At 41.4% G+C, this 70,481-nt stretch overlaps 7 protein-coding genes and 1 non-coding gene across 8 annotated transcripts; 2 read left to right on the top strand and 6 right to left on the bottom strand.

Annotated features, from left to right (window-relative positions):
• Positions 1-6,581: 6,581 nt before the first annotated feature.
• ypel5 (yippee-like 5) lies at positions 6,582-10,204 on the top strand. Its single transcript, XM_030771720.1, has 3 exons — positions 6,582-6,752; positions 8,308-8,468; positions 9,252-10,204. Exons 2-3 carry the CDS (start codon positions 8,328-8,330, stop codon positions 9,474-9,476), a joined length of 366 nt encoding a protein of 121 aa, XP_030627580.1. The 5' UTR covers positions 6,582-6,752; positions 8,308-8,327; the 3' UTR covers positions 9,477-10,204.
• A 5,986-nt stretch (positions 10,205-16,190) lies between these two features.
• Positions 16,191-16,262, top strand: trnae-uuc (transfer RNA glutamic acid (anticodon UUC)). Its single transcript has one exon. It is a non-coding gene; the product is annotated as a tRNA-Glu (tRNA).
• A 6,389-nt stretch (positions 16,263-22,651) lies between these two features.
• On the bottom strand, positions 22,652-31,272 carry LOC115810770 (AN1-type zinc finger protein 3-like). The gene is made up of 7 exons (XM_030772774.1): positions 30,982-31,272; positions 30,498-30,868; positions 27,638-27,678; positions 25,278-25,472; positions 24,303-24,368; positions 23,969-24,124; positions 22,652-22,862 (listed from the first exon to the last, which is right to left on the bottom strand). The coding sequence occupies exons 2-7, from the start codon at positions 30,566-30,568 to the stop codon at positions 22,708-22,710; spliced, it is 684 nt and encodes a 227-aa protein (XP_030628634.1). The 5' UTR covers positions 30,569-30,868; positions 30,982-31,272; the 3' UTR covers positions 22,652-22,707.
• A 2,292-nt stretch (positions 31,273-33,564) lies between these two features.
• On the bottom strand, positions 33,565-39,107 carry btbd9 (BTB (POZ) domain containing 9). The gene is made up of 11 exons (XM_030771425.1): positions 38,934-39,107; positions 38,359-38,572; positions 37,725-38,088; positions 37,281-37,548; positions 36,632-36,851; positions 36,082-36,201; positions 35,801-35,910; positions 34,790-34,979; positions 34,333-34,440; positions 34,128-34,206; positions 33,565-33,881 (listed from the first exon to the last, which is right to left on the bottom strand). Exons 2-11 carry the CDS (start codon positions 38,541-38,543, stop codon positions 33,699-33,701), a joined length of 1,827 nt encoding a protein of 608 aa, XP_030627285.1. The 5' UTR covers positions 38,544-38,572; positions 38,934-39,107; the 3' UTR covers positions 33,565-33,698.
• A 978-nt stretch (positions 39,108-40,085) lies between these two features.
• LOC115809229 (lactoylglutathione lyase-like) lies at positions 40,086-42,160 on the bottom strand. The gene is made up of 6 exons (XM_030770805.1): positions 42,092-42,160; positions 41,723-41,805; positions 41,406-41,546; positions 40,796-40,863; positions 40,545-40,634; positions 40,086-40,177 (listed from the first exon to the last, which is right to left on the bottom strand). The coding sequence occupies exons 1-6, from the start codon at positions 42,158-42,160 to the stop codon at positions 40,086-40,088; spliced, it is 543 nt and encodes a 180-aa protein (XP_030626665.1).
• A 1,688-nt stretch (positions 42,161-43,848) lies between these two features.
• On the bottom strand, positions 43,849-49,310 carry pcare2 (photoreceptor cilium actin regulator 2). The gene is made up of 3 exons (XM_030770804.1): positions 48,314-49,310; positions 46,435-48,064; positions 43,849-43,987 (listed from the first exon to the last, which is right to left on the bottom strand). Exons 1-3 carry the CDS (start codon positions 49,308-49,310, stop codon positions 43,849-43,851), a joined length of 2,766 nt encoding a protein of 921 aa, XP_030626664.1.
• Positions 49,311-52,211: 2,901 nt separating this feature from the next.
• LOC115809227 (G-protein coupled receptor family C group 6 member A-like) lies at positions 52,212-57,466 on the bottom strand. Its single transcript, XM_030770803.1, has 7 exons — positions 57,264-57,466; positions 56,809-57,100; positions 55,594-56,400; positions 55,071-55,286; positions 53,649-53,766; positions 52,598-53,565; positions 52,212-52,328 (listed from the first exon to the last, which is right to left on the bottom strand). The coding sequence occupies exons 1-7, from the start codon at positions 57,464-57,466 to the stop codon at positions 52,212-52,214; spliced, it is 2,721 nt and encodes a 906-aa protein (XP_030626663.1).
• A 2,239-nt stretch (positions 57,467-59,705) lies between these two features.
• olfcb1 (olfactory receptor C family, b1) lies at positions 59,706-66,981 on the bottom strand. Its single transcript, XM_030770802.1, has 7 exons — positions 66,776-66,981; positions 66,317-66,608; positions 65,145-65,948; positions 64,743-64,958; positions 63,576-63,693; positions 62,482-63,491; positions 59,706-59,762 (listed from the first exon to the last, which is right to left on the bottom strand). The coding sequence occupies exons 1-7, from the start codon at positions 66,979-66,981 to the stop codon at positions 59,706-59,708; spliced, it is 2,703 nt and encodes a 900-aa protein (XP_030626662.1).
• Between the last annotated feature and the right edge of the window lie 3,500 nt (positions 66,982-70,481).

Below are 70,481 nucleotides of genomic sequence, written 5' to 3'. Positions count from 1 at the left end.
ACTTCTTTTATGAACAACAATGATATTTTTGAATTTCAATCCAGCTTCCATGCACACCATAGCACCAAAACTGCTCTCATCAAAGTGACAAACGACCTTTTACTTTCAGCTGATGCTGGTGATTTTAATTCTTCTTTGAGCTCTGCATTTGACACTGTGGATCACTCTATCCTATTGGATCGCCTTGAAAAGCGGGTTAAGATCAGGGACACTGCTCTAGACTTTAAAATCATATTTATCAAAGAGAGCTTTCTCAGTAGTCATGGGAAATGCCTCCTCTTCTGTGGCCCATCTGTTCTGTGGTGTTCCCCAAGGCTCCATTCTCGGCCCCTTGTTGTTTTATGTATATACACTGCCACTGGGACCTAATATGCATAAACACAAAATCCAGGATCATTGTTATGATACCAGTGAAGAGGGCAATCTTCATCATCTTTCATCTTGTCTGGCAGAAATAAAGTGCTGGCTGTCCCAAAACTTTTTCCAGATCAACAAAAACAAATAAGAAATAATTATCTTTGGTCCACAAAAAAACATGCCCATTATTTACAAACTTCTTGGATCCCTGTCTGCAAACACCAAACCTGCTGCCAGAAACCTGGGCGTAATATTTGACAGTGACCTTCATTTGAAAAACAGATTACTTAGGTTGTGCAATCATGTTTTTATCAATTACATAACATCTCAAAAATCAAGTCTTTTCTCCCTCGGCTTTATCTCAAGAAGGTCATCCATGCTTTTATTTCATCTAGGTTAGACTACTGCAATTCTTTGTACTCAGGGTTAAGCCCAAAAACTATCTCACACCTTCAGTTTGTGCAAGATGTAGCTTCTAGACTTTTAACAAATGCTAGAAAACAAGATCACATCAGCCCTGTTTTAGCCTCTCCTCACTGGTTACCAGTAAGTTTTAGAATTAATTTTAAGATTTTACTGTTCACTTTTGAAGCACTTCATGGTTTAGCTCCCAGCGACATTGCTGAATTGCTGCTCCCCTACAAGTCCAGTGAGCAGCCTCAGATCCTCGGGCAGTTTTCCGCTGGCTGTTCCTATTTGTCCTATTGCTCTTTGTATTGCTCTTCCGTTTTATTTTTGTTATTGTAATGGCCTGAGTCTCGCCTCAGTCTTGAAATGTTATAATCCTTGTTAAAGCTCTTTGTAACTTTGTTTTGAAAAGGGCCGTATAAATAAAGTTCATTATTATTATTATTATTATTATTATTATTATTATTATTATTATTATTATAAAAGATGTGAATTTGGCACTTGTTAGTGGAAGATGGTCATTACATGACAGGGACTGGAGTGTATATAAGTTATAGTAATTACTGATTACTGATTCAAATTATTCTAGCTCATTTTATCTGAACTGTGGTGTAGGCAAATGACACAAGAGGATAATGTCTGGAACCATGACTGTGGTGAACTTGTTAAACAAATTGTCTTGTATTGGGTTAAATAAAGTCTGCATGAAAAACATAACAGAAAGATTGTATAACTTGAGTCATTTTGGTTATGAATTTAGGTGTTTTCACTGTTTTTCTGGTTTCTGTCCATCTTCTTTATGTCACTAATGTTCAAATCCACAACAGCTGTAAGGCTTTGCTTTCGACTGCTCTCTGTTTCCTCGGTTTAGAAAACATTAGGAGATTCTGTTGCCATAGAGACAGTGTCAGAGTCCTTGACCCTTTGTCTTCCCTGATCAAGGATATCACATCTGTATTAGTTCTGACTTGATCAATAGGAGCATGCTACCAAGAAAGGCCCTGCTCATGGTCATGAGTAAATCTATTACAGAGATGTATTTAATCCATTGATCTAACGGCAACATAACAATCTGCTCTTTAACAACAGTCTACTATATGACCCAGATAAGGAGGGTAGTGCAGAGTCATTCAAGATTATTCATGTCTTTAGTTACTTGTGTTATGGTGATCGCCATCATAAACCTGCAGTTGTGCAACACACATGATAATGTAAAGTGATAAATTTCAAACTGAAGCTGTGCACTGTAAATTGAATTCTATCTTTGTCTGAAGGGTGCAGAGGGACTAGTTTGCCGTGTTAAACCATAAATTCCATTGTTTTCATTTGCTAGTGTTATAACAACAGGTATCCGCGTGCGCGCGTGTGTGTGTGTGTGTGTGTGAGAGAGAGAGAGATTTATTTTTTATTTTTTTATGGGTTATTTTTGGTATTTTTATTGTATAATTATAAATAATGTAACAGACAAATTTCAGGGACCATCCAAGCTCTCAACAAATAGATCAATAAATACATACTCACATAAACAATTAATTAATTCTTAATTAGCTTTTCTTTGCAAAGTTCTTGACAACTGTTTTTCAAATGGTCACAACAGATACACATTTTATTTTAATGATTTCAAATGATTAGCCAGACAGAACACGTGTCCTCTGTGAAGGCACGTGTCTTCATCGAAATCAAATCAGCACAGATTATATTTGTGATATGCGATCTTTAGGCTTGTTGTCTGTATGTTATGGAAGCTATTTTGACAGACATGTACATGGTGACCCAACCACACAAACCCTCTAAAGGAAAACACATTTGCCTCTCATATTCAAAACCGTAGTTGTAGACAAACTGGCATCTCATATTCAAAAGTAAAACACAAAAGAGGTATGCAATATGAAATATTACACAGTAGCATTTGCACTTGTCCTCTCTTTGTCAGGACTTTGACCTGTCGGTGTAGCATCGCTGCAGAGTACTGGGATAGAAAGGAAGGGGGAAGCTATAAGAGCCACTGCTGATGTCGTTCTCAACATCTGGTGTGACCACAGTGTGAGTGAGACCTCATGCATCAAATAAAACCCAAAAGAGGCCAAACAACATGCTTCTGCTCTTTAAAGACAATAGAAGTATATGCTTTTCACAAATGTCATGAGAATTCAAGAAAGCTTTTTTTTTGTCACTGAACTATATGTTACGGGGCTTCAAAATTTTGTGATGCTTTGTGGTCCTCGCTATTTCAAACCGGTGCCAATTTGTCCATTGCTGACTTCACTGTCCAAGAAGCTGATATGAAAATTGGGTAACACTTTATCTTACAGTCCACTAATTACTGATATTAACTAGGAAATCAAATGGCAATAAAATACAGTTATTAGGATAGGAATAATTTCCTGGTAAGTACATAGAAACCTACTAGGAAACTAGATGGCTGCAACCCTAACCCTAACCCTAACCATCTAGTTTCCTAGTAAGGTTTCCATGTACTTTCTATATAATAACGTAGCACTTACGATACATTTCTTATGGATACTTTCCAAATAACTATAAATTGTTGCCATCTAGTTTCCTAGTAGGTTTCTATGCAGGCTGCTCGCCAGGGAATTATTTAGTACTTCTTATCCAGTTTTTTGCCCTTTCCTAATAACTGTATTTTATTACCATCTCATTTCCTAGTTGATACCTGGTAATTAGCAGACTGTAAAATAAGGTGAAAATGGTCTGACCTTAAGTCATTTCTTTACAAATGAATTAACAGTGCGCAGTTGTGAACAGTTCCTTTATAGTAGAGTGACCAGATTCCTCAGTGTGAAAAACAGGACAGCCTTCACCCCACCATTGACACCCCCCTCCCCCTCCCCACCCATTTGGAAGAGCATAGTCCTCTAACACAAATTCAGTTAGCTTAACCTTTATACCGTCTTGTGGATTAAAATAATGCACAAGTACAAGGAACAATTTTATGTCCTTATGATGGGATACATCTATAGTCAATGTGAAAAAATTAACACTTTTCCAAATCACACTGAAGTTCTTCTTCTGATAAAGGAGCAAACACATTGCATATATTGGCCTCAGATTTGGTGCAGGCAGAAGACAATTTCGGATTATGCATTTTTTTTTTATCAATTTCACCATGAAGTCAGCCAGTCGAAAGCTATGCTCATCCACAACAGAATGGTACACAAAAAGTCCTTCATTTGAGTGCACCTAATCATCTTCAGGACTTTGCTTGCACTTGGTGTGCCACACTCACTTTTTGCATCATCCAGATGCTTTCTTGCATGCACATGCTGTGTGAGCTGTGTAGTAGCATGTGGCAAACATGTCTCAGCTCATAGTCACTTATGTCAATAGAGTCAGACCTTGCTGACCAGCTAGAATTTGATGATCCAGTGGATGATTTTGTGAGGAGGAAGGCAAGAAAGACACCAATATAGGAAAGTGCAGGGGAGGGAGGCTCCAAAAGACATGTGCCCTGGGGCAATGAGCCAGCCCTGGGACGATGAGCCAGCCCTGTTAACTGGCATCTTTGATTTAAATTTGGTGAGCCTGGAAATACGGGACAAAACATGATTTTATTAGAATAAGTGAGGACAACAAAAAAAGTGTTGAAAGACGGGACTGTCACGGGAAAAACTCGACGCCTGTTCACCCTACTGTATCGTGAAAATATCAAGTATCAAGCGCCCCATGGCGATATGTCCCCACTATCAGTTCCTGTAGATAAGACAGTGACACATTGGGAGGAATGACCGTTAGCTAATAGCAGAGGTGACTGGACTTATCAAGAGATCACTTTAAGTGCACGCAAGGCAATAAACGCGCACATGAATGCCCACATACAAATAATCTAGAGTTATCTGTGGATCATTATTAAACCTCCTGATCCTGAGGTTTCTGCATTGTGGGGTTCCTCCTTGCCACTATGTTGTGCTAATGCAGAACATGATCATAAGTGCCTGTTAGGGCCAGTGAGGCCTAGTTTGAGCTGAGGACCCAAAAGCAGACTCAGTGGACAAAAAGTGGATGATTTAGTGGATGTTTAATGAAGTTATCAGTCCAAAAACAAAAGACAAAATAATAGCAAAGGTACAGGTAGGGCTCAGACAAAAACAGTCGTGAAAACATGCAGCGAGTTTGTGGCACGGAGAGGCAGAGAAAACATGCGAAGGTAAACAGGGACTAGACAGAACTCACAAGGCAAAAACAGGCCTGGGTTGGTAACAAGAAGGCAAAAGATCCAGGCAGAAGTTCCAAAACACTCGGCAAAAAGTCACAAATCCAAAACCCGGCATAGGTCAAAGAGCAAAAATACAAGGGCAACACATCCAGGCAGAAGTTTCAAAACACTAAACAAAAAGTCACAAAACCAAAAAAGAGGCTTAGGTCAAAGAGCAAAAATACAAACAAGGCAGGAACAGGCAGGGAGCAGGGTTAGGATAAACCATGTACCAGAGCAGAGACAAAATAAAAATTATGAAAATTACTATAACAATTAAGATAATACAAATATATATAATTACTTTAGCAGCCATTTGCAGTTCCTATATTATGAAGTGAGCTTACAGCTTAGCATGACACACTCTGGTCCTCTCTTTCCCCCTCTAGTGGTTAGTTTTAGTTAGTTCAAGTCTGCAATAGAGGGAAGCTAGTAGCCAATGACATTTTATTCAGTAGGTTGCAAAATGTGCTGTAGTTTGATGACACACATCTGAACCACACCATTAGAGATGGTGTTATCAAAGATTGCATGACAGCTGAGGAAAAGGGAACTGGACATGTATTCGTTCAACTGTTTTATATGGGTGAGAAAGTCATAGATCCACTGAAAGCTCAGTTTGTTTGGTAGTAGATCAGACATGTTGCGGAGGCAGTGAATGGGGTGTGTGTGTGTGTGTGTGTGTGTGTGCATGTGTTGTGGGGGGTGCAGGAAGTATAATGGATGTTTTAGAGCAGACAGCAATGGCGCACAGGTCTGGTGATGGAAAAGCGGGTAGGGGTTGGGGTCACGTCCAGCAGTCTGGGGCAGAATCCAAAATATTCTACATCAACACAGTATCAATCACATCTATTACAAAAAGAGCATAAGAGTTGTGTGATCTCAATCAGAGGGAAACATTACATAATAAAAGTCATACGGTCAGCTCATCCCGAAGGCCAGAACATTTGAGTAAACCTGTGGTGCTACAGGCCCCCAGTATCACTTTTGTGCAGATTATCTCAAGTACATAATCACCAGCAGTCAGATACTGCCAGCAAATGCATTCCCACAAGGGAACAGTTTCTAGAACATACCATCAACTGCTGTCCGGATTTTGTTAACTCTGTTGTACATGGCATGTTTAAAAGTATTCACTCAGAAAAGAAAGTAAATTACAAAGTAAAAGGCTAGGTGTTCAGACTTTTATTTTACTTCCCTAGCACACGATTCCCATCATCTGAACTGTGGGACATTCTAATCTGAAGATTTCAGGACTGTTAGAAATTACTGAAAAAAAAACTTGATAAGGCTGGACTAACCATGTCAAAGGCATTTTAATTTTTCTTTCATTATTTCCTTGCTGAAAATGGGTATAGCACACAAGGTGCATGTACTACCTTTTCTTTGCATGTAGATGTAACTGATGTTACGGTTTACTAATAACACGATCTCTCTAAGTGGTTTTCCAAAAGGCAACTCGAGGAAAACTAAATACAAAACATTCTGAAACTTCTATTGCAAGCAGTTGCATGATGTGAGCGTTTCCTATATACGCATGCGCAAGGGCTCAGACACCGGATGTTGACATGGGCTGCGGAACAGCTGAGTGGGGGACAAACAAAGCACCAAGACAACACTGACAGGAGTCGCCAAACAACGATCTGAAAACCAGGCAAAATATAAGCGTATATACAAAAAGGTGTCACATACGAATTGATTAGACAAAGAGCTTGTAGATACCAAGTGAAAATTGGCTATTAAACGGTCGGATACAGCTGACAGCAATAAAAAGGTGAGACGTGTTACGTACATTAGCAAGCTAACCCAGCTGTGTATGTTACCATGTTAGCTTTTGTTGTATTTTGACCAAATATTTGATCAAAATGATGTTCTCGGTCACATATATTCACACTGTTGACGGGCGATTTGAAATGTGCTTTAGGGGTATGTTCTTTGTTTGAGCTCCGTGTATTGAGAAGATTTCTGTATTGTTCCTACTAAACGTTTTCTGCCTGTATTAGGTAACCAGGTTAGATATACTTATCAACGTTTCTGGTTTTTAATCACTCAGTTGCCCATATGCTAACTAGCCATCGATCGATGTGTTTGACAAGCGGGAGTTTGATGGTCGAAATGGAAATAGGCTTGCGCGTGCGTAATATAGTATAAGTAAACATTGGTAACTTTTCTGAAATGCAACAAGTTGTTTAAAAGCTATTCACGGTTTTTGAACTGTGACCTTCATCAGCGAGCGAGACAGCAAGTTATTAAAATTATTATTAACACTACCACTAGGGCTAGTATGAGTAATAGCGGTAATATTTGCGAATTTCTAGTAAAACCAGTCAACAAAGGCCCACAACGACAGGGCCAATCACATAATTTCAGAAGACAAACACTGAAGGTGCCGTCAGTAGCTGAGTCAGAGGTTTGTTCATGTGTGCGAGGTCCGCTTCAATAAGCTGTGCTCGCCCGCACTGATTACAACGAGGCGTTTTGTTGAGGTGTTTCATTCTTGCTCTTAGTCATAGCTAAGTGGTTAGGACTGCTGAGGACTAAGCATTAAAGACTCCTCCCCTCCCCCCTCTCTGTTCAGTTCCGCAGCTTCAGTGCAGCAGCTGAATCTTACGTCCTTGTTTTATATTGTCCAGAAGGGCTGGCGCAGCATCGTAGCTCAGACACCTCCCCGTCCCCTCCCATTTCTCTCCAAGCGTTGCTATGTAGAAACTTCAAGGACGGCAACTAAACGGAGCAGTTACATTTCGACAGAATTCGTCGCTTTGATTGTATAGGATACAGTGTTAAACATATTTCATTAGGTAGAGATACTGGATTGAATAAATTCCAATCAGCATGTATGATTTGTGTGGTTGTGGCATTCTGTTGCTTTAAAAAAAAAATTAAAAATTATATTTAGGCCACGTTTTCCTCTTAGCTGCCTCTTTTTTTTTCTTGTTAGGTGTTAAAATTGCTTTAGCTGGCACTGATTTTGTCACTGCGTAGGGCCAGGGGAAGCTCCTTATGTAGGACAGATAGTGTAAGAGAGCAGGTCTGAATGCAACAGCGAATCCAGTTGTATGAAACAGTTGTTATGGTACAGTAATGATGTAATGATGACTATGAAGAATGCATTTAGTGAAGACTTGTTCTATATCTAATACATTACATGAATCTTTGGGAGGAAAAAAATTGTTCAAGGGTGTAGTCATTTTTACGTCCTTCACTATCCATCCGTGTTATGTCCAAACCATAAACACAGTAGTATCTGTGTAGTTTCTGTGGATATTGAAGTCTGTGTAGTTTCTGTGAATACGGAAGGGGCTTGTTTTTGTGTGTGTGTCCTTTAGGATAGCATAGAGCAAACACAATGGGGAGGATCTTCCTGGATCACATCGGCGGCACTCGTCTCTTCTCGTGCGCCAACTGCGACACCATTCTGACCAACCGCTCCGAGCTGATCTCCACACGCTTCACGGGGGCCACGGGACGCGCCTTCCTCTTCAACAAGGTGAGTGTTCTCACCTGCGGGGGGGCCTGGTCACACGGCTTCATCAAGGTTTCTAAAGTTCTGCTTTCAAACTGTATGCCTTGATCCGTTAGGACAGTCTGCTACCGCTTGCCTTCAGCCTGGTAGTCTTGAGTTTCCATGCAGCTTGTTATATAAGAAGCAATGGATTCCATATATCAGCAGCAGTGAGAAACATTGTGAGGAAAAGTACCATACAGAAATCCAAGAGAAGCCCCTGTATTGTTGCTGTTTTACAACAGAGGAGTGATGGAATCACTGTGCTGTGTTTTTTGTCCATTTAAGGGTCTAAAAGTAAGTACTCAAAAAACTGACTACACTGTACAGTGCCAGGCTTAGCATGCTTCAGCAAGCATCACATGCAAAGCACCATTTGCAAATTTGATTTCACTGTCTCCTTGTTTTTCTGTGAACCCCTTTCTTACTGTCAGTATTCCCAGTGTTTGAATCACTGGGTAACACCTTAACTAACTCTTTTTATGCATCACTGGCTAAAGCCCCTTACAGTTTTGTAATAGCTGGTGAAGTGCGGTTGTTCGTATAAAGACACATGGAAGGAAAAAATTTGAGGTTGTACAAAGAAAGACAACAGCAGTGTTTCTACTACTGAGGCCTCAAATCGAAACATAAAAAGTAATCTTCCCAGATTTTTCTTATTCTGTCAGTAGACAGACTGTTTGACTGCAGTGGGATGAAGCTGTAACGATACACGCCCCCCCCCCCCCCCCCCCCCCCCATCCTGAAATCTTTTTGTCACGCCCCCAGGTGGTGAATTTACAGTACAGCGAGGTACAAGACAGAGTGATGCTGACAGGGAGACACATGGTCCGAGATGTCAGCTGCAAGAACTGCAACAGCAAGCTGGGCTGGATCTACGAATTCGCCACTGAGGACAGCCAGCGCTACAAGGAAGGCCGCGTCATCCTGGAGAGGGCGCTGGTGAGGGAGAGCGAAGGTTTCGAAGAGCACGTGCCGTCAGACAACTCCTGAGTCTCCTCGCTCGCGTCTCTCGAGCCTCTCTCTCTCACGGTCACCTCGCTTGTCTTTGTGTCCCAACACAACGTCGTTACTATCTGCAAAACTGATCTGTGTAAAGCTCTCCGTCAGCAGGGCGAGCACTGCTTAAAGACTTCTGACCAAAACAACCAGCGCCCCCCCCCCCCCCCCCCGCCCCCCTCTGTGTCTCTCAACATAAATCCTCGCCCGCTATTGGATGTGGCATTCTTCAAACAGTCTATGTCTATGCTCAAAAGATAGATCATAAGCTAGCCCCCTAAACACATACATAGATACCAGTTATATCTAGATCTGTATGAGTTGGCTTCTGGGGGTGGGGTGGGGATTGGGGGATGGCACAATGCTCGTTCAGTGGAAAAGCAACTGCAACACCCTGATTGGTTAGCCAGTCACTCAGTGCATCTGACTGTGATGTTTTCTCTTTATCTGCCCTTTAGAACATGGGACTGAAAAATGAAAGGAGGATATACGAAAATCAAAGAAATCCTCCCAAAGCTTCATTGGCCTTGATAACTTTACTTGCTCCATTGGCCTTGATAACTTTACTTGCTTCATTGTGTAGTTGGTGGATATTACAATGATACATTTTTTTTTTGCTCATTCATTAAAGGAGTTGTTAGGGGAGAAAAAAAATAAACAGACATTTTAATTAGCGTTAGTATAGCACCAGATATTCTTTTAAGTTTTGTCAATGAATAAGTTTTTTTTTTCCTCTATTCATCAGGCTTTTTCCCTTGTATTGATTTATCAATAAAGTGAATGGTCTTGCTGAAGGAGGTTTTTTTTTTGTTATTTTGTTCGTTTGAAACACTCACACATCAACACAAGTGAAAGTCAACTAAACATGTGTTGGTGATGAGATAAACACAAACACACAATGCAGACAGGAACATTCCTGTGACATCAGGGTAAATCAGTGCATCTCTGATAAGGCTCCGGGCTGCCACATCCTCTCTTTATAACCAATAGTATATTAAGAGGAAATGTGGGAAGAGCAAAGATGTATGGACGTCTATGAACGTAAGTCATTCGATTATTTCTGCTCTATGCTTTGGTATTAACATGTACGTAGTTAGCTTTTCTCTTTGTTTGTTTTTTAATTGTACACATAATTCAAACAAACAAACTGACTGCCATGGCATGTACCCGAGAAAGTCAGTGTCACAACTCATAGACAGTCAAACTCAAGCCTCTTGCAAGGACTACAAACTTCAGACAGCACTTCAGAAATCCACAGACACATATAGTGGATCAACACATCTTTTCAGGTGAGTGGATCTGTGAACAGAAACAGAGAAGGCCCCCTGCTTTGTGCACAAACACTCTGTCCTTTTGTCTCTAACAAATAACAAGTGGCTTTCTAAGTTCTGCTCACTGTTCCAATAAAAGTTCAGACTTTTACCCACATTTAGGGGTCATAAAGCTTATTCATGTATGCTCTGTAGAGAACTTGCTGCATATCCAAAACATGATCATTCAAATTCATAAGAAATCAAGCAGAGTCTGAATAATAAAAAGTTTAAAATTTTTTATGAGTGGACTTTGGAATCATACAGAAGAATGAAGAGACTTTACAATCCAAATATAAGAAGACACGTGCCATCAGACAAGACAGTAAAGGGACAAAAAAAAAGCCAAAACATGTTGGTAGAGAGTTCAGTGGCTTTACAGCTACCCAGGAATCCTTCTCTCCAAAGGTGCTGTTTCGTTTTCACACTCAGGCTATTATTTAGGATACAGGACAAATCGTCGCATCTGTGGTGAGAAATCATTTCAGACACCAGAAATCAGCTCCTCCTTCTGAATTTTTTTGAAAACTGCAAGAGCAGGGGCTAGGACTTGATCAACCAATGTCTTACAGAACTGCACGGTATCAGGTAAGGTGTTATCATTATGGATCAACAGTTCATTACCATTTGGACAGAGAACAATGGTCTTCTGAATGTTGCATACACCCATCTGGTATTGCACCAAGGCTTTGGTTCTCGCATTTAGGTCATTCTTTGGTGTAAGCATCTTGTCATTTAGGACAAGAATCATTTGTTTGTCATTTTGGCCAACCTGGAACACATAACAGTCCTCAGCCGTAAGCCAAGGGTATTGTTCATGTTCAGACCTGTTAAAAATGAAGATGCATTTTAATATTTCTTCTGAGGTCTTCCCCTGTTTGGTGCCTTCACGTGTTGCCCAGTCACGAATAAGTTTTCTCTTTTGCTTGCATTCTTCTTGCAGTTTCCTACCCTGAACTGATCTCTTCCTTCCGCTGACTGCCTTTTCTGAAACATGCTTTGGATCACGTGATGTGGTAGTTGGCAAAGGAAAGATGGACATTGGCTCATTGATATGGGGTAGTGTCATCTGCTCCTGAAGCTCTGATGGTCCACCTGGATGGAGAGCTCCACTTAGTTCACCAGCAGGTGGCACTGGCACATCATCTGGGCCTGAGCTTGGTAAAACCTCCATTAAGGGTGTATCTTGTTCTCTTTGCTCTTCTGCAAGTGCAGAGCTGTCTGAACCGCTACAGCTGGCCACTGTGGCTGACCCACTAAAGGATCCATACCCACTGGCACTGGAAACAGAGTTATCGTGAGAACTGCATTCAGAGTCCTGGACAGATTGTGGACAGTCTTTCTCAGTCACAGAATCGCAGTTTGTCTTAGCCTGTGGATGTGCTCCATCTAGTTTAGGAGCATGCACATTTTCAGCCAGAGGAGAGCTTGTCCTTGGAGCATCAACGGTTTGCTTAGGTGGTAACCCTGACATATTGATCAGTTGGTCCTGTCTGCTAAATAGAGGATGTGTTGTGTCCTGCTTCTTCACTGGTTCATCTGTGTCCTCAGACTTAATCAAGGCACTGGGTCCCTGTATGGAGTTAAAGGGCACTGTCATCAGCTTCTGAGGCTCTGATGGTCCACCTGGATGGAGAGTTCCACTTAGTTCACCAGCAGGTGGCACTGGCATATCATCTGGCCGTGAGCTTGGTAAAACCTCCATTACGGGTGTATCTTGGTCTCTTTGCTCTTCTGCAAGTGCAGAGATGTCTGCACCGCTACGACTGGCCACTGTGGCTGACCCACTGGGGGATCCATACCCACTGGTACTGGAAACAGAGTCATTGTGAGAACTGCATTCAGAGTTCTGGACAGATTGTGGGCAGCCTTTCTCAGTCTTAATATCACAGTTAGGCATAGACTGTGTTTCATCTACTTTAGTTGTTTGTCCTCTTTCTGCCAAAGGAGAGCTGTTTGTTTTCGGGACATCGACAGTTTGCTCTCCTAATGCATCCATCAGTTCGTCCTGTCTGCTGATCGGAGGATATAATGAGTCCTGGTTCTTCACTGGTTTGTCTGTGTCCTCAGCCTGATTCACAGCCCTTTGTTTGTCAGTGGAGTTACAGAGGTCTGTCATCTGCTCCTGAAGCTCTGATGGTCCACTCGGATGGAGAATTTCACGTGGTTCACCAGCAGGTGGCATTAGTACATCATTTCCTAACAGTTCAAGAGAGGCTGAGGACTGTGAAGAACGCCCGGAAAACTTTAGCCTGTTTTCTCCCATCTGTTGATGAGGGGTTGTAGAATTATCATGGCAAGCGCTGACATATCCACTGCTATTTATATCAGAGTCTTCATTAGGTCTCAAATTGGACTCTCGCTGCGGTGAATCTGGTCTGTTCTCTCTGTACTGTCTCGTAGGCAGAGGAGTACTGCTCGCTTTGGGGCTGTCCTCAAAAACGTGCGTCTCTTCTCCCGACTCATGGTCTTTTGGAGCACCGCGGAGATTCTCAAAAAACGTTTTAATGGCTATTCTGGGAAATATCTTCATGGTCCCAGTTTTGAGAAATGATGCGAGATCTCGGTTTGCTCTGAGCTGATGTACGTCGTCAAAGTTCAAACACAAGTTTCTCTTCGGCTTTTTACTCTTCAAATCATTTTCCAATTTTTCCATCTCATCGGGCCGAAGTTTCCGCTTTAGGTTTTCGATTAATTTCTTGCTGTTTTCAGACTGTGAAACATACTGCTCCAGTTTTGGCCAACTTAGATTTGTTGCTATGTGAAATAAGAATAAAAATTAGGTTTTGTTAAATATGAAATCAAACAAATACCATTCAAGGATCTGCTCGATTTGATAAAATCTGTAATTTACATTAAAAATTGAAAAACAACAAGAAACGAACAACTATTTGGTACAAATTAATTAACATGGTTATCCCCGTCAGCTCTTTGTTCCAAAACGACAGCTGTCCAAACGGCTTACTTAAACTGAGTACTTTTCAGTATGACTAAGGACTACTGGCAGTGACAAATTACACATGGTTTACACAGTTAATTATTTTTGGCTTTGGACCAAAAGAGTCTGATCCTCAGTCCTTAGCTTCAGCTGACTGGAGCACAGGGGTGATTAAATGCACTCATCATTTAAAAGCAAAAGCAAAAAAAAAAAAATCTAATTAAGGATGAAAGACCAACGGTACTTTGTATTCTTGAGCTGTTGATGTAAAACAACACAATACCTACATAGCAACACAGAGAGGAGGAGAGCAGGTGACTTACCTGGGAATGTAAAATAACTGTCTGATGACATGTCCTCTGGTGTTCCGCTTGTTTTTCGCCGCTTTGCTAAATATGACAAGAGAGACGGAGCGAGAGAGAGACCATCTGGTGAATTCAGTGACACTCACAAATCATTTTTAGGCACAAAATCACAAATCATGCACATGTCACAGTTGTTAGGCCCACCCTCTGCTGGTGCTGTCTGAGGAGCAATGGTCAGTTCATTCAGTCAGCATTTTTTCATAAACTCCCATGGTGATTAAGAACCAACAGTGCGCTGAAGGTATCATCCATAATTTCCTTCCAGCTGAAGTTTTTACACTTCATCAATCAATAATGTAAAGTTACATATGTCAGTACGTTTAACTGAAATATGCATTGTCATTACATATACTATTACACGGTTACTTATAAGTAGCTGTCTACCTTCCAGGCGGCCTCTTTATCTGGTATCACAGTAGTGAAGATACGCTTTGATCTGGTTTTACTTCTGGCAGTCAGTTCACTGGTTTGTGACATAGAAACTATACAATGGTTCAGCAATGATCGATCGACTATTGAAATAAAGCAGCGGTCAGCTGACTTACTAGGCAACGAAAAAACACCATCCATTTGGTCTTCTTGTATTGTGTCTGTTATTTGCTCCTTTTCTAAGAATTTGGAGGTGGAGGGGCAAGAGACGCACATGCACACACACACACGCACACGCACACGCACACGCACACGCACACAAACACATGCATACACACATACATACCATTATTTGTAATGAAGAGAGAGAAATGCAATTCAGCTAATCACATAGTAAAAATACACATGGTACAAACAAAACTTCAAAGGAAATCTGTCTGCCAGAGTGTCAAATTTCATAGTTAAACTACTCATAAAAGATAAAAGGAAACAAGCAATTGAAATATGTCCCCCTACTAAGCCAAAAAACACAGTATACATATATTGCGTGTATTAGAACAGTCTGTTTATATACAACGTTCTGATACTACAATGCAATACACCGAACATTCTATATCATTCCTTTGCAATTACACCTATGTTAACAAGAACAACAAAAAAAACTTACCTGACATACCAGGTCTTTGATCAAAACTCAGATTTCGAAGTTCTGTGTGTGGATGAAAGTGGGGCAGAATCCATTAGACCATATTTACTGGTGTCTCTCATAGAACATGTGACAAAATATGAATTTGAGTTAAAACGAGCAGGGGAAAAATCCTACTGGTTTGACAAACCCAAACATGGAAGAGTTTAGTTTCAAGACCGTCGACAAACTAAAGGTATATCAGTGTGCATTAGTATAAAAGGAAATACTACAATGCAAAAGTGCTGCATTACCTTTCTTCAACTTCTCAACGAGAGAGTTCTGATTGATGCCCTTGAGGACATTCATCATGACCTCCCCGCTATCACTCTCTGTGTAGTTCTCTACAATCCGATCCACAACGTCCAGTCGGGTGGCACGCTCCAGTTTACACTGGGATATGGGAGACTTCTCTTTAAAGTCAAGTTGTCGCAGCTCCCACTTAAACTGTTCAAAATCTTCATCCTTCAGTTCTTCAAGTATGTTCAGCAGAATCCTACCAGTAGTCTTCATCTTGTATCAGATATGAACTTTAGAGCATGGAGAGACAGGAGTCATTAGCTGTAAACAGTGTTACAAACCTAAAATCAATATGAGCAACATAACAACAGACTATTTTTAACAGGATTGTATTTTGAAATCAAATCCCACTTCTGACATGTCAATTTTGGGCAGCCTGTGGCCTAGAGGTTAGAGAATCAAGCTTCTGACTGAAGGGTCACCAGCTGGATTTCCAGGACTGGCAGGAAGCATTCACAGCTGAGATACCCTTTAGCAAGGTTTACTGGGTGTTCACTACTGGTGTGTAAGGATGGGTTAAATGCAGAGGATAAATTCACTCCTCACTCTTCACAGTGTGCATGCATGATCACAGGATTCTATTCTATTCAGTATTTGTAGTACAGTTGCATTTGGTATAGTGAAAACCCAATGCTGAGTTCCAATATATTATAGCAGGAGGAGTACACATATTCAGAGTAAGACTTCATAAGTGTTTGTTATTGCACTTAGGATTTCAAAAGTTCATTTCCTTTCATTGGGTCCCATATGGTCTAGCGGTTAGGATTCCTGGTTTTCACCCAGGCGGCCCGGGTTCGACTCCCGGTATGGGAAGAAGCTTTTTTTGTTCTGTAAATAACATGTCATTGTCTGCATATGCCTACATACCTGTAGAACTAAAGAGACACCATCAGCCGGAACCAAAACTTGTGTGTGTTAACATACTTGGCCAATAAATCTGATTCTGATTTTAATGTAGCAATAAGACCTGGAGTGGATGAAGGGGTGTCTCCATAGTTTCTTAAAAGGTCAGTCATACCAAGAGGAATGGCTTCAGTTATGGTTTGAAATTCCTGCTGTGTAACAGGGTCGTTATTCTTGGTTATAGAGTCTCCATAGCTGTGTAATTCACCAATATCATTAATACGTTGCGTCCATGCGCTCTGACTGATCTGGAGAAATCCGAGGCAGCTCCTTTGGAGGGTTAAATGAGTTGAATGGAAGGTTGATGTCCCTTTGGCGCCACCTGCTGTTTTCGGTGCTCAGACCATTTGTGAGAAAATCGGGCATTTGCATTCGCAAACTAGTACAAGCATTTGCATCTGCAGCTCCGCGCAAGCGGAACAACAGTGCCGAAAGTCATGTGATCCACAAATGCCGCGTGTTGCTGTGTACTTGTGGAGAAAATTGTGTTGCATTTGTAAAACCGATGACACAGACATACAAAAATGTTGCTTATTATTTGCATTCTTTCTTAACATGTGTGGAACCTGCCCTGCATTTGTTCTTATGTAGCATTTAAATTCGCAAAACACATGGTAATTTTTTGATAACCGTATTTTGTATTTGCAAAGCACGGTGTGTATAAATGCGAATCGTGGATTTAATCTGTCACAATCTGTTTGTTTGAAAATCTCGGGGCATTTGCAAATCACATTCTGTTTGGAACATTTTGGCAGCTTCCTAACACGCTGCGGACTACTGCTTACTTGAAATGAAAGTGTTGCTCTTAGGAGTCTGGTACAGTGTGCACTTTCTAGACACACTGCAAATAAAGGCCCCACACCTCGGGTTGCTACCCGTCCCTTATAATACAGGATCGTCCTGTATTGGAAAATAAAATGCTGCGTCCCGTATTGAATCAATAAAGGACGCGATTTGTCCCGTATTTTCGGACACGTAGTTTCATATATACACTAGGTCTTCAAAGTGCTGAGAATAACATAACACCGAGTAAAATCAAACAAATTATATAAGCGGAGCGGGGAAGTTTAATTTCAGTGGTGAGCCACAAACAGACAAGCTCTGCGTGCTGTATTGGATTACACGTCAGCGTCATCGTCTCCATTAGGTGTAACTGAGTGGTTGCCTTGTAGCTTACAATTAAAAATAGCACCCACAGTCGCTGTATTTTTCTTTTCTTTATTATTTCAACGATGTCGCAAGTCTCCCGGTGAAACGTAAGAGGCTGTCGAGATATTGGGCTTAGTGATCAGTGGGGCAGCCCTTTCCCTAGCGACGAATACAGGGCAAACTGTGGCCTACAGTTTGCCATCGAGCTTTTTGGGTCGCCCATGGAGGGATGTCTGGCCTCAAACAGCACGCTGAAGGTGCTACCCATGTCCGAGCAGAGCAGACTACACAGAGTGGAATCACTCGATTCCTTATATCTCCGACTTCCGTGGCGGACGTGGTGTATTGTCTACTTAATTGTATACTGCCAACTGTAGCCTATATTATAGCCTATGTTAGACTATATTATACAGTAACCAAATAGCTAGGCAATAATAAGTGCAAATATCATCCTGATATTCCATCCATTCTCTTTTGGGCTGAAGGTTAAGATAGTTATTTATCTTATAATTCATAAATATGAAGCATTATGTAAATATGACAATGTACAATTTAAAACATCTAAATAAATAACCCTATCAGCCTATCCTGTATATGCCATAAACATGATACACTTCTAAAAATTGGGGTTTTTTTCTAACTTAGGAAAAAAAGGATCACGGTATCCTTTTGTACTTAACAGTCTATACACATTTTCGATCAAATTAAAGACGCCTCCTCTACAGGTAACAGCTGCAGACTTGACACATGTATATCACACTGTAACACTGTTAAGCAAAACCTGGGCTAGCGCTTGCGGGGGGAGGGTCCCTTATTTCTCCACATAAAAGGTGGCAACCCTACCCGCACCATCATCTGCACTTTACCACAGTGTCATCTCTGAACTAAAGGTGTGTATTTGTGACCCACGGGTACATGATTAACAACCCCATGCACGAAAGGTGCATTCTAAGCACCCGACAATTCAATAGTATACGACGCAAAAGCCCTGCCGATGCAATACGATAGGGCACGATCCGATTCAATATAGTGCAAACAGCTCAATTTTTGTTCTCCCATTCATCTGACACTGCAAGAAAAAATCTAGTAGGCCTAAATCAAGACAACCCAGTTACAGGACAGAGATTTTAAAAAAAGTTGTGTACAGCCACTTAACTAGCCCCTACCCAACTGGCAGTAACGTTTGTGATTCAGGGGGAAACCGTATTAGTTAAAACCAGTCACTAACCTCATATAGCTCTTCGCGCTGCGAATGACGTGGAAGTATGCCCTTCTATATGTGTGAGTGCTTTGGACTGCACGAAATGGGACTGGTGATTTCCTTTTATCTCGCTCGGCGAGCCCAAAGTGTATCCTCAGCAGCTCAAGTGTGATAGAACTTGTTCGAAGAATGAGCAAAAATAACGGAAATGAAATGACTCAATTCTACGAAAACCGTCCGTCAAAAGGGGGAAATGGAGGTGAGCTGTACAAGTTCGCGGTAAATCATTTAAGCACTTCCCTTGTTCTCGCGCGAATTGAAGAGCTTAAAAGATTCTTAAAGAGACCACAACAATGTCCGGCATCTCGTGTGTACTTCAGTGCGTTTCCATACACAGCTACAACTATACTGTATTCAGACAGTTACTCGAACTACTGAACCCGTACTTTATCTGATATTTGAAAAATAGTTAAAAGAACAGATACAGTTCCACAAGTGCATGACAAGATGTACAGACAATATGGAAAACACAGGAGGTGATCATTCTAAAGGGTAAGCATGGTGATATGTCACACCATATGACACGAGGGTTAAGTCTACATATTTCACGTACATTAAATAACCACTAATAAAAATGAAAAGGGGCACAACATGACAGAATTGCACATTATTTACATCAGTAATTTCACCCAGTACACACTTTCCAGATCAGATCAGAGCAGTGCACACTGGGAATGAAACATGAAGAGATGAGAACACCAGAGAGAAGTAGCGCCGGTGGCTACTGCTGCATAACCCTCCTGAACGGTTTCCTGAACGACGTAGCGGAATGGCCAGAGGACCAGCAGCAGGTGGTGGTTCCAGTTGCACTTCTGTTTGGAGGTGGGGATGGCAAACTCAGACACGAGCACCCTTTTGCATTGTTATTAGTGTTTAGTTTACTGTAGTTTGTAGATTTACCTCTTGCTTGTATGATGTGAAATATGTGCTCCACCATCATTATGCTTACCCATTAGAATGATTAAATCATGTGTTTCCTCCATGTTGTTTGTATGTTCTTTTAAGGAACTGCAATGTTACCAGTTCAGAACAGGTCGAGTGGAGTAAATGATGCACAGCCTGGTTCTCTGCCACTACACACCCAAAGTTACAACGTCACACACATCAGATGGAAGATATTTTGATGATATTCAAACTCTGCCTCCTAGGGGTGGACAGATTCACTCCCTTTTTTTTTTCCAATGTCACGTGTATAAACTGAGTAAAATACGAACGTATCTTAAAGCATTACAAAGGCTACGCTGACCACACATAATTGGCTGTAACACTTTCTGGATTCATTTACAGTAAACTCAACAACACTAAAATCTGCTCCCAAGTTTTTCTCAATGACTTACTGTACTGTGCTCTACAATATTAATCCACTGACTGATAAATGGCCTACCTAATGTTTGCGTGTGGCACAGACATACAAAACCTTTGACCTCGACTCTGAGGAACAACAGCAGCCTGCTTTATGGTGACGGTGGGGGAGGGGGTAATTAACTCAAGAAAACGATTTTCTGTTACTTTTACATTGTAGTCGACTTCAATTCAAACCTATTAGCCCTTTTACGAGTGGCCCGTCAGTCAGTCAATCGCATGTGTTTCACAGCTAATGAGACAAAACTGTCGGGACAAAACTGCGACAACTTGCAAAGCATTATTTATCAGACAACCTAGTCTTTGAAGAGATGATTACTATATAACCTTTTGGCTATCACATTTGTTTGGTTAAAGTGTGTTACATTAATTTGTTACCTTTAGTGTGTACAAACACCAATATCCAGCATTTGAAAATTTCATGGTGTTGGAGGAACTTAAGCTATAATGCACCAACAACAGAAAAAAGAGGACACCACCATTTTACAATCTCTGACCTGAATTTACAAACACCATAAAAACAGGCACCGGAAGACTATGGAATATTAAGTCTTTAGTACTGGTAATCTTTAGTACTGATTTTTGTCTTCTAGAACAATCTCTGGCATAGCCTGTTCACATACCTGTGTAGACAGATGTAAAAAAATCAGCAGTTGTCCAGCGGCAGGATTTTGGAAGTCAGAGCTTTGAAAGCTGAAGATGTAAAGTACTAAAGACAGGTAAGCAACATATTATAAGATTCATGGGTCTTAGCGTCCAAATATTTGCGTTTCAGAATGCCCTGGAAGAGAGCTCATATAATGAGGCACAGGAACACGGATATTACACAGGACTGTGAGGACGTCTAGGCTGATATGAGTTACCCTGTTTGTCCACATCTTCTACATATCAACAAAGATAAAACAACCAATAGCAGCAAGTCATTCAAACACTTTATATGCTTTTTATTGGTCATGAGGGGGAAAAAAAAACAACAAAAAAAAAACAGACCAAGAATCATCTTATCCAGTTTATTCTTCCTCAGGAACAAGAAAACAACATAAGGATAAAATCAAAGGGAGAAAAAAAAAATCATTTTTTTTAAAGCGTTAAACTAAATACAAAGCTTAATGCTGATATGAGTAAATCAAATATAGGTTAAATAAAGTTTCTTTAAGATACAGGCTGATATTTTTCTTCCATTTATCATTATAACAACTCAGAAAACAGCTCTTAAAACAGAAGCACTCCCAACTTCAGTATCATCCTTCCCAGTTCACCCGTTCATTTATCCATCCATCTATCATCATCATCATCATCATCATCATCATCCATCTGTCACCTATCATCATCATCATCATCATCATCCATCTGTCACCTATCATCATCATCATCATCATCATCCATCTATCACCTATCATCATCATCATCCATCTGTCACCTATCATCATCTGTATCTCTCACTCTCATATCACACAGGGTAGGCATGAAGCAAGAGGGAGAGTATGTAGAGAGAGGAAGGGGGTTTAAGAGTGGACACTGAAGTGGAAACAAACTAAAGGGTAAGGGAAAGTGAATTAAAGGATGGGTGACAAGCTAACTTTCACAGAAGCAGCAGTCGACACAGGAGGTTGCGTTTAGCTTAAGTCAATCTGACGAGACTTTGTCCGAGTTCTGCTGAAGAGGGAGGGGGGTTCCCCAGTCTTTTCGGGATTAGAGGTGTGACTGGCATTTTACAGGTTCTCGTGACCGTGATACCCACACGAGTAGTGGTTTGGATTCCACCGAGTACCAACTTAGAGTTTTGGATGGTTGCAAAATGTGGTCAAACTATAGTTCAACCAGTCGACAAACACCTTCAACAAACACACACACACATGCACACGCACGCATACACACACACACACACACACACGCACGCGCGCACACACACACAATGCTACACTTGAGCCATAGCACTGCACTGTTGAGAAAAACAATGAAGACGCTGAGGTGAGGGATGGGAGTTCTTCCAAATATGGCCTCCCGCATTTGAGAGGCGGAGTTTCTTACTACCCCGCCCTGTCAGAGACCAGAGACCCAGTACAGAGAAGGTTTGATACAAATATACAAGCAGTTTTTTTTTTGTGTTTGCTTGGAGGTAACAAACTGTGAGAACAGAGGCCTGGGCCCAAAGCTAAAGGCTGAAGGTGAACTAATAGGTTCTTTCATACAAGCCCCTTCCAGTAGACTGATAGGGTCAGATTACGGGCACTGAGGAGTTTGACGTCAGGTCCTGCCGCTTGGGACCATGCACCCAAAGCCCCCGATCAGAACTGTGGCGGATGACTCAGACTCAAGACTCAAACGGAAAGAGCAGATCACACTCCTGGTCTGGAACAGTGGAGGAAGCACAGAAGATAACAGCCCCACCATGTTTTTTTTTTGTTTGTTTTTTGTTTTTTTTGCCAGTCCTACCCTTTGTTCCTTTCCTCCATCATCTAGCCCCCATCCCCACCCCCACGCGACGCAACATGACCCGACCCGACCCGACCCAGCCCAGCCCAGCCCAGCCCCTCCCCTCTTTAAGCGCCTTGTTGTGGTAGCTGATTGGTTGGTATAGTCTCAGGAGCACTCCTCTCCAATTCGCTGGCACGAGCGGCCCACTTTTCGGTCAAGCTTCACCATTTTCAGCACGGCCTCCTCGCGCCCACGTCCCAGGTGATCGAACAGGCAATCGTGTTGCTCAGGCAGACGATGAAGCATGCAGAAGACGTACCCTAAAACACAGAGGATTTGGGCAGAGGTTAAATCCCCCGTCACAGGAGACCTGGACCATTACCAGATACATTCTGGTTCAGATAAATACATAAAATCTGGTATTGTTGGAGGCTACACCCTTTCACGCTTGCACCCCATTCCTGGAAAATTGCTGGGATAAGCGTGTTCACACGGCCAATCCCAGAAAATCCCAGAAATGCAGGATGTGAGGTCTGATTTACACAGCGAAGGACATTTGGTCTGAGCAAAACGGTGGGTGAGCAGATTCCATCAAGTGTCGATTTGCTGGCAACATCATTAATTTGTTAATTTAGTTTTGTAAACAGTAATGTAAACTGATTTCACATACAACACCGGGTTCGCTAGCTTTTGTTTAGCTGATTTAAATCTCCTGCCTCAACTGGCTGCGAGCGGCACAAACACGTCATCAAAGACCTCATCCTCTTATTTGTCAATATTTCAACCGTGTTCACACTTCTATCTGGAGTCTATCTGGAATTTTTCCAGAAAAGTCACTAGGTCTTGTTCCGGAAAACTGAAGAATCAATTTTTCCAGAATCTGGTCTTTGGCTTGCATTCATACATGACCCCATTCCAAAAAACTGCCCGAACATTTACAGATAAAGCTGCATTTGTGAAAGGAGTTCAAGATAGAAAAGACAAACACACAAGGTGGAGGAGAAAAGAAACTATAGCCCCCCCTTAAGTACCAGTGATGTCTAATGCTAACCAACCTTTAGAGCAACAAGAGATCAAAACCTCTACTGGTTTTTAACAGTCACGATTAAATGACACAAAGTCAACATTTTTCAAGGAAGAACAGAAAATATACTCACAGTTATTCTGTCTCTTTTGGGGATATACTCTCTCAATAATAATAATAATAACAATAATAATAATAATAATATTTGTTGTGCACTGTTAACATTTTAGAATGTAAGCTACTGTTTGCTCAAGTACAAGGTATGATAATGGTTGCTCAGCTTTTGGAACAGAAGTCAGACTGGACTATTTTACATGACGTGTGAGAATCAGCTCTGTCAAATGAGAGCTTGCAGGTGAGATGGCTCCTCTAAGACTGAAACCTGTTTTGTGAAGTACTGACCACAGCGACAGGAGCCAAGTTCTTGCTGCACCAGCTCCAGTTTGGACTGGCAGCGATGGCAACGGCGACGGTTCTTTTGTTTGGGCCCGGGCGACGCCTCCAACCCTGACGGCCCCTCATCTTGCCTTGGCCGTTTCCCCGGCGATGCCTCATCCTCTGAAGCAGGGAATGAAAGGGCACAGTGACGTATTAATATTCATGAACGGGCGGGGGGACAAACACACTCACCAATTTCAATCTTTCTCTCTCACACACACACACGTACACACACACACACACACACACACACACACACACACAGACAGACAGACACTCAGAGATGAACCAGCTGTACCAGAGTTGCAGGATCGTTTTGTGGGTGTGCTGGGAGGACCTAGGGTTTTGTCTGTACATGACTGTCCTGTAGGGAAAAAACAAAACCAAAAAAAACACAACACCACTCTTTTAGAATCAAAAATTCCCTTTCAGGAAAAAAAAAAAACACAACAACCAGTCAAGTAGCTGTTACATTTATGGCATCTGTAATTAAAGATAACAAACGAAATCTATTATGTCACATATCACAGTCTTTGACTGTCCTTAGCCAACAGTAAGCACCCTTACCATAAATGTCATATACAGGAGGATATGTTTTGCATATATTTTATGCGCACACAAGGGGCACAAATGCATATAGAGATTTCAGAAAAGTTTGAAGAGATGGTAACCTGAGACTGCTGCTACTTGAATGATTTTTTTATGTGGAGCAAAGATCAACATAACTAGCCTGGCCTATCAAAGCCAGGAAAGCTGATATTTAGCACCACTTTAAGACTTAATGCACTTGTGCACTGACTGATAAAGCTAATATACTATGCTAAATTTCCATTTCCAGGTATCTTATTTGGGAAACACTTTTATCCAAAGTGACTTATAAAATGAATACACACAACCCATGCATAGCTTATTGTACATATATCTAACCTAAGGTCACCGTACAATGTTAACACACTTGCTTAGTTCCACATTTTACAGCGTCCAGATCCATCCCCGCGTGTAAGTTCAGAAACAGAAACGGCTGGACACACTCTGAGGGGTGAAAGCTTTGAATCATGCAGCTGACTGCTGTCAGTTGAGTTTAACTGGCTATCGCTCTCCTGTTTGGACAGATGGGCTCAGAGATGATTAGCCAGAGGAGTACGGACTGAGAAATAAGAATTCCCAAGTTATCTAGGTAACTTCAGTCTGTTCCACAGGACTTTTCTTTAGCTGTTCACCCACTTTGAGACAGTATTGACTTTTGGTTCAAATGTTCTGGGGGTTCTCTTACCCTCCTGTGTGTTTGGATGTGCTGGGCTGACATCTTCAGCTGACGGCTGCTCAGGGCAGGTGGGAGGAGACAGTAGGGGCTGACTTGTGGTACCTCCACTGTTAGTTTCGTTATTGTAGACAGCTGACTGGCTGCTTCCAGGGCTTTGACTGGACTTTGAAGAACATTCCACATCCGGCTGTTTCTTTTGAATGTCTGGAAAAGGAGAATGTAAAGGAACTGTAAAAGATACAGGACCAAAGAGTGAGACACATACACACACACACACGTGTGCGCTTGCTCCTGACTCCGGTAAACAGATCTGTGGCACTAAAACAGCGACTAAGCCCATCAAACAAACTGACAAAAGCTTTCTCTACACTCACACCACACCAGGCCTCAACACGCACACACAGGCACACAAACACACACAACTCCCTGTCTCACTCACACACACACAAACAAACACAATTCCCTGTCTCATTCACACACACACACACCTCCCTGTCTCATTCACACACACACACACACACAAACACAATTCCCTGTCTCATTCACACACACACACACACACAAACACAATTCCCTGTCTCATTCACACACACACACACACACACACACACACACACACACACACACACACACCTCCCTGTCTCATTCACACACACACAAACACAACTCCCTGTCTCATTCACACACACACACAAACACAACTCCCTGTCTCATTCACACATGTACAAACACAACTCCCTGTCTCATTCACACACACACACACACAAACACAACTCCCTGTCTCATTCACACACACACACAAACACAATTCCCTGTCTCATTCACACACACACACAAACACAATTCCCTGTCTCATTCACACACACACACACACAATTCCCTGTCTCATTCACACACACACAAACACAATTCCCTGTCTCATTCACACACACACACACACACACACACACACACACACACACACACACACACACACAACTCCCTGTCTCATTCACACACACACAAACACAACTCCCTGTCTCATTCACACACACACACAAACACAACTCCCTGTCTCATTCACACACGTACAAACACAACTCCCTGTCTCATTCACACACACACACACCTCCCTGTCTCATTCACACACACACACAAACACAATTCCCTGTCTCATTCACACACACACACACACACACACACACACAAACACAACTCCCTGTCTCATTCACACACGCACAAACACAACTCCCTGTCTCATTCACACACACACACACATACACACACACACACACACACAACTCCCTGTCTCACTCACACACACACAAACACAACTCCCTGTTTCATTCACACACGCACAAACACAACTCCCTGTCTCATTCACACACACACAAACACAACTCCCTGTCTCATTCACACACACACACAAACACAACTCCCTGTCTCATTCACACACACACACAAACACAACTCCCTGTCTCATTCACACACACACACAAACACAATTCCCTGTCTCATTCACACACACACAAACACAACTCCCTGTCTCATTCACACACACACAAACACAACTCGCTCTCTCATTCACACACGCACAAACACAACTCCCTCTCTCATTCACACACACACACACACACAAATGAACAGAGTTTGCCTTTCACACCTGAGCCACTCTATCTCAGTCCCTTTCTGCACTCTGACCTAAAAACTGATCTCTAGCCTGTTCTAGTGGGCCACTGCAACAAGCATGAAGTATGTCTTGCTGCAAGGTTGTTCTAACGTTTTCTCAGCTCAGGTAAGCTAAGGAAACTGGTGTGGAAGGTCACTGTGTCCTCACTGGTTGTTTGGAACGTGACCCACCACCTGAGCTTGGCAGGGACGTTTTAGACGGGGGAGGTGATGTAACTTTCACTTTCTGACTTGATATTTTACCGTAAAATGTGCCAGACACTGAGCTGGGATTCTCACAGTCTACCAGCGTCCACGGATACCCTTCGGATGAAGCCAATTAAACTCCAGACCAGAGTCTCCATTTCAGGGTGTCTGACTGCTGCTGCCATAGCCCAGGCTAGCACTGCAAGCGTGATGAATATTTATATTTTTAAATCCTTTTAAATTATATCCTTAAAGCATAAAAAGTGCCATCCATCCATTCTCCATAAAGGGCACAGCCTAATGTTTCACCAAAACAAAATAGCTCTTTCCCTCTTCAGTGTACATACAAGAGCCAGGCCGTTTTGTATGACAGCAAGCCTGTGCCTGCATCACATGACTGAGAACTGAGATGGTTTGGAACTCTTCTACCCCATTCAGATATCATAACGCACACACACCATCCCTTTCTGGCTGACTGACAGGAACAAGAAATGTAGAAACAGCAGGGCACTTACCAGCAAAACATTTGGAGCAGAGGTTCATGGTTTTGCTGGACCTGGGAGAAAGAAAATGCAGATAAAACATTTAGCGCAGCAGCAACAACTGGTGACCGACATTGTAAACTGAAAAGCAGTCCGCAGGGTCCACTGTGAAATCCATCATCATCGTCTTTGCACTTTGTGTAATCAGGCCTCGTGTTTTGCAAAAGAATTTGTAAGTAGGTATGAGACTGATCTATTTCGTCTCCTCTTGGGAAAAGTTCATTCTGCCCTATTTACGGTACACGCAGATATCTAGAACCTCGAGAGCTAGAACATGAAGTTTCCATAGAAACATATGGTGAATGATAGCGAGAGCATGTGTATGTTTTGGGTGGGGGGGTGGCAGGGCGGGGGGGGGGAGTAAGACAAACAAAGATAGTAAAGCAGTGTGTGCTGGTGATAGTTGTTGGGGGGTGGGGGGGGGCTGTAAATAGCAAAAGAAGGCCCAAGCATGAAGTTGCAGTTGCAGTTGCTGTCCAAGTATAACAGTGAGGAACGGCTAACAGGCACTCTCCTGACTTTGCTTTAGATCTTATCAGCGACTGACACGGTAAACACTGGAATCTCAGCTCACGTGCAGAGTTCTCACGAGAATTACATCCGGCGTCAGCGAACAGAGCTGTAAATAGTCCCGCCGCCACGGTAGGCGGTGGAGCCGCAAGTGCTTCCCATGTGAACGGGAAGGTACATCAGGAGGAAGTGGATCAGTCACGTTCCCTTCTTAGACACACAGGCTGTGGCTACCACCATTTTCAAATCTACAAGTGCCATGGGTGCAAGTGATGGAGGCAAAAGCAGCTCTCTGTTAAATCACAGAGCAGAGCCAAACAGTCTCTCTGCTGTGTCCTGCTCTTGATTACACTGTCAGACTGATAAATGTTAAATCAATCTATCACACAGCGCAGCCACGGTGTCATGCAGTGGACTGAATCCCATTGGCTGGGATATATCATTCCCACGTGAAACTAAGTAAAAAACACTGAAGGCTTAATCAAACACAGGTGGAATGTGGAAGGGGGGGGAGTCACAGCAAAGGAAAATGAGCACATTCATTTAAACGCAATCAAAGTATACACTCTGGACAAAAATTAGCACAGCAATAGATAGCCTAATGACTAACTAATGTCTCAAACACTCCCACAAAAAAAAAAAAAATAAATAAAATGCCAGACACCTACACAACAGACAAATTCTCAGGCCTACCTCAACGAACATTTCCAGATGTTGAGTTATTGTCACTACGGGCCTCTCTGCACTGCTCATTTCAGCTAGAACCAATTGGACGAAACAGGTAGACCTACATTCTGTTTTTTTCTTTTTCACCGCCCCCCCCCCCCCCTTTTGAAAGCATTTGTGTCCACAGGGCATTGAGTTTATTGTGCCAACAGAAGAGAGCACAACTAGCCCATGTTCTGAGGGGCTCGAGAGGGGCCCACACACTTTATCACCCACATAATGCCCCGGGCCATAGGGCATCCCAAAAAAAAAAAACCACTCTACCTTTCACTGACAAGCTGCTACACAAAAATGAGTGTTGTGTATTAGCCCCAGTGAAGCTAGCGCTATTTTGACCACTGTTTGACCAGCTGGTGTGAAGTGGCAGCAATATGGAAACAAGTCTACGGGGCAGAGTTATGGAAATATTTACAGATATGAATTTCTCAGTCAATACTGCGTTATCAAAACAAACCCGTCCACTCCAGCTGAGTTAAATGCTTGCTGCCCCTTGCTAAACTGCAGGAATACAAACGTCAAACTAATCTGGCTAGGTCAACCATTTTAAAGGTCACGTAGCTTCCTCTCTAATGAACGAAGACAGAGTATTTGAGCGTCAGTTTAACTGACACAGTAAGGGAAAACGGACAAAGCAGGATGTTGATGCTCTAGCGGGGCTTTGGTTTCAAACAGTCGTTCCTTTAAAGAGAGTCACAATGGAATGCCTTGAAGGCTTCCAGAAGGAAAACCAACATGTCAGTCCCAGATGACTGAAACCAGGTGCTGTCCTCTGCAACCATAAACTAGCTGTTACTCCTGCCACCTGAGGAGGAGGAGGATATGACACTGACAGCAGTTAGGTCTGACTCGTTTACTCTTCTTCTCCCTTCTTTGCAACTGAGGTATCACAATCATCACATGTAAGTACGCCAAAGTGACCCTGGAAGTATGCTGTCTCTCCGTGTTAAAAAGAGAGCCAGAGTGGAAAAGGAAATGAAAAATCACCGAGTGGAGAGAATGTAATGATTCCACGAGTCTTCCCAGATTCTTACATCACAGCTTTAGCCAAGAAAAGCACATTTTTAATCTAACCATTTCATATACTAGGCGGCACCCTGACAAATAGATTCTGACAAATCTATTGTCCACAAAATACACCCAAATCGGGAGTGTAAAACATTTCTACCTAAGAAAAACATCGAACTACACCAGTACGTCTGACAAAATATGAAACTAGTGTTTTAACAAATAGTTGTGTTGCGATATCTTCGTGGTTTGAAAACATAAAGCGATATTTGAGTTGTACGAGAAACACAATGCATATTCTTGACAGGTTGACATATTAATCTATTATTAATCTTTCAAACATATAAATTCGCATACGATGGACGGCAAACAGCTAGACAATAGACTACTGTTAAGAAAGTCAAATACGATCGCCCCTGGGAAAAGTCCATTTAACCAGCAACTTGAAATGTTTTCGATCAGTTCACAAGACACCCCAACCCCCATCTGGCCTACACGAGATAACAATGGGCTTCACTTCGATTTTGATAAATATAATTTTGATTATTAGCCATAGGTCGAGTGTATATCGAAATATATAGATGCATCTTACCCCCAAAATCCACAGGGACACCGAGGTGGTAAACTGGGTGGTTTGCTGCGTTCACTGCCGGTATCCCCCATGACTCGAATATATTGATAGTATTCCTACGCAAGGCCGCGGATGGGACGGGGGCCTGTTCTCTATTGGTAGTTTCCCAACAAATAATGGTCAGAAAAATCTCTCCTCCACCCAGTCTTCATTCAAATCTTCATCAGAACTTGATGACTTTGACAACAGGAGCGGCCATTAGTGGGTGGCTAACTAGAATAGACTAGTTTTAGGGTGATGATATGTAGTCTGTACGGAAATCAAAGCAATCAGCTGCTGGACTGTGACTCCTGTGATCAGAAGGAGAGGGGCGTCGGACTGCTTGAAAAAACCTACAAAGAGGGCGAAAAGCTTTCATTAGTAAATGAAAAATCACACACAGAGAAGTCGTTCATAATGTTACGTCAATTGGTAAAACAGTATTTAAAACTGCTCCGATACTCACAACCTATTTGGCGAATTGCGTGTTGAGCCCCTCCATTTACATGGAACCATCCAAATCACTTCGCCTGTGGGGGACAAGCTTTACAAAGTAAGCAGGTCAGGAAACTACGCCTGCGTGTCCTTTCATACTGGCTCTAATTCCGCCAGTCGATACACCGATGTTCTGCGCCGGTCAGAGAATCGGACTGCGTTTTTGTAATTACCTTATTTCCCTTTCGTATCCCAGTGCTCGAGACCCCGGCGAAATGGCTTCAAATAGATTCGAAATAATAGCCTTTCGGTTAAACGCAGCAACCCCCTCCAAAATATACAGTAAACCTAACACCCGAAGGCGGAAAAAGGCAGGCTCAACCGGGAGCGGATCCACGTCAACGGGACAATGACAGAAGTGCCTCCCACGAAATTCTTACACGTTCAGCGGAGTTCAAACTAATTCACGTGCGTTGGGTTCTTTACTTTACACTGATGTAAGAAAACTTTCTTCGAAATTCTGACAGGGTTTCATGTGTTTATATCAAACCCCTCCTGCCTGCATGAGCTCTCCCTCAGACGTCTCAGTAGACTCCTCTTCTCACCTCTGAATACGCCTTAAGTGTATACTAGCCATGAGAAACAACAAGGAAAGAGTGGGAAGACTGACCTACCTCATACTTAATCCAGTCCTATCAGGTTCTCAGCTATCATTAAGAGAGTAGGTTTTATTTCAGTTACTTCATTGCATACTGTTTATTTCATTCATAATATGTGTGTATTTTATATATGTAAGTAGAAATCAATCAAGCAAAAGACAAACCTGAAGTGACAATACAGAATAAAAGCAGCACTATAATTGTGCAATATTACCAGGACTTTATTACAGAGAAAGAACATGAGTTTACATGATCTCAGAACAAACCTCATAAAGCCATCTTACAATACAGATCTCACTCTCTACATTCTCTATATTTCCATAAAGACAGAATATGTCTATGCGAATTATAAATAGTAGAAAAAGTTTACGCAAGCTTTAAAAATGGGGGGGGGGGGGGGGGGGGGGTGTGAAAGAGGCAAGGGGCCAAACCCCAGGAAGGAAGAGAGAGAAAGAGAGGTGAGAGAGAAGGAATGAAGTTTGGTAAGATGACAGACATGAGCTGTGCAAAACAGCATTGAGGCTAAAACCAGCATGTGAACACAAATCAAACTGGCGAACCAGAATACAGCACACACACCAATGACTCATATGAGTGGTCAAGAGAAAGCTTACAATACTCACTGTTAAGAGACTGGAATAACACCAACACACACACACACACACACACACACACACACACAAATGACTGAACTGAAAAAACAGGGCATGCACCCTTAAATATGCATGTGAAATTATATATATATATATATATATATATATATATATATATATTTCCATTCGTGTGTATGTATGTATATACACACACACATTTCACATGCATATATATAAAGATATATATATATATAGATAGATATAAACACTAAATGAATGTGACCCTTAATGAAGGCTCCCAGGGCTCCGGTTTATGTTAGACACGATTAATTTGGGCTGAATTAAGTGCTTTTTGTTAGGTCTGCTGCTGATGCCAGACTCCAAACACATAAAATCCTAGAATTTTCCGCTCAAGTGCAAAAATTTGGTCCACCTCAGTACGATTCCAAAAGTGCAAACAAATTTCCAAAAAAAGAGCCAAAGAGGGAGGTGATTATTTTAGTGTCGAGAAAGTCCGATGAACCATTCTCATCTATTATTTACCCATAAGACAACTTAACTTTTATAATTTACCACTAAGGGATAAAGAAGATCTAAACAACCAGTTTACATTTTTAGCTACACAAAAGGTTACTTATAAATATAGCTACTCACTATCAAACACACAATCTATTCCATTCAGTGTGGGGATTTGAATTGGGGTAGGGGTAGGGTTGGTTGAGAACTGAATTAAGAACACAGATGCTATATAAAAATATTGCTGAAAGGCCCAAGGTTGCATGCATAACCATCCGGAAAGCGCTAAGGCGATCTTTGGATGAGCAGTGTTTGCCGCGATTACACTTATGGTAGATCCGCTCTGTGTCGTGCCAGACTCAATAAGCCTTCCAGCTGTGAGGAGATACTGTGGCTCAAGTGTTCGCGTCAGGACAAATCTTTTCCAACTCAACAAATATATTTACAGACTCTGTTTACCTGGGGTCTGTTCTACAAAGCAATTTTTTTCTGTTACCCACGTTAACGTGAACCTTCAGCCAGTTCTGTCCAATAGGAAAACTCCTTAGGTGAACTATTACATTGGGTAGTTTGAACTTTTTGGCTCAAGTTAGTTGTCCAGCTGAGAAAAAAAATGCTTTGTGCAACACCCAATGGCCTGACATGATCCAAATGTGTATATGCGCAGCTTCACATCAAATGCACAAAATCCTTCAGTATTGCAAGAGAAAATGACTCTCACTGCGGCATGGAGTGAACCATTAGCTTAATAGCATTGAGTAGTACCAAGCTTTAGTTCAAATAACCTCACACCTGTCTTCCATTATATTGCAACAGAATATTTTCCTCCATCCACCCCCCCCTCCCCCCCCCCCATAAGAAATGAAGCTCAAATGAAGCTTAGCAGCGTCATGTAGTTTTGCCAGTGATGTCTTGAGAGACTATGAACAAAACATTTGTCTTCCCCCCCCCCAACATTCAAAGGCCAGCGTTGCACCTCCTCAGTGTTGGGTGTTGGAGGATGAAGAGGATGAGGAAGAGGGCAGCAAGCTGTGGGTGCGCGAAGGGCGGGGGGGTCGTGTCTGCTGCGAGGAGCTGGCATCGGGGGACGTGTGTCCAGGGCTGCCCTCTTTGACCTCTGTGTCCAACTGAGCTGGACACTCAAAATGCACACAGTGGAAGACCTAGAGAGCAAGAGAGAGAGAGAGAGTGAGACAGAGAGAGAGAGAGAGCGAGAGAGAGAGAGACCGAGAGAGAGAGAGAGGGAGAGAGAGAGAGAGGGAGAGAGAGAGAGAGACAGAGAGAGAGAGAGAGACCGAGAGAGTGAGACCGAGAGAGAGAGCGAGAGAGAGAGAGATTGCTCCTCAGTGTTCATGCATGAGATTTAATAGATGACATAGGACAAGAGAGAGTCGTGTCTGTATTCTCACCTCATTTGCAGTGTTGTGTGTACCTACAATACGTATGAAAGAGGCAGGCTGCTTTTCAAATCGCAGAGTCTGCCAAGACCTGAGGAGCAGACAACCAGGAAGAGGGGAAACAAAAAAAAAAAGAGACACAGTTTGTATGAAAGCCAATAAAGAGACCAGGCAACGACAGAGAGGCAAAAGCATCAAACCCCAGGGGGATCCTCACCGGCAGGCCACTTTGGTGCGGTCCACCACTTTAGTCCAGTGCTGCTGATTTGTGGAAACTTCAATGTAGTAGCTGTAGGAACGCTCATCACAGTCCCACAGAAGGAGCCTGAGTGAATGAACAGTAATGACCATCATAACGACTTGATTATTATCAATACGGATCATTATCAATATCGTTGTTGTTATTCATATAATTAGTATCGATTTGTTTAATTATTCATAATGTAGCATCTTTAATGGCGCCTTAAAGGTAGGTATCACTGTGAATATTCTAAAACCTTCCATATACATATAAAAAATATAAACAACACAAGGACCACCCATTATACACTGTTCTCACTCTCTTCCCCACCTCCTCTGCTCATCTCAGGCCCTGCTCTCACCCCTTAACTCTCTCTCCTCACCACCCATAGATCCACCCCTCTCTCCTTGTCTCCTCCTTCTGTTTGTCTCACCTGAGGGAGCTGAGAGTGTACGGCTGAGCGAGCTGAATGACGATGGCTCCCGAGCCCAGCTGGTGACAGGTGTAGCCTGAGTCCCAGTCGTAGTTTCTCGTGTCTCCGTTGAGCAAGGCGTTTCTGCTGCGGCTGACGCCCTCGATCACGCTCGCACACGCTGCGATGGTGGCCACGTTCTCGGTCGGCACTGGAGAGAGAGAGAGAGAGAGAGAGAGAGAGAGGGACAAAGAGAGGTGGAAGGATAAAGATTGAAAAACATAAGAAGCTGAGCTAAAGGCCATGATCAGTCTTGCATACACACAGTCTTGCATGTTCTCATAGGCAACAACCATGAGACATGGGGGAGGGTTTTATGCTGGAAGTAAGGGGCGTGAACTTGTCTCTTTTCATTTGCTGGCATGAGCAAATGTAGAGAACAAAAGAAAACACACACACACACACACACATACACACACTCTCTCTCTCTCTCTCTTTCTCGAGAGAGGTTAATTAAACAGCACAGAGGGAACAAAGGAATTCCATAAAGACATACGTTGATATTCCATGAAATCTTTCACTTTTGGAAAACCATGACATTTACATCACAGAGCACGTTCACCAATTTTTCCATCAAAAATGCAGGATCCTTTAAAAGACTATGGAGAGCGATTCACTGCGTTTTATTGATTCTGAAAGCTTAGTTGTGACATTTTGAAAGTTAACAGAACAATAACTGCTAATCAAAAACATAATGGTGGAATGAATGAAAAGACAGCCAATCATTCCTCTGAGGTTCTAGCTGCGTGACTTAGAGGATTCAGCGCAATAGGATCCCTTTTAGAGCATTATTAAGTTATGTGAGTTCTGTTTAGAAGTGGACTCTCCGTGTGATGTGATCTGAGACGGTCATCGTTTAGAGTATCTCTTTCAGACCAGCTACAGTGTACCTCTACGACAACGATGCCAATTGCGAAAAGGACTGACATTGAACAAATCAAACTGAACTGAACGGAGCAGACGCTGTCTTACCAAGAAGACCCTTCTCCAGTGTGAAGGGTCGATGTGTGAACATGCACTCGAAAGCCACCAGATGGAAGACCTTGTTGACCGTGTTGTGCGTCCCCACAATGCGCACATACCTAACAGACAAATAAAGAAAGAAAGATACACGCTTAACGTAGTACAGCCGTTTCATCACGTGTAAGATAATTCACATAAAAACGATTTCAGCAGTCGTGCCGACAACTGCCAATCCTTTAAAAGACAGGCACCGCCAAGGTAAACCATGCATTGGGTTTTGTGTGGTGTACCTGCACACTCGGGCTGGGAAGTAGAGGTTCTGCCAGGATCGGCACAGGAACTTCGAGTGATCCACAACACGGACCCAGTCCAGCTCGTCCATAGACACTTCGATGTAATAAGAGTACGACCTACAAAGGCCAACAGTCAGCTTTTTATACAAGTGTCAGTGAAAGGTCAGATCAAATTCAAAATCACTGGATTATTGACAGCAGTAATCATATTTTAATGTAAAAACAGAAATACATTTATGAAATGTGCATAAATATTAATAAATGTTTTTTTAAAAATTTCTAGCACAAGTAAATGTGACCCTGTCACTGAGTTCAAAGATTAAGACCAACCCAAACAAATCAAATCAAAACAAATCATGTTTATATATATAAAAAAAAAAGAGTAACTGGAAATTCCAATATCTGTATAAACATCATTCACTCTGGTTACTGGTTAGAGTTCTCAGTCATCCTAAAAGTGGTCTATTAGCTCCTCAGGAGCTTTTGGGCAGTTGAGGAGAATGTTCAAACACTGAGAGCGTTTTTGGGAGACAGGAGTGAGTCCTACCGGCTGTCGCGGTCCCAGAGAAGGATCCGTATGTGGTTGATGATGAACGCTTGCCCCAGTTTGACCTGGATCCCAGCACGTCCGTCCTCCTCGATGGGATGGCGAGAGAACCCATGGTCCAGGTCGTAGTTCTGCGTGTCTCCGTCCAGCAGCGCAGACTTCAGCTCTCCCTTTACCACCTGGGCTCCGTACTTCATGGTGGCAATGTTCTCCTCAGGGACTGGAAACCACAAAAAAAAAAAAAACCCCACATTATGCTTGTGAGCAGTAGCTCTGAGGATTAAGGTTCCACACCAGAAACTGGAAGGAATCTTTGAATGTTTTCAATCCAAAGCCTTGCATTAAGGCTCTTAATCCCAAACAGTCTGAACATATCTGGTTAATCCTCCTTCGTTTATGAAGACTAAAACACTCTGGGGCCCAATTCACAGTGGAACAATAATGTAACAAGACCCCACACTCATAAAATGATGTTACCACAATCACTGTAAGAACTTAAAAAAAATTCTGACTTTCTGACAGTCTTTGCCAAAAAGTGATGGACTATCTGGACAATCGTATACAAATAAATGTCTTTTTTTTTCAGCTGATCGACATTCTGTTGACTGCTTTTGAATCAGCTCCAAAGACGACAGCATGCCAGACTCACTGAGCATCCCGCGGTAGTTCAGGTCCATGTCTCGGCTCTCGGAGCGGGTTTTGATGGCATCCAGCAGGTCATCTGGGCTCACCAGGTTCGACGGACGAACCACATTCAGCATCTCCGTCAGAGTCATGAGTGGCAGGCGCACCGCTGACATCACCTCCTGTGTGGAGTCACCCTCACTGTTCTGTCGACACCAGCGGCAGAGAGCCTGGAAGATCTCCTTCTCACTTGCAGCAAACGAGTCTCTCCTGACGACATTGAGCAGAGCCGTCTGCGTACACAGAGAGAGAGAGAAAACACACAGTGGATGAGGGACATGGAACAGAAAGGACTTTTGGGTGAGGAAAAGAGTTTATATTTCAACATTAAAACAATTCATATTAAAAACCTATATCAGAAGTTTGAGTGTTTTGAACTGATGTAGTGACAAGCTGAATTGCATTTCACCTTAGAGAGTGTGAGGAATCCGTCTGAGGCTAAAACTTCAGGCGCGTGGCGATCCATGTAGGCACAGCAGGCTGCGCTCAGTGCGCTAAGAGAGTACAGACTGGCTACGTCAAAGACCAAACAGACGTTGTGTGTGTTAAGCACCGTGCGAAGAAACTCTGAGGTGGAGTCCTCAAGGGGCTGAAGGCCGTAGCGGTGAGCAAGGCCCAGAAAGTCCAGCAGAACCTCCTCGCGGGCTGAGCTGAGGCTGGCTCGGCCTGTGTACAGGTAGTGTAGTAACATGGAGAAGGCCTCTGCTCGCGTGTCCTCCAAACATACCTCCGCTTGAGGCTGAGACTCTTTCATCCCACCATACAGCAGTGCTCTGGTGAAGAGAAAAAAATAGACAAAAAAATGTCAATTCAGTGCAAAAACTTAGGTGGATATGTTCAGCACTTTTCGGGTTCTTCAGGTAAAGAAGGACCAAAAGACGCCTAAGACGAGATGGTGTCACTGTGTCATCCTTATTAGCTATGCTGCTTAAAACTTTTTTAATCAGAAAATAGATATTTAACATTGTGATTTTATGTGGTGTAAGAAAACACTGACATCTGGAGCAAACCTAACAGATTCTGTGAATCCTCTGAACCTTTACCTGAAATACTGGCATCGTGCGGCTAATATGATCCTGTGGGCGGGAAATCGTTTCTCCTCCACGATGAAGGTGACGTCACTATAATCCTCACCGGGCACCAGAGCGCCCAGTTGTTCCGACAGCAGGTGAACATGATCGATTTCTGACACCGACCCCAACGGACGCAGAGGATGACTGTTGCTCATCACCACAAAAGGGGAGGGGGGAGTCACATCTGCCAAAGGTGTGACATTTAGCTAAACTGTAACTGTAAACCATTTAATATTCTGAAAAAAACAAGCTATATTGTTGTACGGCGGTTAGAACAACGTCGTCCTCTTTACTCTTTTAGGATTGTTGTGCTTAGAGAGCAGGCTCGTGACATGTTAGCAAACTGATTTATCTAGCGCGAGTCAGTTAGCTAGCTAGCTCACTCAGATTAATAACTCGATCTTGACTAACCCGTTATTTCTTTACGACCACGCACTATGTTCTTTAATGGCGAGTTCTTTCAGCAGTACCTCCGCAACGAAACACCGATTATGTTACTTCGAACAAAACATCCTTAAAGAGCTAGATGTAGGATGAACACTTACCAGTATGTGTAAACCAAATGTTTTAGCGTTAATCTGCGCTTCTCCTTCGACTGTCTTCTCGTTTTGCATGCAGTGGTTGTTTGGATCATCAAGAACGTGTACTCGGTCAAATTAATAGTTGGTCCGTTTAAATTTACACGAAATAGCTGCCTATTTGAAGCTGTCGAATTTCTCAAGTGACACAAACAACCCAGCTCGGTCACAACCTGGATGTTGTTAAGATAAGGTTAAACATGTACGCATTGAATAAAGAGTGCCCCTTCTGTTTAGGAGGAGTAAGGCATATATGCAGGCCTCTCAGTTTTAAGAATTAAGACTAATCGAACTCAGTCGTCATTAATGTCCATTTTCTGCTTGTTTCGTTTTATTTATACTATCAAACATTAAGGGATTACAGTATGACATTCATATTTCCCATTACAAAGTTGAGAGTGCTTTGTCAGATGAGAACCAAGTGAACAGTTCACTATCGCTTCTAGTGGAGAGTTGCATACAAACATTTTCTTCCCGGCACATTTCAGTGGAATGCATGGCATGACCAAAGGAATGAAACTAGACAGTCTGAAAAAAAAAGGGAAAATGTGCAGGCATGTCCACATAACACACAGGTAAGAAACAGACAGGTCAGAAAATCATTTGTTTAAAAAAAAATGACCCCAAACGCAAAATGGCTACAGATTGTTGTACAAACAGTAATATGTATATAAGTTTATTTTAATTCAAGTTATCAAGTAGCGGACTGAGAATATGACAGAGCAGACCTGGGATGAATATGTATTTGCTGTACATGAGTAACTGTGTGCGTCTCAGTGCTCTTCAGTGCTTGTCACTTTGCTGTCTTGCCCGTCAGTCCTGACAATATGAGGAACTGTGGTAAAGTCTCTGTAAAGCACTTGTTTGATGACACTTCAGTGCACTGGATCTCCTCGGAGTGCTTGGAACTTAAGTCCAGGAGGACACAACATTAAGCAGCTGTGTGAAAGTGTTGGAAAACATCCAGTTGTTCAAAATGTTTCATGAACAACTTTTTCACCCAGATCTGTGACAGAGATCATGATGTATATTTAAACTTGATATCAAGTTAACATTAAAAAAGTCTATCACGCTATTGTGATAACCTGAAATTTCACTTCCGTTCTGGGCTGTCATTTTCTACGGCATTATGGAGACCATATTATTAGGACTCAGGATTTCAATCCAGTATCCATCCGGGTCTTGTATAAATGCTAGTCCTTTCATTTTACCTGCAAAGGTGGAAAAGGGCACAATCAGTCTCACAAAATCTTTTGTACAACTTATTTGAAACACACACACACACACACACACACACTCAATTCTTGTATTTCTCGTGTAATAGCACTATTACTCTTGCTGTTATCACACAAACCTCATTATGACAATACTGAATTTTTTGCAGCGACAGTAAAGATAATAAAACACAATCTGCTCATTTCCGTGTGCTGTTTCACATCCTAAGCTTTCCCCTAGGGCTTAGGGAGGGGCAGTGGATAGGATTTTAGCAGTTTTTCCTACTAGCTCTGGGGGAGTTCCGATGATAATTCCTCCCGAGAGAAAAACTTGAATATTAAGTCAAAAGAATGAAGAAGATACCTTCGTCTGGTTTCTTCACAAATGTGACTCCCTCTTGTTCAAACAGTTTGCAGGCAGCATACACATCTGGAACAGTAATTCCTATGTGCCCTGTTGACAGAGGGGACAGACAGTGGTAAAGCTTCCGTGCAAACCAATGTACTAGCAAAGAACACATGGATTAAATGTACCTGTATGCACACATCTGATAAGGAAATACAAGGCTCGACGAATTCATTGGCCTTTCGTAGGCAGGAAATGTATGCCCTCACCAAATCCTTTGGGGTCGGAGTTCCCATCGTGATAGGTTTGCGTCTCATTTCTCTCAGATCCCCAGTTACTGGTAGAGAGAGAGAGAGAGAGAGAGAGATAGAGAGAGAGGGGGATAATAAGTGGAGAAAAAAAGTGGTTATGGTAAACCGTCTTAACCGTAGTGTTAACTCGACAAAGTTAGGTTATTTTGAATTTTGCTTACATACACAGCCAAATAAGTAATTAAATAAAATACAACCAAGAGAGTTTAACAGAGACATCAGACATCATGCATGTTAATCGCTGTTGATGAATGATAAACTCTGCGTTATTAACTGTTATTTGGAATAGTTTTATATAATATTTTGCGTAATATTTTTCTTATATAATTTTTTATTTAATAATTTTTGTTTTCCCCCAGAGAGTTTGTTCTACTGTTCATAGATATTATGTGGAATAATCATGATTATTTGTACAGGTTTACCAGAACCACAGGTTTACAAAAATGGAAAGGTTTAGCCCAACCCTGGATATAACGCTCACTTCCACCTTAAACTAAAAAAAAGCTATTTATAACTATTCATTCCTGGTGAATTTCAGTAGAAGTATTGATAGTGATCTTCAGCTTACTGTGTGAGCTCAATGGTGGCTCGTCTAGAAAATGTCCAAGCTGTTCTCTCCTTCACGTCCTCAGGAATCTCCCTCTTCTCCTCATAACCAAGAAAATAGTTGGTGAAGTGCATAGAGGGGAAGTCTATCTTCTGTAGTAACCTGCAGTTGAAAAAACCAATTAGAAACACTCAAAAGCAAGAAATCCATGTTCTTACAGACGCTAAAGTATTTACCCCAAGCCTCCGTAAACAGACCGAAAACAAAGATTTTGATACTTTCATGAGAACTAGGTTATAAGGGCAAATACAGTATGACTTTACTGGGGGGGTACTCACGTCATGCCCAAGACTCGTGTGTAGAAATCAAGCGATTTAACAGGATCTTTCACCCTAAACATGGTCTGCTGCATCATGTAATCCTACAAAAGCACAGAGCCGGAGGTTGAATGGTGAGCCCTGGGCAAGTCGTTGCATGAAGTGTGCCGTGTCACCCAGGCGTGAATTTTGCCCAGGAAAAAGGTTTATGGGTTAAATGTCCTAAACTCTTTGTGTCATTACTGAAACTTTAAAAATATTTTTCGTTCATCGACTTGCATCAATGTAATCTTTTAGTGCAACTTTTACAGTTCAAGTATAGTTTGTGTTCGAATCCAAACGTTTCGTGTAAAGTGAGAAAGCACTTTTAGTTACTCCATAGCCACTTACTTTGGTGATTGGATCTCCCTCGTTGCAAGCCGCATCGGCAGCTTCGTCGGTAAGCCCTTGGTCAAGCATTTTACTACGCGAAATCCTGGTGAAGATTGGCGAGCGAGATCACAATTCGACCGCCCCTCGTCCGACGCGGCCGCTGCAGAACACCGTGAATTGAGAGAGTTGTGAACCATTCATTGGAACTACTCCCCTTTCACTGGGTGGAGTTTACCTGAGGGTAACTTCAAGCGGGAAGGGCTTTACATTCAAATGTCAACTATTTCTCACGAACACTGTTTCACCCTCTAGTTGCGAAGGTCCTACAGCCTCGCTGTGTTTTCGGCTAGCCTTATGTAAAAACCCGCGAGTGAGCGGCAGCGGCACGCATCCATAGAACTGAAGAATGTATTTTAATAGACAGAAGTAGAGGCAATTATATGTGTTAAAATGACAAGCTGATCTATAACCTCCTTGTGTGTTTTCAAGGGATGGACAGTTGTATCTACAGACACACCTCGGGTGTTTGAGTGCAGCACAGTGCGTCGAGATATACTGGAGAGCTTTTGTGTTTACTAACCACTTGATGGCAGCATAGATGCAAAAAAGTCAGTTTCTTGGGTTTATGCAAAGGCCCCGGAACGTTCTAGCAGGTGGCACTCCGTCATTCTTTCAGGTGACGTGGATATTGTTTAGGTAACCAGTGACGCTAACTCCACATACAGCAGATGCTCATTTTTGCAAGCCTTTGAAAATGAAAACTTTGCTAAGCAAAAGTTACAAAATCTATTTAAACCTCCTTTAAACAGCATGTGGTGACGACATTTGTAAAACACCATAGATATTCTTCTCGTACGTCCAGTTAATCTCTCAGCTCTTTCACTGCTAGTCTAACCCCAGTATTGTTTCAGGCCGCTTTTTGACAATGTTTTAGGAAAGCACCATACAGATAAACTCTAATTTAGTAACAGTAACAGACACAATTAATCCAGATCAAAGTAGTTTTATTGTAAAGTAAAAAATAAGACAAACACATATGACTTTTAGCAGTAAATGTTTCTTAGTTTAACGACACAGTCATAAGTTCAAGGTTAAAGAACATTAAAGAAGGTCACTGGTTAATCATTTCATGATTCATTAAATAGTGTTGCCATGGTGGGTGGTAATGGCACATTTAATCCATGTTTCTCTCTAAAACATACTCAGTACCACCACCAGACTTGTATTCCCTCAAACAGAATACAAAGCTATCAGAAATCTCCAAACATACTTTAAGGTGACCCACCTTACAGGGTTTTAACTAAAAGTGGCTATTAATTTCAAATATGTGTAAGTAAATATGTTTGTGTATATATATGATTATACATATGTTGACAAATTAAGTGAATATATACACACACACACACACACACACACATATATATATATATATATATATCTCATTATTTCTTCATGATACTCAACAAAAAGTGTCATTTTGAGAACAGTGTATTCTCCTTTTTTAGTCCATTGAAATTTAATTGTATGAAATGATTATGCAAAATTATGTTGTTGTACAAATCATGTTCAACAACATTCCAAAAGCTTTTAATGGTAACAAGTATTGAAATGCTGTTTTAGGTTATCCCCAAATAGTCTGACCTTTAAATGTCTCTTGAGTTTTGTGTGGTAATGTTTCCAAATATACACTAATGGAATTAAATCTGCTCTTCTTTTCAGAGGAGAAAGACAAGAGAAAATGTCTTAAGCCCACTAATCCATAATCTCCTTTGGGGTTACCCCTCACCCTCTAACATGCCTGAATTTCTTTGCTCTGTGTTGCATTGCTCATCTTTAGATGCAGAGAAATCCACAACGCTGTCTTCGTATTGCCCTTCTCCTGCTTTCTCCTCCATCGGTGGACCGCTGTCTTTCCTGTAAAACAGCGGAGAGATAAGAGGACTTTATCTCAAGAGCAGATTAAGTAGGCCAGCAGGCCAGGTACCTGAGCAGTGGTTCGCCCAACATGGCTCAGATTTGTCCAGGTAAGGCTGTTGGGGGAGGGGACTCATAATCTGATCTGGGATTAAGATGGGCAGTTGGCCTCAGGAAGGATAATGCTCCTAATGGGATTTGGGTGAGAGTGTTTCTCCCAGGAGAACTCTGGACTTTATGGTTAAATCACAAGTTCTGTTGCTTGCTTGAAAGTGATGAATATATATATATACATATGTATATATGTATGTGTTTTGTTTAACAAGCATTAGCATTAGCAAGCAACACAGTCATACACACCACTTCCTCACCTCATAAATATCTCTTAAATCTTAAATGAATGTAGCTGTTATAATGTGTTACGAGGTCTTTTTCTATAAACATTTTACTTAGCCTTCTGATGTACAGTACATATCTTTTCTGGGTATTTTTCTCTCTCATGCTCCCATTTCATATTTACCCTCATCTTTCCCCGTTATTAATCCTGTCGATGTGTTGTTTTCATTTCATTCCATTACTGGAATGTCAGGTTACTGTAACAGCTATTTTGGTTTTAACCTGAAGGAATGCTGAACACATTGTTTTCTCAGAGCTTCCTGGTTGGTTTGGCACGCTATGATGAAGTGAGGATTCTACTGATGAAATCAAAGTTTAAGTTTGTGCTTACACATGATGAAAGCTACTGTTTCTATGAATTCAAGCAGTGCTGTGATGCTGGTTTGCTAGATAACATTCCATTGTCATTCTAGTAAATCAAATATCTCCCATAATATGGGAAAAAAATACAGTTTCCACCCATGCTTAAGGTAAAGCAAAGAGCATTTTTCTTATGTTGTTCTCACTGTTGCAGTTTAAGCATGATTAAGGACCAAACGTTACAAACAAATGCAAGTTACACACATTTGCATTTTTTCTACTCTGAAGATGAACATCCAAATGACTAAGACAAGGCCTATTTTAGAACTGTATGGTTTAGGGTTACATACCCCCAACCCTCTTTTTCTTTTGTATGTTTCATATTTCTACCATTAAAATGCATTGTTTGGTGAAATTTGAAGTAAGGGCACTTGGCAAAATTTTATTTTACATGATAACTTTTGTCAAACAAGGTCTGTCTCCTTCATGATCCATGAAGGTGATTTTCTGTAAGTTGAAAACTTATTTTAAAGTGACTTGAAGCATAAAGTTTGAAAAACGGTATCAAAAATCATTTATAAAATATTCCATACCTTATTGATATAACCCTGTCGGAAGATGACAAAAGACTTTTCAAAATACTCTGAGAAGACATTAATTATCCTTGCATTAAATTAAACAAAACACTTTGTCCCCATTTTTTTTTACCATTACACTATATAAAGCTAAATGAGAGAGAGAAAACATGATTGTGTACAAACACCTCTCTGTTCTATTAAAGAACCTTTATGTTCTTTTAAATTTCACTTTGAAAAAGGAGAATTTTAGGAGAGCCTCATTTAAGACATGTTGTATAGTATTTCACCTGTTCACGTGAAATGCTTCACAGCATGGCTTTTATGAATTTCCCCTAAAATCATTTTTGTTTTGATGATTACATTTGTTCACAACATACAAATGATACCTCAGGCAACATGGCAATGGTACCTCTTTCTGAAGTTCACTTTAGAACTCGAAAAACAACATCACTTGAGGAAGGAACTTGAATTGCCAGATTCCATGACATGCTAAGCGCTGTAACAGTGGGTTGCATACATGGATTGACAGATGGTTACGTCTGTTTGACCTCAAATGAATCTTGTTGGCATTGTAAACAAGGCTTTATCTTTGATCATTTTCTGGTCATACAACACCCTGGTTGGTCTCTCATTAACTAGAAAATCTCAGCCATTGACATATGATTTTAAGAAAATGGATAAATAGATGAAATCTACAGATCTACTATGAAGACTTATCTATTTTCTCTAACTTAAGGATAATATCATTTTGATTTGACTTATAGACATGTAAATTACTATAATTAAAGACTATAAATAGAGACTATAAATAGTGATATTGGGCCCTAAATAAACTTGTATTATTATTATTATTATTATTATTATTATTATTATTATTATTATTCGTATTAGTATTATTATAAATGTATTATCTGAATCTAGTGCCTTAGTATGAAAGTTCTCTATGTATCACAAGAAAGTGTGATGTGTCAGGATTTCTGTCACAGAACCATGACAGAGGTCTTAACACATAGCATGTTGCACCTTGAGTGAATTTTATGAGTTATTTCACAGGCTTAAAGTTCTGTGATTCATGAAATGTTTAATGTTGCCACTGTTACCACTACTTAAACAAAGCTTGGAATTGTTCACACTTTTTAATTGAACTCATAGGATTTTTACTGGTGCTCTTACCCTTCTCTGCTACCAGTGGTGGGCTCACTGTTTGGCTTTTGGTCTTGTGTAGACATGTTGGTAGAGGATGGCTGTTGCTGGTCTCTGTGGGAGAGGTTTTGTTTATTGAAAGTCTGGGGGAGACGGGTGCTTGTCAGTCTCCCTCTAGAGGACTCCCCCCATGGTCTTGGTAGCGTGGAGGTACAAGATGGTATCCATGTCTGAGTAGTTGACTTGGAAGCTTGAGAGAACACAGATCGAGCTTCAGTGAATGACTGTGAAACGGGCATGATGCCATTTTCCTCCTCACCATTTTCCCTAGTCCATCTTTGGACGCTAGAAGAGGGAGGGGGTGAGGGTGCTCGCCAGTGACTAACTGGGCATGAAGGCGTGGGCTGGCTTCTGAAAACAGCTGAGCTTTGGATTGTGTGGTGCACAGAAGGGGAAGAAGGGGGTAACCGAGCCCTTGAAACAGGTGGTGTGGTTGGTGGGCACGTTACAGCTGCAGCTGGTTCACCATCATGGGGTTCGCCACCTCCTTTCGCCATTTCGGCCTCTGGTCTGATTGTTGAGTACGCATTGTTGCCTTGGTGAGCCTGGGCTGTCTTGGCTGGTGAATCAGGGAAATGGCGCAGGTGAATGATCTTCCGAGACTGTTGATAAAGTAAGGCTGCTTCATCTCTCTTAGGGTCCACTTCATCTTGCTGAGTAACATCTTCTCCTGTCTGGAATTCCACCACAGCGTCCTGCCTGACTGGGCAGACAGTGGTGCTCAGAGAACCCTGTCTAACACTGGGTCGATTGGGCAATACAGATGCTGACTGTACAGAGGCTCGTAGCCTTTGGCAAAGAGCAGTCTTCTGTCGCTGAGATGATTGTCCCCTCATTAATTCTACTCTCCCTCTTTCATCACCGGAAGGCCTCCTTGTGCTTTCGAAAGAGTTATCCATCAACACTTCAGGGGGAGGGGGTGGAAGGCTTTCCATGTCCAGATCATTAGGTCTATCAGGAATGTTTGGATCACCGTTGCAGTTGCTGTTACTGCTGTTGCTATCATTGATAAGAGACGTTTTACCATTGGCTAAAGCAGGAAGACCACGCCACCTAGGCCCTTGAACATCCTTGTGATTAGTTTTGTCTTCTATCCCTTTGCTGAAGGTGTTGATGAGCCTTTTGACAGCATTTCGTCCTGGTGGTTCTGGTCTCAGAGAAGGAAGACAACTGGATGGGGGTGTCGCCTTAAAAAGACCCTTGCTACCATACTGGAAACCCTGGTATCTTGTTGCACTATGTCCTCCTGATGAATGCCTCCTTAGCCTTGCCCTGACAAGGCTGCTCTGGACCATTCCTCCTTCTTTTTTTTCCCTGACCGCACCTTTGCCATTCAATTCAGGTCTCAGGTTCAGGTCCCTCCGGTTTCTCTCCAATTCCACGGTTGACTCCCCCATTCTAATGAAAAGAGACTCTACAGACTGTGCACGCTTTAGCCCTCTCAGATGCCTATACCTAATTTTTCCTTGTCTGGTGGTATTATCAGAGGTTTTGGGCCTTTTGGGCTGTTTTCCTCTATGAGGAGTCCTCTGGCACTTACTGTTGACTAAGTCACCATTCGGAGTGCTTGATTTCCTGAGGCTCTGGTCGGATTTGTTATCTGCGTGGAGGGGAGGCTGACAAGGGTCTGGAAAAAGGGGACTTGACTCTCTTCTGCCTGATGCATCATCTTTCCTGTTTTTTTCAGGTTCCACTTCTATTGTGTCATCATCATCATCATTATCTCCTTCATCATCATCATCATCATCGTCATCATCATCTTCCTCCTCGCCCTTATTAGGGGTTTCCTCCTTTATGGATCTTTTGGGTAGACCACCACACGTGGCACCTACACTGGCACCAGACCCACAACTCTCACGGTGCCTGAGTCGCTCTGACCCATTGTGACACTCATTGTCTGCACCAATGCCACTGTCTTCACTGTGAAGAGCTGAATCTTCTAGACCAGGTTTCCTCAGAGCAGCCGCCTCTACATGGAACAGTATCTGTTTCAGACGCCTCTCTGCAGCCTGCTTTGATGATAGTTTCTCTCCCAACAGTTTCGAAAGTGATGCAAAATAGTCAGCTGCTTCCTCTAAGGATGAGTCCCCCAACCCTCTAACAGAGTCGCCCACTAACCTCATTTTCTCTGTGGAGTGTCGGAGCATCTGCTGCAGCAAGTCAGGAGGTGGTTCAGATGAGCTCACACCTGAACTGGGCTTGGCTGGGATAAGTGGAGTGTCACCTAGAGCAGTGGGCCAAGCCATATGGCTCCCATGCTGCTCCAACATTTGTTCACCTTCATTTGCCATTTCCTCCAGGGCCTGATTGATTTCCTCATACCGCATAACTACCAAAGCCACCATTGGTTGCAAAGAGAGGTGTGTTTGGGCTGCCTGATCCAGTAGCCCAAGGAGAGCCTCATATTTACTGATGTTGGGATTCAGATAAGCATATGCTGCCTGGTGGGCCTTCACCATGGTCTCAGGGAGATCAACCTTTGACTGGCTGTAGGACAGTCTTTTCAGCTTTTGTTTTTGCTTGGTCCTTTTACCTCCTGCATTTTTCTTCTTTCTGTCAGCCTTTCTCACTAGATTTTCATCTGGTGAGGTCTCTCCTTGATTAACTTGACTGCTCAATGGTACCACAGGTTCTTCTGTTTGAATGATAGCCTGTGTGGTGGTGTCACAGACCCCGTTAGCTAAAACAGACAGATTTTCCTGTTGGTTATCAGCAGTCTCTTCAGTACCTGTCTTGGTTTGGCTTTGATTTTCTGGCACATCGCTGTTTTCTTGTGGTTCAAATGCGAGAGCTTTATGGTTTCCGGAAATACCGAAAAGCTGACCCTTGGATGGAGAGCAACCCATTTTAAACAAAATACCTTTAATATATTGTTGAACTGTTGTTGATTTGATAGAAGTTTGAGAATTTGTTGTAGCGCAGCTCCAAAACGTCAGCTGAAGAGATAAAGCTGCCTTGGTTACCCAACGGCCATTCCAATCATTCTTACGAGCTGCTGGATATCGTCCTTCCAAAAAAAGTGATCAAAGAAAAATGCTGCAATCCTCTCAGACAGTCACCATGAGAAGTCTTCTTTCAGTCCTTAGTAGATGGCTCAGTTTGTGTACACGTTCTCATGTTATTTTCAATTGAGAGAGTAGCTAACACATAATGCAGACAAAGATTCCCAGTTGTACTGAGCATTCTTCGAAGAGTGCAGAGGCTGGGAGCAGCAAAGAGGATTGGAACTTCTCAGCCCACTCCCTTAGCATGAACAGATGGTCACGTTAAAAGAATAAAGTGCATACGTAAGATGTTAAGCTCATTAAGGTAATCAGGTGCCCTGCTGGGGATATTTTTCAGTCGCTTCTTCTATTCGTTTTGATCAAACTTTACCGTAATTTTATGGTGAGTAAGTGATGAAAGAAGTATTCCATGAGTGCATTTTAAGCAAATGAGATTCAGATGCGTACTGGGTTAATGCTAATAATGTAAGAACAAACACACACAAGGACATAAAGTGACTTCTGACCTATGTAAGGTCCGAGGGCTGTCTTACAGGTTGCTTTATTCTTGACAACTGATTGTTGTCTTCAAATGACAATAGTAGCTATTTATATTGTGACAAGAAGAATACTTTATTCAGCTTTACACTCCATGCCCTTTCTCAAAAAAAGCAGTGTTATTGTATTGTATATAACTGTGCTACAGCCATAACACACTAACATGGATGCTGATGGATATAGAGCCTTATAGAGTTGTATGGATGGGAATTCCCTTTAAGTGAAGGCCTCTTTATTCTTCTATGCTGTTCTCCAAATATCATGGTGCATCAAAGCATCTTAAACTCTCTTGGTTTCTTTCCTCTAAAAGATGTCCTTGTGATGAACAAGATAATGTCATATTAACTTAATTCTTATTCAGAGTGATTAAACTAATTGTGAAAAAAATACATTGTGTATTTACTCTGAAATTTGCCTCTCCATTTAAACATCTGTAACCAATTTAAGTGCTTTTAATTTTCTTCTGAGTGCAGTTCAATAAGGATGTTTTACCTACTTACGTTCATACCACACACACAGACAGAGACAAAACTATTGGTAGAGAAATGTCGTTAGTATAAGTTAAAAATAGACAACATAATGTGTAAAAACTAAATAAAGAAAAAAAAATACAGCTACTTACACGGAAAAGTAATGAAATATCAATATACAATAAATAAGCTATATACAGGAAAGAATATCACAGAAACTATGTCTATAATAAAAATAAGATGCAGGAGGTGTGTCGTGTGGGTTTATAAGTGGTTATGGTCCGTACGGCTTGGGGGAAGAGGCTCCTTCTCAGCCTCTCAGTCTTGGCTATGATGGAGCAGAGACACTTGCCAAAGGGCAGCCACTGAAACAGTTTGTGGTTTGGGTGGTAAATTCCTTAATGATCTGGTTAACCCTGGACCTGCACTGCCTGGTGTGGATGTCCTGGAGGCAGGGCAATGCTGTCCTGGTGATGCATTCACCTCTGGTGTTTAGGCCATTGTGCTCCCTGTGTACATACAGAGTCTATATATCTCTACTCAGTTCAACAAAGCTCAACTCAGAATTAATAAAAGAGGAAGGATTATTAATGTTGGAAAAGTTACAAGATTCAGTAATTCCCATCTTTGCACTGTCTCACATTTCTTTAAAAGAAAAATTACAAACTTGTAGTGACAATTAAAAAACAAGTCGTAGAGATGAAGCAGTTGCATCCCCAATTTAAGCTGCAACAAATTCATTGCAAACATGTTCAACGTGCCCACTGTTGGGATGTGTGTGTGAAGGACTGTATGGTTCACAGGAAATGTGTGGCCGCTATGGTGCATCCAGTTAGAATGCAACACAAGATGTTTCTTTAGTGGTTTTTATTAAATAGAAATGAAAAGTACAGAATATGTATGGATGTGTGGGTATGTATACAGTCACTGCGGATACAGAGCTGTAGTTTGGGGGTGTATGTATTGGTGTGTTTGCAATTGTGTGTGGTGCTTTGTGTGGTTCTGTAACAGATAACAGCATCAAATTAGATACACAACCAAGTACATACATACACAGCTAAAGTCAAGACAGAGAACGCAATATTACACTCGGAACGAATATATACATGCCTATGGCAAAACTAGCGTCTGCATAGCGAGTAAACCGAACATACATTACTGCGAATACCGACAGACATAATATCCGCATTATAAAGCATGTATTACTCACAATACGCTACATTTACCGACATAAGACATGGTGAAAGGTAATACTACGTACTGAAACGACTGAAAACACAGCAAACATACAGACAAACCGATACATGCCGCCATTACGAGAACAAAGGATCTTACAAACTTAACCACATAATGGCGGGCATGATCACCGAACGATCGGATACAAAGTAAACTCAAAGCACGCATATTTTACCAATGCAGAGTTTACTTACTGGTATCCGAACGCACACAAAGATTTGATGAATGCAGAATACCACAGCAGCAGTTTCTCCGAAAGTGTACGCGCAATCACAGTCTCCCCACAAGTCTTCTCCTTTTGAATTTAGCGCCGACAACCGACTCTTGCGGCTGTGATTGGCGCATCTAATGGAGAAGGACAACCAATAGCGAGTGACTGCTTGCGCTATTTGTTGCTGCTGGAAACCGGCGGTGTTACTCAAAGTCCTTTGTTACACCCACAAATAAGGAAACGTGTCATCAAGGAGAAAAAAACAGAAAAGTCGCATTTTATACAGTGTTATGCTTCAGTCTGTTCCTGACAAAGGTATTGGTTCTGTCTGACGGTGGAATTTCGAAATCTCCAGGACAGGAGGTGATTCCAGAGTTTATACTTGATATTGACTGCAATGAACTCCTACGAGTATGAGAGATTTCTGAGTGTACATCGTGTGTTGACTGCATTGAACCCTCATTACCAGGGAAGATTCCTGAGGATGCACTTTGTACTGACAGCACTGAGTCATCATTGTCATTGCCAGGTAAGGTTCCTGGGATATTTCTGAGTATTGAATCCACTGAGTCATCATAAGCAATGGGGATGCTTTGGTTTATATTGTATGCTGAATGCATTAAACCCTCATTACCAGCAAAGTCTACTGAGGATGTACGGGACACTGAATTCACTGAAGGCTCATTGCCAGGAGAGGGTTCTGAATCTTGGGTTCCAGGTGGTGCTACAGACTGCTCAGTAGTGGTTTCATTATTTTGTCCTCTCCTTCTGTTTTCCGACAGGACCTCATAGCACTTTGGAATAAAGTGGCAAAAAACTATGCCATAGTTCGAAACCAAAATGGCAGATACCTGAACAATAGACTGTTGCCCAGGTTGTGTGATGAAGATGGGAATGAAACAAAGCCACACAAACAAGTGAATGAGCATGCTGAAGATTATATTACTTGTCTCGTTATACTCAGGTCTGACATTCCTACTTCGGAAGCCCAGGAAAAGGCGAAATGAAACGATGAAAGACACAAGAGCCAAAAGTGCAATGTAGCTGTGCATTACACCAAAAGCGATTTTGGATCCTACATCACAGAACAGATAAGCATTCATTTCAGAAGCAGGTTTGACCACAGAAACATAAGGAGAGGCAAAGATTAGCCAGAACAGACAAACCAGGGCCTGGGGAGTTGTGGAGAGGATCACAGTGAGGTAGGGCATTTTATGGTCGTTCAGCCTAGACCTTCTGTTTGGATCAGTGGCTGTGAGGGCTTGGAATGTGTGCAAGGCTTTGACCAGAATGCTTGAGACACAAAATGTAAAACCAAGACCATACATGAGCTGCTGAGCTCTACAGATGTGGACAATTGGTCTATCTATAAAAGTGACTACACTTCCAAAACTTACCATCAGTCCTAGTGACATCAAACATGACATTTTAATATGAGTGCTATCAATAAAGGAGTTTCCCCTGTGTGTTGTGAAAATGATGACAGTGGTCAGTGTCAGCAGGATGCCTAGTATTGCCCCAACCACTAACACAATGGAGTGGGGATCAGACCACCTCAGGAATATCTCCTCCCTTGGCTCACATTTGGTCTGGCCCTCCAGTGACCAAGTACCACTGGGGCATATCTGGCACTCACCTTGATCTGAGAAGAGGAGAGACATGAGGTCATGTTTGTCTGGATCACCATTAGATACATGGAAATAGCCACTGTTATGTCTAACATACCACTTGTGTTGGAGAAGGTTCCTGCCAGACACTTGGTACAGTTGTAGCAACAAGCAATATCAGAGAATACTTTTTTAGTGCCTGCAGCACATGATTCTGAACATTTAGATCTCGGCACCTGCAGAACAATGGAAGAGTTTTATTTAGAATTGTGGTGAAGTTACTTCTTAACATGTCCTTGAGGAAGAGCAGCTGCACACAGGCAGAGTTGAAGTTATACAAACTGCATTCATTATGGAGTACTGTCCCACAGTTCTGTGACGACTATTTTTCAGGTATAAAATAACCAATGTTTGAAGACTATCTTTGCCATGTTGTTCGCATATGATAATGGTAAAAACTGGAGCAAATCCAACTAAAGTCCTTTTGCTTCTTAATCTGTTTCAGTCATCTTGAGGGATCAAACTCTGGGTCCCTGTCATTACATCTAAGGGTCCCATTCCCTGATTCCATCAAGATATGTTCTCAAACATTGAGTCAAATGCTATAGAATGAAACTGTGTAGTCTTGACACTTGGGTTCTGCCCCTCATATTCCACTTGAGCGGTTCCAGCTCTCTCACTTAAATCTGGCAGTTTTGGTTGTTTTCATACTTATTTCAAATTGAACAAAATCTCTGACCCTCACTTGACAATGATCAGCATGCAGTCCTGCTTGGACTCAAAAGGGAAGCTAAGCAGCATATGGAAACCATTATTTTCATTAAAATGGCAAGGAATTTTGGACAGCAGGCATTAGTATTTCAGAATTTTAAAGGAGGTTGTCATGACTGTGTGAAGACTAATGCTATTAAAGGGCTTTCTGTTCGCAGAATTTCCTATATAGATAAAGATTTGGGTGCGGACACCAGAGCCAATGATATGGAGAAACTCCACCTTGACAAAAGATTTTTAAAAATTTCATATTATGCATGTATTAGGCCAGTGGGTACAGAGAAGTACCACCAGCTAAATAAGCAGTTCTACCCAAATTATCATTGTCAGCATCAATGTGTTAATGTGGCCCTGACAATGTAGGATCCCAGTAAATTCTTCAAGTTAATCACATCTTACTGACCATACCTGAACTGTACCAAAAAAAAAAAGACTTGTCTTACTGATCTTATAAAAGTCTTTCTGAACAAATAGCTTGCCTTTTCACAACTACTTCCACACCTAAGGTGACAGCAAAGGATTGTACCGCCATTTTTTGAGGTATGTCAACTGTCAACTCATTTGGCAAGACCAAACATATTCAAGATCATGGCCAATGAATGGGTGATCTTGCTGTCTCAACACTGAGTTTGTTTTGGAGGCTGGAAAAATCCTAGTTTTATTCCAATTTCTCCTGAAATTTAGGGAGTTAACAGCAATCTTTGTATGACTAAAAGTTATACAAATATCAACGATGACAGAAGGGATCAGTTATAATGACCACACTTACTGAATTATTGGTATTTATGTCCCAGTGAATTTTGTCATTCTCAATCTCCACGACTCCCTGTTTTATTCGATACTTTCCTGCCACGATAAATTCTCTTACTTCACCATTCTTTCCCCACATTATCATGTCATAACCATCTTCAAAATCACCGTTTGGGTCAAAAGAATACAGCTGATCACTTAGTGTAAAGTTAACCTCTTGGATTTTCTGTAAAAGCTGGGAAAAAAGAGACAAATATAATTTAAAACGGTAGGCAAACTATTTACGTAGGTATTTTAATATTTTTCTAGCTATGTCTTTGCTTGTGCACCCTTTGAAAGTATCCTTGAATTTGGTGCATTGCTAGGCCTTTTAATGGTATTTAAAAAAGAAAGTGAGTCAAGCCAAAGTGGTTGTCCAAAATTTTCTTTCAACCAGTGTTATCTTTATTACATATTCAAAAAGCTTTTCTGCTGTAACTGTTACTATTTTTGTTAAGTGTCTTAAAAATAAATACGGTATTTCCAAATTGATCACATCCTACCTTCCATGGTGGAAAGTCTGTCTCCTCAGAACAGCCCGTCTCATTACACTTCAGCAGGTTTTTAATGGCGTGAGCTATGGCCCACACAGCAACTCTCTCACTGTAAGTCTCTGTCAGGTCAACAGCATTGATCAGGAAGTCATCATTAGCTTGTAGTGGGTCAGACACATTGCAGGCCATTGGGGATTTGTACTCTGTTTGGACCTCAGATGTGCAGTTGAACCTCAGCTGCTTGTATTCACTGATCAGTTGGTTCGAAGCCCCTGGGCTTGGTCTTAAATTCCTCAGGTATTCCTCAAACTGTGGGATTTTCCCTGTGACAAAAGTGAAACCAAATATGTTCCCCACCTTGTTGATGTCTTTCATCCTGGTTAAATGGCGATTCATAGACCAGGCATCACTGGCAATCCAGATTCGAGTGGTGTTGGTTTGGATCATTTGTTCAAAGAGCATTTTCACAAGCTCTGGCTTGAGTATGAGCACCACAACTTGAACATCTGACATAGAATGGACACGGGCAGCCACTTCCTTCATACGCTGCTCAACATGACCGTGGTCAAGGTAATGTGGTACCACCTCCTGGAAGGCTATGCAGATATCTTCCTTCTCAGTGTCCTGAAGAAGGCTCTGGAGTGCAGCCTTGCCATAGTCGTCATCCCCGGAAACCACCCCGACCCAGTCCCACTCAAAGCGGGTCATGAGTTTGGCCAGCGCCGTAGTTTGGTAGTTATCATTAGGAATGACACGCATGAAGGACGGATATCGCAGCTTGTCGCTAAGTATTGGGGCGGAGGACGTGCAACTTAGCTAATAATAAAGAAAAAGACATACAACCTTCAGATTTACAAGTATTGATTTTGAAAAGACACCTGTTTTGTGAAGACATCTCAGTGATGTAGAAATGCTTCTATATGATAATTCAGTGTAGCGAATGTTTTTTGTTTTTTTTTTAACTTTGGATTCGAAAACCAGCCCTAATTCCATTTCAGTGTAAACAGAAGTACACCATAAAACAAATAGAGAACTTATGACACCAAACACTGGTTCACGAAGATATGATCCCTTAGCTTGCAATGTATCAAAAAACTGATAATGTTGCATAGGTTTCTGATAAATTATCCATGTGATATATAACAGTAATCATGATATGTCATGGGTTTACATTCTGTCTTCAGCTGATTCATTAAAAAAAAAAAAAAACTTCCAAAATATTACCTGAGGAATCATGTAGACACTCAACAGCCTAGCCACTGCAACTGACAGTTCTGAATATCTTGCACCCATTATAACCTTGATCGGTGGATGGAAGTTTGAATAGTCATACAGTACAGGTAAAGAGCCATTGGTTGCAAGCAAATGTTCCACACAATACAAGGCTTTGGTGGCATCAGCACATGGATCACACACTATGTACCCAAGTCGAATCCCAGGAAGAAAGCTAGAATTATTAATCTCTTCAATGGTATGAATGGCTGCCAGGGACCGAACGAAAGGTATCAGATCAAAACTGGGAAGGAAAAAGTACACAAAGTAGACTTTACAAGGATTGCCTCTTTGCAGTTTAAAAAAGATTGCTAATACACCTACTATTTCAGCAATAGTAAAGTTATTACGTACAGTGAATGTATAATGAACAAATGAAAGTGAATGTAGGTTTTCTCTGTACTCACTCACTACAGTTGAACAATCCAGGATGATTTCGTGTATGGAGATTATCCACTTTAGAGTGTGCTGAAATTAGGATCCCAATCATGATGTCCCCTTTTGCATGGGCACCATACAGGGATTCAGTCTTGTCTCCGTGGGCTCCAAGTACTAAAACAGCCAAGAGCCCCAAGGGCCCAAGAGTGAAACCAGACATTAAACCTTGCATGTCGTGAAAGTGTCGAGTGCCAGCGTATCGACTGTTTCTAAGATCCGTTTAACTGTAAGAGATCTAATGGGGCGGAGAGTTCAAGTTGAAAGCTTTGGAATGTAGGAGGTGTTTGAAAGTCTCTCTTGAGGAAATGTTGGTTATGAAGAGCAAAAAAACAAAAAAGTTGAAAGCTTTGGAATGTAGGAGGTGTTCGAAAGTCTCTCTTGAGGAAATGTTGGTTATGAAGAGCAAAAAAACAAAAAAGGTCCCTCAAATGAGGAACTGCAAATATAATAATTGAAATTTTAAGAATAAGAACTACAAAGTCTAAATGCTGAAATGCAGAGGACTGAAATGTAGTAATGATTCATGTATGTAATGTTTGTATTATTAAACACAACCAAATTTGCAGTGATTACAGAATGATGTTGGTTAGAATGATCAGTACAGGTAATTAAAAATGCTATGCTGTAAATGAGAACTATACCTATAACTATAGTGTTCTATACCAATATAATTTCTGAGAAAAATATACTAAAGAAATTTGATTCTACATGAACATGTTACGTTTTAAAGCTTATCTCAGTCTTGGTCACTACAGGTAACAAACATTCAAATGATGTTTGCGATGATTTTATCAGTGGTCTCACTAAAACCACCTCCAGCCACAACTTGCTCTCAAATGTCCTGTTTTTCCTGTTTCTCTAGATCATTTAAGAAGAAGAAGAGGAAGAAGTACTTAATTTGTCAAATACACACTGAGCAGTGAGCAGTGAAATGGAGCCACTCCATTTAACCCATCGTAACACCACGTTGATATATGAAAGTTGTTTATTTTATAATGCAAAATTCAACATAAATAATCAACAGAATTCAGCACGATTGAGTAAGAATCCTTCTTAAGTATATACAGTAAAATTTACATGTAAAGACCAGCTATTACAACTTACAAGAAAAGTTGACATATACATGTTGGACCCTGCTTTACAGTAAAATGACAAATGTGTGTATATTCATTATCATACTAAAATGCATTGTCCATTATAAATAATCAGTAAGGTATATATATATAATGTAACAGGTACTGTATATGTTGCACTGCACATCATCATGAAAGAAAGAGAGTAAAGTGGACTATTACCAAAGACTAAACCCAGTCAACTGCCCCCTACACACTACAACTGTAAATGTATGTGAAAGGTTCCTTGTGATTCACTTCATAAAGAACCTTCATGTGCATGTACATGCATGTATATGCATCATTCAACTATATGGAGGCAGGAAGCATCAACAGGAAGTACCAACATAACATCAAAAACAGAAAAAATATGTTTGGGGACAAACAGAAATATAGCAGAATCATATTATCTGAACATTTAACAAATTCCTTTGCTTGCTTTAGTGTTGTTTCGCTGTTTTATGGAATGTACAGTATGTTCTGAGTCTGAATTTGCCTTTTTACTGAGATTTTGTGGATTTGTATAGTTATGCTAAAGTTGAACTGTGTCCAAATACCTGTTCCTTGCTTTATTAACAATTCTTGCTATTTTCTACATATAAACTGTAAATCTTGATGTGATAGGTAATTAAATGCTGTTTATTATGTTTCTTTATTATGCTTCATGTCTCATGTGTATTAAAATGGTGTTGAAATGTACCCTCATAGGTACCTTGCTGAAGCGCACTGCAGCCGTGCATATTGTGGGAGGGGAAAGCGCTGTTCATTCATTCCCCCTGCCCACATTGTCTCCTACTGGTCTGGAAACTGCCTGGAAACAAGAGCTTTGTTTGTTTGTTTTCCAATCAGTTTTAATCTCTGAGTTTGGCTACTTGGTATCAGCTGCTGGTATGCACTTTGGGTAAACTGTTTCAGGGTGAGATGGTCTAAGTCCTTTAGCTTTCTGTACCAAAGCTAAGAAATCCACCTGCAATTTTTTTCATTTCTGAAATTTCTGCCTCCAAGAATGAATCTCCCTAATTCACAGCTTTGAACCTATTTAAACCTATTTAAAAAACTGCCAATCTGATATTAGTAAAATTATAATCTGTAAGATTGTGTAAATATAAACATATGAAATGGAAGGCCCCATTAAATATTTACACCATTTGCACTCTACAGTCTACACAATCTACTCAGCAGCTCTTCATACAGTGTGTTTCTAAGAATTTGAAATTTTAGTGAAACATACGTGTACAGCATTCCTTTTCTCTTAAGTAACTTGCTCCTTCTGTTTGTCTAGAAATACGAGCGATGGAATTACCCTAACACAGAAGCAAAAGTGAAAGTTATGGCCACACCAAGGATGATGGATTCCTGACATATGAGATATACATGCAGAGACGTGCTCTCACACACAGAGAGAGAGACAGAGAGAGACAGAGAGAGTTACATATATCCACATATCCACTGTCATCCTGGCAAAAGTTCCACCCATTCCTGCAGCGATATCTTAGAAGGCAGCCTTGGTCACAGGCCCAGTCATCAGGACACAAAGGGAAAATAAAACATTCAGATGCCATACTTTGTTGGGGGAGGATGTGGTCTAAAGGCTAGAGAACTGGGCTTGTGACTGGAAGGTTGCTGGTTTGATTCCCAAGCCCAACATCCATGGCTGTGTGCCCTTGAGCAAGGCACTTAATCCTAATGCTCCCCGGGTACAGAGGAATGGTGCCCACGTCTGTTGTGTGTGTTCACTACTGGTGTGTTGGATGGGTTAAATGCAGAGACAAGCTCACTGTTCACAGTGTGTGTGCAATCACGGAGATTTACATTTACTGTCTTTCTCTCTCTCTCTCTCTCTCTCTCTCACACACACACACATGCTATATCTGTCTCTGTCTCTATCGCTGTCTGTTTCTCTGTGTTAGTACAGAGGAGAGTACATTACGGGTTTTATTATATTTCTTGCATGTCCCACAGATGTTGTGAAGTGGCCCCAGTGTGTACATTACCACAGCCTTGGATAACTGGGTTGAAGTGTCTGGGTTGAAGTGTTTTTTTCCTCATACTATACCTCCCCACCTCTAAATCGGGTTTTGCCGCTCATACCTTCTTCTTATCGTAAGCAGGAGCTCTTCTGTCACCTAGCAACCATAGTTTCATTTGGCTCCTCCCTCAGTCCACAGTATATATTACATCATAAGCACCATTACAAGCTATCGATAAACGATTTACTTAACAACAAAGGGGTATCACCTAATTTTATGATGAGGAAGTGGTGCAGGTGATGAAAGAAGTATTCCATGAGTGCATTTTAAGCAAATGAGATTCAGATGCGTACTGAGTTAATGCTAATAATGTAAGAACAAACGCACGCAAGGACATAAAGTGATTTCTGACCTATGTAAGGTCCGAGGGCTGTCTTACAGGTTGCTTTATTCTTGACAACTGATTGTTGTCTTCAAATGACAATAGTAGCTATTTATATTGTGACAAGAAGAAGACTTTATTCAGCTTTACACTCCATGCCCTTTCTCAAAAAAAGCAGTGTTATTGTATTTAACTGTGCTACAACCATAACATACTAACATGGATGCTGATGGATATAGAGCCTTATAGAGTTGTATGGATGGGAATTCCCTTTAAATGAAGGCCTCCTTATTCTTCTATGCTGTTCTCCAAATATCATGGTGCATCAAAGCATCTTAAACTCTCTTGGTTTCTTTCCTCTAATAGATGTCCTTGTGATGAACAAGATAATGCCATAATTAACTTAAATCTTATTCAGAGTGATTAAACTAATTGTGAAAAAAACATTGAAATGAGATTGCAACAACTCCAACAACTGTGCAAATAGCAAATGTAAAACTATATAACAGTATAAAAATTCATTCATGCATTCATACATTTTTCAAGCTGCTTATCCCAATTAGAGTGGTTTGGGGGGAAGGGGGGGGGGGCTGGAGCTTATCCCAGTGCTCACTGAGCGAAAGGTGGGGAAACACCCTAGACGGGTTGCCAGTCCATGGCACATAATGTGTAAGAACTAAATAAACAAAAAAAATATATGGCTACACACAGGGAAAAGTAATGAAATATCAATATGATATTGAATAATATAAGCTATATACAGGAAAAAAATAGCGGAATATCACAGAAACTATGTCTACATAATAAAAATAAGGTGCAGGAGGTGTGTTGTGTGGGTTTTTAAATGTGGTCCGTATGTCCTGGGGGAAGAAGCTCTTTCTCAGCCTCTTAGTCTTGGCTATGATGGAGCGGAGACGCTTGCCAAAGGGCAGCCACTGAAACAGTTTGTGGTTTGGGTGGTAAATTCCTTAATGATCTGGTTTACCCTGGACCTGCACTGCCTGGTGTGGATGTCCTGGAGGCAGGGCAGTGCCGTCCTGGTGATGCATTCACCTCTGGTGTTTAAGCCATTGTGTTCCCTGTGTACATACAGAGTCTATATATCTCTACTCTCAGTTCAACAAAGCTGACCTCAGAGAATTAATAAAAGAAGAAGGATTATTAATGTTGGAAAAGTTACAAGATTCAGTAATTCCCATCTTTGCACTGTATGTCACATTTCTTTAAAAGAAAAATTACAAACTTGTAGTGACAATTAAAAAACAAGTTGTAGAGATGAAGCAGTTGCATCAGCAATTTAAGCTGCAACAAATTCATTGCAAATATGTTCAACATGCCCACAACTAAGGAAAAGTGTCCATTGAGGAGACAAAAACAGAAAAGTTGCATTTTATACAGTGTTACGCATCAGTCTGTTCCTGACAAAGGTATTGGTTCTGTCTGACTGTGGAATTTCAAAATCTCCAGGATAGGAGGTGATTCCAGAGTTTATACTTGATATTGACTGCAATGAACTCCTACGAGTATGAGAGATTCCTGAGTGTACATCGTGTGTTGACTGCACTGAACCCTCATTACCAGGGAAGATTTCTGAGGATGCACTTAGTACTGACAGAACTGAGTCATCATTGTCATTGCCAGGTACGAATCCTGGGATACTTCGGAGTATTGAATCCACTGAGTCATCAGAATGCATTAAATGCTCGTTACCAGCAAAGTTTACTGAGGATGTACTGGACACTGAATTCACTGAAGGCTCATTGCCAGGGGAGAATCCTGAATCTGGGGTTTCAGGTGGTGCTACAGACTCCTCAGTGGTGGTTTCATTATTGCCTCCTTCTGAATTGTCTTCTTTCTTTCTGTTTTCTGACAGGACCTCGTAGCACTTTGGAATAAAGTGGCAAAAAACTATGCCATAGTTTGAAACCAAAATGGCAGATACCTGAACAATAGATTGTTGCTCACGTTGTGTGATGTAGATGGGAATGAAACAAAGCCACACAAACAAGTGAATGAGCATGCTGAAGATTATATTACTTGTCTCGCTGTACTCAGGTCTGACCTTCTTACGTTGGAAGAGCAGAAAAAGACGAAATGAAACGATGAAAGACACAAGAGCCAGAAGAGCGATGTAGCTGTGCATCACACCAAAAGCAGCGTAGGATCCTACATCACAGAACAGATAAGTGTTCATTTCAGAGGTAGGTTTCTCCACAGCAACATTAGGAGAGGCAAAGATCAGCCAGAACAGAGAAATCAGGGCCTGGGGAGTTGTGGAGAGGATCACAGTGAGGTAGGGCATTTTATGGTCGTTCAGCCTAGACCTTCTGTTTGGATCAGTGGCAGTGAGGGCTTGGAATGTGTGCAAGGCTTTGACCAGAATGCTTGAGACACAGAATGTAAAACCAAGACCATACATGACCTGCTGAGCTCTACAGACGTGGACATTTGGTCTATCTATAAAAGTGACTACACTTCCAAAACTTACCATCAGTCCTAGTGACATCAAACATGACATTTTAATATGAGTGCTATCAATAAAGGAGTTTCCCTTGTGTGTTGTGAAAATGATGACAGTGGTCAGTGTCAGCAGGATGCCTAGCGCTGCCCCGACCATTGACACAATGGAATAGGGATCAGACCACTTCAGGAATGTCTCCTCCCTTGGTTCACATTTGGTCCAGCCCTGTAGTGACCAAGTACCATTGGGACATTTCTGGCACTCATTTTGATCTGAGAAGAAGAGAGACATGAGGTCATGTTTGTCTGGAGGACCATTAGATACAAGGAAACAGCCACTATAATGTCTCAACATACCACTTTTGTTGGAGAAGGTTCCCTCCAGACACTCGGCACAGTAGTAGCAACAAGCAATTTCGTAGAATACTTTCTTAGTCCCTGCAGCACATGAATCTGAACATTTAGACCTTGGCACCTGCAGAACAATGGAAGAGTTTTATTTACAGTTGCTGTGAAGGTAGTCCTCAATACACTATCCTTTAGGAAATCAACTGCACACAGGAAACGCTGAATATATTCAAACTTATGGGAATAGCATACATTATGCTTGCTCTGTGATGGGTTTTTTTGTGGCTGAAAATACTAATGTTCGAAGCCACTCTTTGCCATTTCGTTCACATATGATGATGAACTGGAGCACATTTTACACAGACAAACTCCTGATTCAGTCATGCTGAGAGATCAAGCTCTGCCCCCCCAGTGTGCTGCTTAGGGAAGCTAAGCAGCACACTGAAACCATGATTTTCTCTGAAATGGAAAGGAGCAAATTCTTGGACAGCAGGTATTGGGATTTCAGAATTTTAAAGGAAGTTGTCATGAATGTGTTCACAGTAATGTTATAGAGGGACATTCTGTTCATGAAGTCTCCCTCATCTGATACAGAGATGAAGCTTTGGGTACAGTCCACACCACCAGTGACGCTGGGGAAAGTCTGACTTAACAAAGAATAAACTATGTTCATATCATGGATGACATAGGTCAGCGTGTATGCAGAACTACCACCAACCGAATAGACATTTTGACACTGATGGTGTGTGGCAATGTCATTGTCTGTCTAGGTAATGCAGGGTCCCAATAAAGTAAATCACCCTTACCAACCAAACCTGAATTGTGCACGAAAAACAAACAAAAACAAAACAAAGAAAAAGAAACTTGTGTGAATGACGTAAAACGTCTTAGTGATCTTATAACACTATTTCTAAACAAAAAGCTTGCCTTATCATAACTGCTCTGACGCCTAAGGTAGCAGCAAAGGATTTTGTGGGGTATATCAACTGTCACTTCCTTCGGCAAGATCAGATATATTCAGGCCCATGGTCATTTAAGTTTGCAGTTTGAAAAAAATCCTTTGTTTACACAACATATTCCTGCAACGTAGGCAGCTAACAGTCATCCATGTGTGACAAAATGGTCATGGGAATATCAGCGATCATGAAAAGGATCAGCTGAAATGACCACACTTACTGTGTTGTTGGTTCCTGAGTCCCAGTGGATTTTGTCATTATCAATTTTTACATCTCCCTCTTTTATTCGGTATCTTCCTGCCAGAATAAACTTTCTACGGTCACCATTCTTTCCCCACATTATGAGGTCATAACCATCTTCAAAATCACCATTTGGGTCAAAAGAATACTGCTGACCATCGAGTGGAAAATTAACCTCTCGAATTTTCTTCAAAAGCTGGAAAAAACAGAAAACAGTTTAATTCAAATAAATACATACATAGACACACACACACACACACACACACATTTATATATATATATATATTCATATATATTCATTTATATATATTCATTCAGAAATTCATTTGTCTGTAAGTTTGTAAGGATTAAAGGCAGTGTTTCCTAAGTTGTCACAGCCTACCTTCCATGGTGGGAAATTTTTGTCCCCAGGGCAGTCATTATTATTACACCTCAGCAAGTTTTTAATCCCATGAGCTATGGCCCACACAGCTACTCTCTCACTGTAAGTCTCTGTCAGGTCAACTTCTCTGATCAGGAAGTCATCATTAGCTTGTTGTGGGTCAGACGCATTGCAGGCCACTGGGGATTTGTACTCTGTCTGAACATCAGAGGTGCAGTTGAACCTCAGCTGCTTGTACTTGGCGATAAATTTGTTCATAGTCCCGGGGGTTGGTCTCAGATACCTCAGATACTCTTCAAACTTCGGGATTTGCCCAGTGACAAATGTAAAACCAAATATATCCCCCACTTTGTTTATATCCTTCATCTTCGTCAAAGGGCGACTCATGGACCAAGTGTCACTCGCAATCCAAACTCTAGTGGTGTTAGTTCGGATCATTTCGTCAAAGAGCATTTCCACAAGCTCTGCTTTTAGGATCAGCAACACCACTGTTGCATTGGAGGAGCGGATACGGGCAGCCACATCCTTAATGCGCTGCTCAACATGAGTGTGGTCTAGATAGTGTGGTACCACCTCCTGGTAGGCTATGCAGATTTCTTCCTCCTCAGCATCCAACAGGAAGCCCTGGAGTGCAGCCTTGCCATAGTCATCATCTCCAGACACGACCCCAACCCAGTCCCACTCAAAGCGGGTCATGAGTTTGGCCAGCGCTTTAGTCTGGTAAGTGTCATTTGGAATGACACGCATGAAGGATGGGTAACGGAACTTGTCACTCAGTATTGTCACAGATGATGTGGTACTGACCTGATGACATAGTGAGACATTTTAAACATTTTACCAGTACAGATTTAGACTTTATTAAAAGCCTTTTGGACTTAAATAGAATGCCAAAGCTGTTCCACTTTGAAACACTGACACTTATTAAATTCTCTCTCTCATGATCATGATGCAGACAGTACACACTTTATAAAATACACTTAACATATTTGGTACTATGCGCTAATGTGTTTCTTAAATCTAGCTTATATCATGACCAGATGCACTAATAAACAAGTGACCACTTAAGCATTCACTAATTTATCAGTATTCATGTCATTTATCATCATATTTCCTAGATTTGTAAGCCTTACACAATTAGAGGATACATTTTAATAACATCTTCAAAATGTTACCTGAGGAAACAGGTATACACTAAGCAGCTTGGCCACAGGAACAGACACTTCCGAGTACCTTGCACCAATTATAGCCTTAACTGGTGGACTGAAGTTTGAGTAGTCACCCAGTACAGGTAAAGAGCCATTGATTGCAAGCAAATGTTCCACACAATGCAAGGCTTTGGTGGCATCAGAGCACGGATCACACACTATGTATCCAAGTTGAATCCCAGGAAGAAAGCTAGAATTATTAATCTCTTCAATGGTATGAATGGCTGCCAGGGACCGAACGAAAGGTAGCAGATCAAAACTAGGGGAGAAAACACAGATTAAGGAGAATTTACAGGGTTTGATTATTTCCTTGTGAGTTAAAAATAATGAGTAATACATCTACCATTTCACTGATACTGAAGTTAGGAAGCACAATGAATGTATAATAACCAAATGATAGTGAATCTAGGTCCTCACTGTACTCACTCACTGCAAGTGAACAATCCAGGACGTCTCTCTGTTTGCGTATTATCCACTTGAGAGTGTACTGAACTTAGGAACCCGATCATGATGTCCCCTGGAGCATATGCACTACGTTGCGAGTCAGAGTAGTTTCCATGGATTCCCGGACCAAAGAAAACCCAGAACCCCAAGATCCCCAAGAGAATAAAATAGGACACTGAGACCGACATGTTGTGGGTTTAGTGCCATCCTGTCAACAGTATTTATAACTGGTCTGACTGCATTAGATAAGATGGGGGTGGAGAGTTCAAGTTAAAAGCTGTGGAATGGAGGAAGTGTTCTAAAATTTCTCTTAGGGAAATGTTGGTAATGAAAAAAGAAAACAAAATGTCCCCCGGATAAGGACGTACAACTACAAGAGATGAAGGGTGAGAAATAAGTTTTAAGTTTCCGTGACTGCACACACACACTGTGAACAGAGCCACACTACAAAGTCTGCACTGAAATTAAATAATGAGGCCTTTAAGTAATGGTTACATTATCAAACATAACCAGTTTTGCAACGATTATATAATGATCTTAGTTAGAATGATCAACATAAGTAATTAAAAATGTTGTGCTGTAAATGAGAGCAGTGAAGCTCTCATAAGTCTACATATTCATGTCTTTTCAGAACTATAATTGTAAAATTGCTTGTCTGGTTTGGAATTAAGTTTCAAGTTTATTTAGAGCCCAATATCACTGTTTACAGTCTCAAAGGTCTTTACATGCCACAATAATCAAAATCAAAACAGGACGGCACCCCCCGACTTAATCCTCATGGCGGGCAAGAAAAAACTCCCCAAAAACTCAAAGTGGGAAATGAGAAAATGGGAGAAATCTTGAGAAGGACCACAGAGAGAGGAGACCCCTTCTTGGCCAGACAGGTGTGCAACAGGTGCTGACCCAGTGGGTAATTACAATTTCAAGTAAATACAGAACACAAACAAAGGGGATGGTGATGCTGACAGGAGGCTGACAGGGGGATGAAAGATGGTAACACCAGGATGGATCGGTCCATGTTAATTATTTGTTAGCAGATCAGTGTGTTTCTTAAGTTGACTATACCTGCTAATTAACAGTAATCATCAGCTGTGATAAAGATTTTGACAAAACAAGTCAGAGTTGCTGGTAAAATAGTTTAATTTCACATAATTCTGATGAAGCCATGGCCTAAACGTTAGAGAAGCAAGCTTGTGCCCGAAAGGTTGCCGGTTTAATCCCCTGGACTGGCAGGAAAAATGCCAATGAGAGGAGTGAATGTGCGGCGCTTTCCATTCCCTCAACACCTTGAGCAAGGCACTTAATCCCCAACTGCTGAATTCATACAGAGTCTCCTGCAAGGAGCTTTTCAAAAGAAGAAAAATAGAATGATGGTAAGTCATACAATTAGACACAATTCCCATTTCATATAATGCCAAAAATATGTTTAACCATTAAAATATACATTTTAAGTCATTATGTAAATGATATAAACCGGAGCTATCCATTATTATACATTGTGTTACATCAGGAAGGCAAAAAAAAATTATTTTTGGAATTGTTTTTACACAGGACAAATATGAGAACTTCATATGGTTTTAGAATGTTTTGTTCCTTCTTTTCCTCCTAGTTGTGATATTGGCATAGTCCAACATCACTGTGGCATCTTGCTTAGAGGATCTACATCAGCAGGACTGAGTTAAAGCAAAGAGTTAAAGCAGCCTTGGTTACCCAACAGCAATTCCGATCCTTCCGATCATCAAGCCATTGTGTTTCCTGTGTACAAACAGATTCTATATATCTGTGCTCTCAGTTCTACAAAGCTGACCTCAGAGAATTAATGTTGAGAATTAAGTTGAACTGTGTCCAAATACCTGTTCCTTGCTTTATTAACAATTCTTGCTATTTTCCACATATAAACTGTAAATCTTGATGTGATAGGTAATTAAATGCTGTTTATTATGTTTCTTTATTATGCTTCATGTCTCATGTGTATTAAAATGGTGTTGAAATGTACCCTCATAGGTACCTTGCTGAAGGGCACTTCTGCCGTGCATATTGTGGGAGGAGAAAGCGCTGTTCATTCATTCCCCCTGCCCACATTGTCTCCTACTGGTCTGGAAACTGCCTGGAACCAAGAGCTTTGTGTAACGACCTCATCTCCTCCCGCACCGACTCCAGCCATTCAGCGATCGGCGTTGCCGGTTTACCAATCATCGGCCTGTCCCTTCATCACTCACACCTGTGTTCACTTTGCTTTCCCTGATTGCCCCCTCTTTATAAACCTCACTGTTTCCCTCAGCCGTTGCGAAGTCTACACTCTCCCCAATGTGTATTCTGAGCGCTCTGAAGCTTACTCGTGCATTCCTTGTGTATCCTAAGTCTTGGTTTTGGTTTACGTTTCAGTCTAGTTTACCGTTTGCTTTTCTGTTTGTTATCTACTTTGTGTTGGAATCTGTTCTTGTTTGTAATCGCCTGGCTCACATTAAAATATACATCTCTGCACTTGCGTCCAGCTTCCTGGTGACTTTGTGACACTTTGTTTCTTTTCTAATCAGTTTTAATCTCTGAGGTTGGCTACTTGGTATCAGCTGCTGGTATGCACTTTGGGTAAACTGTTTCATAGTGAGATGGTCTAAGTCCTTTAGCTCTCTGTACCAAAGCTAAGAAATCTACCTGCAATCTGGTTTTTCTGCCTCCAAGAATGAATCTCCCTAAATCACAGTTTTGAACCTATTTAAAAAACTGCCAATCTGATATTAGTAAAATTATAATCTGTAAGATTATGTAAATATAAACATATGAAATGAAAGGCCCCATTAAATATTTACACCATTTGCACTCTACAGTCTACACAATCTACTCAGCAGTTCTTCATACAGTGTGTTTCTGAGAATTTGAAATTTGAGTGAAACATACGTGTACAGCATTCCTTTTCTCTTAAGTAACTTGCTCCATCTGTTTGTCTAGAAATACGAGCGATGGAATTACCCTAACACAGAAGCTCTCTCTCTCTCTCACACACACACATACACACACATGCTATATCTATCTCTGTCTCTATCGCTGTGTGTTTCTCTGTGTTAGTAGGGCACAGAGGAGAGTACATTACGGGTTTTATTATATTTCTTGCATGTCCCACAGTTGTTGTGGAGCGGCCCCAGTGTGTACATTACCAGAGCCTTGGATAACTGCATTGCCGCTGGACTGAAAGAACACTCCTGAGTCACATGTCCCCCTCCCAGAATAACAACCTTGATCCTGTCTCTGGAATGGGCCTCTGATTGCCACGTCAGCAAACCATTCAAAACCATGCCTTTCTGGACAAAAACTCTTTGGCATGTCATTATGTGAACAATCTAGTGGGGTAAAGTCAGTCACTGAGGTTTTGTAGAGGTTTTCAAGCTTTGTGACCTTTTTTTTTTTTTTACCATGTTGAGAGGTCTGGGTTGAAGTGTTTTTTTTCCTCATACTATACCTCCCCACCTCTAAATCGGGTTTTGCTACTCATACCTTCTTCTTATCGTAAGCAAGAGCTCTTCTGTCACCTAGCAACCATAGATTCATTTGGCTCCTCCCTCAGTCCACAGTATATATTACATCATAAGCACCATTACAAGCTATCGATAAACGATTTACTTAACAACAAAGGAGTATTACCCGGAAGATGAAATAGTCTGCATGCTCACCTCATACCAGCAGCTGTGAC

The sequence above is a fragment of the Chanos chanos genome, chromosome 4, assembly GCF_902362185.1.
Source record: "Chanos chanos chromosome 4, fChaCha1.1, whole genome shotgun sequence".
In the NCBI taxonomy this organism is placed as follows: Eukaryota; Metazoa; Chordata; class Actinopteri; order Gonorynchiformes; family Chanidae; genus Chanos; species Chanos chanos.
This window is presented reverse-complemented; position numbering and strand designations above follow the sequence as displayed.

Bases quoted from the DNA above. Each gene is read 5' to 3' on its own strand.
- ypel5 (XM_030771720.1), top strand. From the start codon at position 8,328: ATGGGGAGGATCTTCCTGGATCACATCGGCGGCACTCGTCTCTTCTCG. The intron at 8,469-9,251 runs GTGAGTGTTCTC...TCACGCCCCCAG, and splicing joins GCGCCTTCCTCTTCAACAAG to GTGGTGAATTTACAGTACAG.
- LOC115810770 (XM_030772774.1), bottom strand. From the start codon at position 30,568: ATGGGGGATACCGGCAGTGAACGCAGCAAACCACCCAGTTTACCACCT. The intron at 24,369-25,277 runs GTAAGAGAACCC...TTTTCCCTACAG, and splicing joins ACATCCAAACACACAGGAGG to GACAGTCATGTACAGACAAA. The intron at 24,125-24,302 runs GTACAGCTGGTT...TCCCTGCTTCAG, and splicing joins AAAACGATCCTGCAACTCTG to AGGATGAGGCATCGCCGGGG.
- btbd9 (XM_030771425.1), bottom strand. From the start codon at position 38,543: ATGAGCAACAGTCATCCTCTGCGTCCGTTGGGGTCGGTGTCAGAAATC. The intron at 36,202-36,631 runs GTAGGACTCACT...TGGCCTTTGTAG, and splicing joins CTCTGGGACCGCGACAGCCG to GTCGTACTCTTATTACATCG. The intron at 33,882-34,127 runs GTGAGAATACAG...CTTGCTCTCTAG, and splicing joins CACACAACACTGCAAATGAG to GTCTTCCACTGTGTGCATTT.
- LOC115809229 (XM_030770805.1), bottom strand. From the start codon at position 42,160: ATGCTTGACCAAGGGCTTACCGACGAAGCTGCCGATGCGGCTTGCAAC. The intron at 40,864-41,405 runs GTAAGCTGAAGA...TCTCTCTACCAG, and splicing joins GCCACCATTGAGCTCACACA to TAACTGGGGATCTGAGAGAA. The intron at 40,635-40,795 runs GTGAGGGCATAC...CTCTGTCAACAG, and splicing joins CTCCGACCCCAAAGGATTTG to GGCACATAGGAATTACTGTT.
- pcare2 (XM_030770804.1), bottom strand. From the start codon at position 49,310: ATGGGTTGCTCTCCATCCAAGGGTCAGCTTTTCGGTATTTCCGGAAAC. The intron at 48,065-48,313 runs GTGGGTCTGGTG...CCCTCCACGCAG, and splicing joins ACTCAGGCACCGTGAGAGTT to ATAACAAATCCGACCAGAGC. The intron at 43,988-46,434 runs GTAAGAGCACCA...GCTGTTTTACAG, and splicing joins ACCACTGGTAGCAGAGAAGG to GAAAGACAGCGGTCCACCGA.
- LOC115809227 (XM_030770803.1), bottom strand. From the start codon at position 57,466: ATGCAAGGTTTAATGTCTGGTTTCACTCTTGGGCCCTTGGGGCTCTTG. The intron at 56,401-56,808 runs GTAATATTTTGG...CTTTATTATTAG, and splicing joins GTGTCTACATGATTCCTCAG to CTAAGTTGCACGTCCTCCGC. The intron at 53,566-53,648 runs GTATGTTAGACA...TCCTCTTCTCAG, and splicing joins AACCTTCTCCAACACAAGTG to ATCAAGGTGAGTGCCAGATA.
- olfcb1 (XM_030770802.1), bottom strand. From the start codon at position 66,981: ATGTCGGTCTCAGTGTCCTATTTTATTCTCTTGGGGATCTTGGGGTTC. The intron at 65,949-66,316 runs GTAACATTTTGA...CTATGTCATCAG, and splicing joins GTGTATACCTGTTTCCTCAG to GTCAGTACCACATCATCTGT. The intron at 63,492-63,575 runs GTATGTTGAGAC...TCTTCTTCTCAG, and splicing joins AACCTTCTCCAACAAAAGTG to ATCAAAATGAGTGCCAGAAA.